This window comes from Cornus florida, unplaced genomic scaffold (genome assembly GCF_030987335.1).
Source record: "Cornus florida cultivar Cherokee Brave unplaced genomic scaffold, ASM3098733v1 CherokeeBrave_3.0.0_Hap2_Chr04, whole genome shotgun sequence".
In the NCBI taxonomy this organism is placed as follows: domain Eukaryota; kingdom Viridiplantae; phylum Streptophyta; class Magnoliopsida; order Cornales; family Cornaceae; genus Cornus; species Cornus florida.
Genome location: NW_026775574.1, coordinates 21,074,267 through 21,146,355, shown reverse-complemented (window position 1 = coordinate 21,146,355; position 72,089 = coordinate 21,074,267). Strand labels below are relative to the sequence as shown.

The 72,089-nt window shown below is 36.9% G+C and overlaps 1 protein-coding gene and 2 long non-coding RNA genes across 4 annotated transcripts in view; all 3 read right to left on the bottom strand.

The window, feature by feature from the left end:
• The window catches only part of LOC132302202 (uncharacterized), a 15,631-nt gene extending 1,910 nt beyond the window's left edge, over positions 1 to 13,721 (bottom strand). The window contains exons 1-2 of the long non-coding RNA XR_009480768.1: positions 13,671 to 13,721; positions 13,360 to 13,392 (exon numbers count right to left, since the gene is read on the bottom strand). This is a non-coding gene — a long non-coding RNA (uncharacterized LOC132302202). The remainder of the gene's footprint in view (positions 1 to 13,359; positions 13,393 to 13,670) is intronic.
• Positions 13,722 to 20,650: 6,929 nt separating this feature from the next.
• Positions 20,651 to 30,841, bottom strand: LOC132302201 (uncharacterized). 2 transcript variants are annotated; one of them, XR_009480767.1, is made up of 5 exons: positions 30,794 to 30,829; positions 30,439 to 30,496; positions 30,289 to 30,346; positions 28,055 to 28,087; positions 20,651 to 20,775 (listed from the first exon to the last, which is right to left on the bottom strand). It is a non-coding gene; the product is annotated as an uncharacterized LOC132302201 (long non-coding RNA). The 2 variants fall into 2 exon arrangements; XR_009480766.1 differs by lacking the exon at positions 20,651 to 20,775 and having other exon boundaries at positions 27,898 to 28,087; positions 30,794 to 30,841.
• Positions 30,842 to 42,672: 11,831 nt separating this feature from the next.
• On the bottom strand, positions 42,673 to 45,168 carry LOC132304821 (uncharacterized). The gene is made up of 5 exons (XM_059802533.1): positions 44,837 to 45,168; positions 44,415 to 44,668; positions 44,096 to 44,286; positions 43,570 to 43,952; positions 42,673 to 43,456 (listed from the first exon to the last, which is right to left on the bottom strand). The coding sequence occupies exons 1-5, from the start codon at positions 45,166 to 45,168 to the stop codon at positions 42,673 to 42,675; spliced, it is 1,944 nt and encodes a 647-aa protein (XP_059658516.1).
• Between the last annotated feature and the right edge of the window lie 26,921 nt (positions 45,169 to 72,089).

Genomic DNA, 72,089 nt, shown 5'->3' with positions numbered 1-72,089 from the left:
ACAGCACTGTCGACGGGGAATCCTACTTTTACAACACAAGGTACTCGCATGGAGGACCCTAAACAGACGCCAGTGACAAAACAGGCGACTGGTCAAACCAATAATGCTTCTTCAGTCTCTTCATTATCTGTCGAACAATTGCAAAATATGATAACGAATACAATCCGAGCCCAATATAGAGGCATCTCACTGAGCACTCTCATATACTCAAAGCCCTATACAAAGAGAATCGATAGTATGAGGATGCATGTAGGATACCAACCTCTGAAAATTCAACAATTTGACAGAAAAGGCAACCCCAAGCAACACATTGCCCATTTTGTCGAGACTTGCAACAATACCGGAACTGATGGGGACTTACTAGTTAAACAGTTTGTCGACTCTCTTAAAGGAAACGCGTTCGAATGGTACACCGACCTGAAGTCAGAATCAATTGATAGTTGGGACCAAATGGAACAAGAATTCTTGAACAGGTTCTATAGCATTCGTCGTACTGTTAGTATGATAGAATTGACTGACATGAAGTAATGGAAGGATGAGCTTGTAATCGACTACATTAATCGGTGGCGAGCACTCAGTCTTGATTGTAAAGACCGATTGTCAGAAATCTCTGCTGTGGAAATGTGTATGCAAGGAATGCATTGGGGCTTCTTTATATCCTACAAGGGATTAAACCTCGCACATTTGAAGAGCTTGTTACTCGAGCCCACAACTTGGAGCTTAGCAGGGAAAATCATGGTGCTAGGGAAGATGTTCCTGATATATCCGACAACCTTCAAGAAGATGAGAAAAGTGAGTCCGAAGAAGAAGATAATATACTTCCTAACTCGGATGACGAAATAGCTTCATCTTTTATTGTAAGGATCATCTCGAAAGACTTACATCAAGAAACGCACCGTGTTACAACAATAACTTCAACCAAAAATGCAAAATCACAAGGGGCATTAAGTCAAGGAAACCAAGAAGAAAATCCTCAAAGTGATGACGAGATAGTCCATACCCGCATAGGCTTGGATTATCGTTTGATTTTTGGAAAGTTAAAGAATAATTAAAGTTGAAGTGCTCCCATATACGAGCCTAAACTGTCGATGACACTCCTTGACACGAGTTTAAACTGTCTACTTGAAAAAAAAATATTAAGAGCTCCTTGATTCGAGTTTAAACTGTCTACCTAAAAAAAATCAAGAACTCCTTGATACGAGTTTAAACTATCTCCAAAAAAAAAAAATGACACTCTTTGACACGAGTTTAAACTGTCTACATAAAAAAAAAAAAAAAAAAAAAAAAAAGAACTTCTTGATACAATGTTAAATTGTCTCCAAAAAAAAAAAAATGACACTCCTTGATACGAGTTTAAACTGTCTACCTGAAAAAAAATGACACTTCTTGACACGAGTAGAAACTGTTTTCGAAAAAAAAAAAAAAAATTGAACTACGTAATGACTTGATCCCTATTCAAAGTACGTAGGTATCTTGGAGGTCTGTTCCAAGTTCAGTCCACAAAAAAAAAAAAAAAAAAAAAATCTCCTTGGAGTTGCAAAATGGCAAAGTGTGCTCGTCATAAGATATCAAAAGGGCTAATCGCAATTTGTCAACTTCACTTGCTGTCAAGATATTATTGTCACTCATCATGCAATATCAAAAGTGTTCATCGCACCTTGTCAACTTGGCACGCCACCAAATTGTAGCTGTAAAAGAAATTTCAGTCTATTGCCAAATTGTAGTTGCAAAAAAAGAAATTAGGTCCGCCGCCAAAGTGTAGCTGCAAACAATAATTTTGGTTCGTCGCCGAATTGTAGCTGCAAAAGAAAATTTGATCCGTCGACAAAGTATAATTGCAAAGAATAATTTTGCTTCGTCACCAGAATGTCGTTGCAAAGGAAAAGATTTTTGGTTCGACGTCAAGGTGTCGCTAATAAAATGATTTGCCGCCAAGGCGTCGCTGAAGAATTTGGTTTGTTGTTGAGGTGTGGCTGGAAGAAATAAATAAATTCGACTTATTGCCTAGGCGTTGCTGAAGAATCTGGTTCGTCATCGATCAAGCTGTCATGAAAAAAAAAAAAATCTCCTCGCCGCCGAGGTATTGCTGCAACAAAATTTTGACTTACTGCTAAGGTGTCGTTGAAAGGAAAAAAAAAAATCTGCTCATCATCGAGGTGTTGATAAAAAAAAAAAAAATTGGCCTTCTGTCAAGATATTGCTGAAAGAAAAAAAAAAAAAAATTTATGCACGCCAATCTTCACGTTGACAGGAGTTGTTCGCCAATCTTCACGTTGACGGAGTTATTCACCATACTTCACGTTGAAAGGAGTTCTTCGCCGGCCTGAACTGAAGCTCGCCTGATTTCATAGTCTATGAGTTCTCATAATAACACTACCATCACGTGAAGCCATCAACTATCATTATTGATACAGAGGGAGGTGATGAATGTCATAAATCAACTGTCACAATGGGAAGTTTGAAGGCACTGATGCTTTGGTATGTGATGACGAAGCAAGCCAATCTACAGCCACGAGAGTGGTATCTTCTGATAGTCATAAGCAAGTGAGAGACCCAAGGAGGAAGTTTGACGAAGAGGAAAATATATCCTATTTGTATGTGTGGCATCTCCAATCTTCAGCCAGGACACCCTTCAAAGCAAAAGTTAATGGGTATTTCACCTGTGATATATCACACTGAAGCATGTTGTTTACCTCCTCAAACCTTCTGAAACTGCTTCTTGCCATGTTACTTGTGGCCCCAGTGCATGGATCAATCTTTCTTCTTTCCGTTCAATGAAGCAATGGAGTACTCAAGAGATTGATATGAGTGGAACAACTTCAAATACATGGCCAAACAAGTCAGTTCTTGCAAGATGACGCAACAACAGGCCCGAAGGTTGCGGTGATGTCTTTATGTGAAAAGAACGCCCACTGTCAGTAGAAACGAAAGTGCCAAAGTACACCTTTTAAATGTTGTCGAGGAAAGAATTCCATGCCCATACGTGAAACGCTGCCAAATCATAGTCTTGATTCTTGGTGAACTGCAGAAGAACTAAAGACCCAATGAAAGAATGAAGTTGGATGCATGGTGCGAACATGAAGGTGGTACATCCACATTGTGATCTTTCACTCCTACTTTGTCTAACTTCTTCCTTCACAATGCGATAAAGGATGATATATATTTGTGGTTCCGATCGAGGGGACTCTCTGTAGAAGAAAGGCAAATTGATGTGACTGAGTCAGTTGTGGTGCCCATTAATGGCAAGTTCCTGAAGCGTTACTACCAATGAAGGCTATGCTCCTGATCGTATGAGCTTAAATTGCACTATGCTCCTGGCCCACATGAGTTAAAACTGTGATCGCAAAAAAAAAAAAAAAAATTAAAAAAATTAAAAAAAAAAAATAAAATAATTAAAAAAAAATCAATTCTCTCTCTTGAACTACGTGATGACTTGATCCCACTTTTGAGGGTACGTAGGCAGCTTAGGATTTTATTCTAAATTCAGTACGACAAAAAAAAAAAAAAAAAAAAAATCATCACTCCTGACTCGCAATAGTATAAACTGTGAATAGCAAAATAAATGAATCAAATTCATTATTTTGTCATAGCCCAAAAGGGAGGATAAACAAGGCATCGCTAATAGAACCATGGAGAATATTAGTGGCTGGGCACCAACATTCGAGGAACGCTTTGAATACATCTTTATGGCGATCATATGAAAATAAGGAGGCGAATAGAGCACCATATAGTTGTTGTTTTGATAGAAATTTTTTCTTGATAAGGGAGACCGCCTAGCATATATAAATGTCGAAGGGAAAATGGATAGCTCGCCAATAAAACAATGAAAAGTATTAGTGGCTGGGCACCAACATTCAAGGAATGCTTTGAATACATCTTCATGACAATCATATGAAAATAGGGAGGCGAATAGAGCACCATATAATTGTTGTTTTGATAGAAAGTCGTGGAAACGCGCCAAGACTTCTTCTAACTACTCCCAATATAGTTCGGTGTGTGGCAATTCAGTAGAAAGTATACAGGGAATACTCCATGATACTTCCTTCTCCTGAACATTGAGACCCAAGAGTGAAAACTGGTTTTCTTCAACAACTCTCTCATGAAGTGAAGAATTTAGTATCAAGGCTTCAGAGACAATAGATTCTTCATTAATCTGATCAAGACCAAAGTTGGCGACTTCGCATACGGTCGTGCATGTCCAATGAGATGAACAATGTTCATTGTCAGGATCAAACATTTGAATACATCTTCAATTGACAAAATTCTCATTAATGTTAATAGGAAAGGTCCTTTCGAATCCTCAAAGAAAAAAAAAAAAAAAGTGCGAAAAAAAAAAGTGCAAGAAAAAAAATAAATAAATAAAAAAAGTGTGTGAAAAAAGAGAGAGAAAAAAAAAAAAAAACCATACCGATTATTTGTTCGAGCTAATACCTCAATCCAACACAGTCTTCAGAGGTTGTAGTTTAACAAGTCTTTAGAGGCTATTGAAATTGATGTCAAACCCTATAATATTGGTAGAATATATAGGAAACCAAATATTTCCTATTTGTACTAGGATTTGTATAATTCAGTTCAAATAAGAAAATAAAATTCCAATCCAAAATTGGGTAGAAAAGTGAAAGAGGAAACCTTGCAATCATATTTTACAATCCAAAGTGGGATAGAAAAGCGAAAGAGGAAATCTTACAATCCAAAGTTAGATAGGAAAGTAAACAAATAAAAATAAAAATAAAACTTTATAGATTCAAAGATCAAGTTGGATACTTCAAGTCCCACTTGAAAAAGGAGACAAGTCATGTCAAACGTAGGACTCGAAGTGCGGGCAATTTGTAGACACTGAAATTTTAGTGGGCTTTGGTTTTGACAAATTAACCAATTTAATATGAGTCAATGTTTAATTAAGTTATTTAATTGGCCTAAACTTGGTCCACTTAAATTATTTAATTAGCCCAGCTCAGATAGTTAAATAAAAAGATAATTATTCCTAATAAAACATTTTTGGAATAATTATTTTTAAGGAAAATTATCATAATATACCCAGCCCGGCCCAGTTATGATTTTATCCTTATCAGACAATGACACGTGCCATCATCCTATGGATCCATGAAACCTATAAATAGAGGCCTGGAGGAAAAAGGAAGAGGTATACAAATTCAGAGTCCAGAAATTCAGAAGGTCCAGAAATTGAGAGAATCAGAAATCCAGAAGGCCAGAAATCCCGAGGACAAGCCTGAAGGCGAAGAACACCAAGCACATCCAAAGTCGTGCCGTTCTTCCCCGAATTCAATAAATTCTCTCCTCTCTGAAAACGAAGAATAACAAGCACATCCATAGACATGTCGTTCTTCCTCAAATTCAACAAAGGACACAAATTCAGAATTCATAAGTCTAGAAATTCGAACACAAATTCAAAATTCATAAGTCAAGAAATTCGGACACAAATTCAGAATTTAGAAGTTCAAAAATTCAGACACAAATTCAGAATTCAGAAATCCAGAATTCTAGAGAGAAATACAGAATCTCATCCCCAACATCCAAACTCAAATACGAAGAATACCAAGCACATCAAATCATGCCGTTCTTCATCAAATTCCACGGTGATTGACAACAAGCACATCAAATCGTACCGTTCTTCATCCAAATTCCACGGTGATTCAAGATCAAGCTCGTGCAGCTCTTGGATCCAACCAACCAAAAAGGAGATCGAATCAGAGGACAGTATTCTTTGCAAAGAATAGTATTACAGAGGATTGTACTTCGATTTTTATAAATTAATAAAATATTATATTTTGCCCATATTTTGTTTTTATTTACAGAGAACAAAATTTGTGTGTACAGCAACATAAAACATATTTTAATTTTTAGAAAACTAGGATATAACATAACACGTGCGCACAATACCTTTTTGTATTTTTTCTATTAAAAAAGGCAAACATAATGCAATAAAAAAAATAATAATATCAAAGAAACAAAAATAATTGCAAAGAAGAACATACAGATCATATTTTCTGTCAATGCTCATAGGCTAAGCAAGTTTGGAGTGGTTTGGAGGATCTTCTGAAGTGGCAGCCAGGAGTCTTTCAGAATGTTAAACAGTGTACAACAACTTTGGTGCATTAATTAGCCAATGATAATGTCAGAAACAAACTACTAAGGACCAAGTTCTCATATGTTTGATAGTTTCCTAGGGGTTTTGACTATGTGATTTCCTTCATTGTCTAAAGGTTGGAAGTGTTTTATTTGAGGTTCTTCCTCGACTGTAAGTATATCTATAAAATTTTCCATCATTTGGGGAAAAAAAAAAAATTAGCAATTGCAAAGAAAGTAATTTTTGTTAGATATACATAATTAAAAAATAATAATGCGACAACAAAATAATCTCAAGAAACCACTAAAGACTAATGTGAGTTTCTTCGCAAGGCTAAAAAATAAATAAGTAAATAAAACTATACCACCTAAGAACAATTTTTAAATTAAACTTTTTTATACTAAAAACCGTGAAATTCAAATGGTGATATCTGGATTTGGAGAAATATGTTTGGAAATGAAGCACGAGAAGTTTTCGAAGAGATGGAACTCTCGACTTACTATTAAACGAAACTAGTGCAATATCCAAATACGATGCTCATCATTTGGGTATTTTGGTGGTGCACGATTCCTCTCCTTCCTGTCAATTCTACCCTGTTGCGTATCTTGATCTCTCTTTCTGGAGGGTTTTTTGGAGGTGGAGGTGTGATTCAGTTGTGGAATTTGGGGGTGCTTGCTCGTGATCTCTGGTGTGAATTTTGCTGGAGTTGTATTGGGTTGTGGTTGGTCTTCTCATTTCAGTGGATATTTTCGGTCTCTATTTATCTACGATCTATGCTCTGGGTGCAGAGGAGGATGGGTTGGTCCTATCGGTGCCTTCACAGTTTCAGTTGGATTACTCGTCGTAGGAGTTTTTAGGATGCCGGTTTGTGGCTTGGAGCTAGTATGGGACTTTTGGATTGTCGGCTTCTGAGGTCGACAATGGTGTTGTCGGATCGATTGGTGTTGACTTCATGCGTGAGGTCAAGGTTGATTCTTGTGAAAGGCTCGGGATGATTGGTGGTGGACCCCACACACAAGATTATTTCAAATAATCATCTGTCGTCTTTGTTGTCGGCTCTAATACGTAAGTTCATTTTTCTTCTTTTTGGCAGTATTCCGCTTATGTGCGTGGTTGGGGTTCAATACCGTATGATGTACGCTTCTCTATCTGCTCTTCAATATTTAATCCTCCCTCGAAATGTGTATGGTTGTTTTTTCAACCTGTGTCAGTTGTACTGCACTGGAACTGGGTCTATGGTGATGATTATCGGTTTTTTTTTTCTTTTTTTTTTTTTTTGGAGACTATGCTTTTCTATGGTTTTATCTAGTGTGCTTTTTCTATGTGCTTATCATACATCTACTTTATTTTCTTTGTTGTATCCACGGTGGTGTGTTATTGTGTTTGTTGTTTCTCTTTCTTTGGGTACTTCGCCTGAGAGAGTTTTGGAGCAAGGCTTCAGGGGTTTGACGTTAACGATGGTTGAGAAGGAGCCCATTCTGTTGTCCGAGGACGACACTGCTCCAGGGTTTAGTGCATTTTTTATTCCACTTTCTTTCATCCTATGGTGCTGTCTAAGGTGGTGATGGAGCAAGGAATTATTGAGTGGCTCCAGGGGATGACGTTAATTTCGGTGGAGATGGAACCAATCAGTTTATCTACAGAGGACACAACTCAGAGGGATCAACTAATTTCGGTGGAGATAGAACCAATCAGTTTATCTACAGAGGACACAACTCAGAGGGATCAACTCAGAGGGATCATCGTTGTCAAGCTCCTCTATTTGCTCAAATTCGGATTCCTCTCAATCTTAATCATGCTCCGGACACCTTTTAAGCTTTAGGATATTATCATCATCGGGGTCATAACCTAGCTTAGTGATAGGTTGTCTGGGGCTATTTGGTTGTTTTCTTGTTTGTGATGGTTCTTCATGGGTGTATGTGTTATAGTGTTTCTTGCCTCTGTAGATGCCGCATGACTGTTTTCTTGTCATATAATAATAGTTAAAAAAAAAAAAAAAAAAAAAAAATTGGACATGAAAACATGACAAAGTTGAGATCAAAATGCTATTACATTAAAAGAAATCCATAGAATAATTTCCAGCAATCTTTCAACACAAAAATCCATAGAATATTTTCCAGCAATCTCTTAACACAAACTCATAGAAGGCGTGCACAGTTTAGTAGTGCACAGTTTAGTAGTGCTCATCATAATTATTCTGCCCCTAGAAAAGGACTATTCCATTGTCATCATCTTCTCTTGCTCATAAACCACGATTCCTGAAAAGAAATATTGTATTAATCAGATCAACAAGGAACAATAACTAGCATGTATTATATAACATAACACGTGCGCACAATACCTTTTTGTATTTATACTATTAAAAAAGGCAAACATAATGCAATAAAAAAATAGTAATATCAAAGAAACAAAACAATTGCAAAGAAGAACATACAGATCATGTTTTCTGTCAATGCTCATATGCTAAGCAGGTTTGGAATGGTTTGGAGGATCTTCTGAAGTGGCATCCAAGAGTCTTTCAGAATGTTGAACAGCGTACAACCACTTTGGTGCATTAATTAGCCAATGAAAATGTCCGAAACAAACAGCTAAGGATTGTGTTTTCATATGTTTGATAGTTTCTTTAGGGGTTTTGACTCTCTGATTTCCTTCCTTGTCTTAAGGTTAAGGTTGGAAGTGTTTTATTTGAGGTTCTTCCTCAATTGTAACTGTATTTTTTTTTTTATATATATCTATAAAATTTTCCATCATTTGGGGAAAAAAAATTAACAATTGCAAAGAAAGTAATTTTTGTTAGATATACATAATTAAAAAATAATAACGCAACAACAAAATAATCTCAAGAAACCACTAAAGGCTAGTGTGAATTTCTTCGCAAGGATAAAAAATAAAAAAAATAAAAAAATAAAAAAATAAAAACCTATACCACCTAAGAACAATTCCTAAATTAAATATTTTATACTAAAAACCGTGAAATTCAAATAGTGATATCTGGATTAGGAGAAATATGTTTGGAAATGAAACACAAGAGGTTTACGAAGAGATGGAACTCTCGACTTACTATTAAATGAAACTGGTGTAATATCCAAATCCTTAAGATGCACAAGCTTTAAAAAAAAGGGGGAAGGGACTCGAGCATGGTTTCATCAAAATTAATATTAAATGTTGCTGAAGTAATTCACGACCCAGGTGTCCAAGTGATATCAGTATTCGCCTACTTGAAGGGTGATCCATTCGGGTAAAATAAGTATAACACACCAAACCACACATATGGATCAATTCCGAAAGTTAGTGCTCCATGACCAAGTTAAACCATAGCATTCAATTTCTCATCTTAATTCGGTTGGGTAGGATGATAACGCTTTTCAAGGAAAAAAATGAGTTGATCATAGTTTATGGCGTCAAATTTTAATGTCAATTTCACAACGGAAATATTAATAGAATATATCTAGCGGACTTCTACCCTATGCTCTCCTGCTTTCCAACAAAACTCTCAAACTAATTTTAATGGACAGTCATCCCAGAATGGAATTTTTTTATTTTATGTTTCAGTAAGTTAAGTTCATTCAAAGAGCACTTATGCGAGGAGTGAGACCGATATACGAAAGCCATAAAACACAAAAAGAAAACTCTATAATCCCCAGTAGATCTATAATAAAACCATTTTTTTTTTCCTTTTTTGATAAGTATAATAAAACCATTAACCGAAAAGAATAAGGAACTAAAAATGAAGAATTTAAATGCCCAAAAGAAGAGGAAATTTGAGATAATGTAAAAACAGCAGGAGAGGAGCGATGCAATGTTTAAATTTGTTACACTGTTTAATGCACTAGTTATGACCCTTACTCACAAGTGCCCGTGAGCCCTTCTTTTCGTGCTTTAAGAGATTAGGTTGGTTTACACTGGTTGTAGTCAAGTGAAATCATTTTTTTTCCTGGAGTTATTGCCTTTAAGGGTCGTGGCTTTTCTGCCAACTTACACAGCGCAGAGTTTCAGATTCCTTAGAGAAGATTCGCAAGCTTAAAAAGTTTTGGTCCAGCGATCAACTTTGTGAGAACAAGGCCGTTCATGGGCATGGAGGCTTAAGCATGGTGGATTTTATGGACTCATCCAGTGGATCTAAGACATCTAGAAGGATATTGTTTTAAAGGGTAACGAAAGTGGAGGATCCTTCTAATTTTGCCGTCACAACTTCATATAATAGGAGTGAAATTCATGAAGTTGCAAGTTTGAATAAAAATTCAACTAAAAAAAGGAGAAAAGAATTGGTAACTAGTGTTTTCAATATAAGACATGTTGATTTAATCCTCCAACTCTCTATTAGAGAATGGTGGCTCAGATTCTAAGCACTAGAGACTTACATAAAAAGGAATGCTCAGTGTTAAAAGTGTTTAGAGGCTATCTATGCAATTGATGGAAAGGCATGACCCAACTTTGGGGGGTGCTTGTAGTAGTCATCAACAGCAATTTTCATCATTGTGGATAAGAATCAGGAAAATTAAAAGCATGTAGTTGGAAAGCCCAACATTATATTTGATCACAAAGTATACAATATATTGGGCTTTAAATAAGTATTAAACCTATATAAGCCTTATACAAGCTTTTTCACAAGCTTAACGAGCTGAGCTCGGCATTGTTCACTCTCAGCTCCTTTATTACAATGATGAACAAATAAGGAGAGAGAGGGTTAACTTGCCTCAAACCCCACTAACTGCTGAAGAACCCGTTGGAGAATGGATTATGAGGACCGAGAATCTCACTGAGAAAATACAAAACTCGATCCACTTCGTCCATCTTCCCCAAACCCTATCCTTTCCAGCAGAAAAAGAAGGATAATCCAACCAATCCATTTGGGATTTGCTTTTCGATATGCTGAATTATGAAGTTCCAAAATTTCATTTAAAGCCCATTATATTGTATATTCGTATGATTTAGTACATATTTAAAGCCCATTTTACTGCAATTACTATGGCATTTGGGAAAGAAATCCCAGCCCACACTAATACACCTACGCCTACTGATTCCCTATCTCGCATATGAAGCTCTAAAAATGTATTCAATCTAGGATTATTTACTTACCAAACGAACACGAGCCAACATGGTCTGGAAACAAACCACAACACATCGAAGATGCCGCATGTGAGCGTTGTTCGCCTCACAAAATAAAATTATATCATCGACAAAGAGGAGATTTGAGAAATCTCCATCTAACTAGAAAGACCTCTATCCACCCTGAAGCCACTGCTATATCCCACAGCCACGGCCTGCCTCATCAGTATGTTGAATGCCTACACCACAAAAAATGAACAAAGGGGACACAAGATCTCCCTGCCTTGGACTCCTTGAGATACAGAAGAATCCAGAAGGTGCCCAATTCACCAACATTGAGAATCATACCGTAGAGATGCAAAATCTGATCCACATCCTCCATTTCCCGCAAAAACCATCCTCTCTAGAATGTATAGCAAGAAGCCCCAAGTTAACATAGTAGTAAGACTTCTCTATGCCAAGCTTATTAGTCACACCTGATACCCCACTACTCAGTCGAGAATCAAATCAACACATTCGCTGGTTATCAAAATCGAATCTAGAATTTGTTGTTGCCTACCAACAAAGGTATTCTGTACTTTCGAGATCACTCCATCCATTGCTTCCTTAATCTCAAAGCAAGGTTTTCAACTATTATTTCAGCTATGAGTTTGAATAGACTGCCCACCAAACTAATATGTCTAAGATCCTAGACTTCTACTGCCCCTTTTCTTCTGGATGAGAGCTAAAAAAGTGGCATTCAAAGATATCTAGAGACTACCACGCCTATAGGAGAAATTGATTCTGACCACCTCCCAATCATACCCTTACCCTGAAAGGCACTACTGACGACTGAAGCTCACGAACTCCTATTGTATTCCAAACATTCAAATCATATGGGATACACTTGTGAATTTGCTCCAAGTCAAATAAAAACATGACAAAGTATTTAGGACATGTACGTTCAGATCATTTGCAATTTTTTTGTGAAATCTCAAAATTTATAGCCATTATGCATGGTTCTCCACTTAGCTTGACTTGACCACAAGTTCAACAACAAAATCTCCAAAATCAACAATGACATTGACAAAGTAACATTATAATTGCATGTCTCAACCCCAAAAGACATTAAGTGAGGTGAAAGTTGTCACGTCGAATCACTAAAATAATCTTCCTTTACCTTTGGGGCACATAAGTGCTACTTTGTAAAAAATTAGGTGGATTAAATACAAAATTATGAAGGCAGTGTAATTAAAAAAATTCAATAGAATATTAGAAATTTTAGTTGGTATTGTCATAATCTTGATTGTAAAGCATTCATTGTAATGAAATGGCAACAATTAATGCATGAAAAGCAAGAGACGATTGAAAGGGGCATACCTTGGACCTAAAAGGAATTGTTAGCAGCGTAACATACACCACCAACATGTCAGTGTGACGTCAAACACAAAAGTCATGGTACTCTTGCCTACCATTATATAGGGAATACTCACTCATGGAGTCACAAATAAAGTGTAAGCACTTAGAGATGGAGATACGACATCTAAGATAGTGGAGATTCAAGTAGATTAGGCTAGATTGGACACCAAGACGGCCTTATAAGAGAGAGAGTGGCAACAACCATGACAAACAACAAACCCTCGGAAACCCAAGGCCACTTGTTACAATTCTCACACACTTATCATCTGTGTCTCGATTTAAGAGTAAGTAAAAGCCAACACAAATTTTCAAAGGGAAAGAGATATGTAAAGGAGGAATTTGAGGATGGCAGGTGTATTTGTTGGTGATAAATTCCATAAGCCCACAAGATAATGGTGTATGGTGAATTTGTAATAGAGATACTGTAAAGAAATTTACATCTTGTCTCTCTTTATAGTGCCCTGGGGTTGACCAAAAAGAGAGACCTCAAGGTATCCCAAGTCTCACTAAACAACAAAACCCTAGAAGTCCAAGTGCACCACAACCCAACCCAAAGATCAATGCGTGTGGAGAGTCCAACCGCAGAACTCCGCAAGCATAAAGATTCGTGAGTGAGAATGCATGAGACAATCTTTTAAGTAGTGCAGTGTGAAGTGACGATGCTCCAGAGAAACAACACATCACAAAGACATAGTATTGGAATTTATAGACCATTATGAAGAGCACACGTCAAGGTGAGATATTTAACTATCCACCTGATACAAGGTGAGACCAATAGATAAAGAGAAAAGAATCTATTGAAGTTTCAAGGGAAGAAGACAAACCGTTTTTGGAGATATTTCACGAGTTGATTTCTCCTGTAATTGAAACAAACAAACAAATTAAGACATTATACCAAATAATACAATTCTTCCAACACAACTCTTAGATATAGCCATATACAAAATTTTGAACATCATATGAGTACAAATATTAATACAAGCTGCAACAATGATGCATTAGTGAAAACTCTACAGAACTGACACTTAAATCATCCAAAGGCTTTTTTGAGAAATAAATAAAGATGCAAAAGCTTCATTTAGCATAAAGAGTAATGACTAGTCAATTGAGATCTGAACATCAGAGTGAAACATACTCATGAGCAATCAGAGCGCCGATACCCAACAGAGTAACTACAGACACCGGAAAGATAGCTGATATAGGAAAACAAAATTATTTGCATATATTGGTGAAAATTGAGACACAATTAATTAAAAGAGGGAATGTAAGGTGGAGAGAGAATTACAAATTTTAGCAAGCAACGGCAGTTTACAGAACTGTCTATGCATCTTGAGGATGTCCATCTGAAAGAAACATTTTATTTATACAAATGAAATAACAAGAGAGAGACTTTTATCATCAAAATTCAAAAATAAAAAGGCCAATTATTTGCTAAAACAAAAGCAGGGGGTATTTTATTAAATCGATAAATGAAAGAAGTAAACAAATTTAAAAAAAAAAAAAAAAACACTTTGAAAACCAATGCTTCTGAAAACCCTAGCACAGAATAGAATAATAGCTTGAAATTTTCCACAGTAATGTAAAAAGTTTAGTAAAAATCAACACATAGAAGGAGAAGAAGAGGCGTCGTACCAGTAACGAAACCCTCCGATTTCGCTTCGCCTTGCTTGCCTTCGCTTCTCTTCCCTTCTCTTCGTCCTTTTTCTGATAATAAAATTCTCGGTATTTCTCTTTGTCGGTGGAGAATTGCTGGATTGGAAATTATTGTCTAGGGCTCCTCACCCACCCAACTCTTTTTCATATTATTGTACTGGCCTGGCCCAATCTTTTCTTCCTCTGTCATTTCATCCTTTATTGTGGGTCTTAGCCCAGTAGTCCACATTTATATCACCTAACCCAATCCTCAAAAGTCCAAAATGTAAAGCCTAGAAATAAAATCTAAATAAGGGAAAAAAAACCTATTGTTTTTTTTTTTTTTTTTTGGCATACCTATATCTATCTTTAATAATCTACTAAACACATTGCCCTATCTAGATTAGTCAGTCAATTTTAAAACAAACTATAAAACACTAAAATACGCATTGATTATGTTATTAAATTACTAATTTACCCTTGACATGTTATATTATTTACCAAACTAGCTTAAAATGCACGCTTAAAAACTCTAGCCCCTCTTGATTTTACTTTTTCACTACTCGGTCACCCCTCATTTGCGTCTTGTGACTGCGCTGACGACTTTTACTCTAGCCCATCTTCGAGACCACCTACAGAGATTTTCTCATCTATATTACTCTTTGTCCAGAGATATTGTTGTTTCGCCTTTTCGTGTAGAGATAATCAAATTGGTGGCTTAGACTTAGGAGATCGGTACCTTTCCTAAACTCTAATTATATTTCTTATCTGATACGTCATTTGTTCAACCTACTTTCTTCAAAAATTAAGAAAACAAAAAGGATAATATGAGGTAGCAGCAGTTCCTGGAGTAATACCCGTCAACTAATCTAACTTTTCATATATTCACCTGGTCTCTACGATATATCAGGCATGGATACGAGAAATCCGTTCTCTTGGTGTTCTGATATTCACTCTGTAAAAAGAACTCAACGGGTTTTAAAATGGAGATTTTTAGAAGTTGAAGATGTTAGGGTTTGCACTTGCTGGCTTCCAAGACCTTTTTTACTAGCCAAAGAATGGCTTTTCGCGTTATTTATATATAACACATGGCTTCATCAAATTTTTCAATGGCCATGATGCTGTCATTTCACATTATTATGACATACCTCCCACTTACCTTTTGACACACCCCAACTCAATTTACACTATTTAATAAATTGAACAAATTGGAATGCATCCAACCATCTGCATTAGTCTCATTCATACATGACATCATCCTACATCAGAGTACTTGCTTAATAGTTTACAATTAAAGATAAATTATAAATCCACCTCGCTAGTTCTAAAAAACTAAACAAGTCACTTCAAGTCATAATATTAAGTTCTATTACAATATTTACATTTTATACAAAAGTTCTTTTCCCCAACCTGGTAAGGAATGAGCTTAAAGCCCAGTGAATGCAACACTACTACATCAGAGTAATATAAGCAAATATTATCTGCTAACGTCAATTAAACTTTATTAACATATTACAGGTATTAAAATATAGTACTCTCCTTCTAGGCCAGAGTATAGACCTTATATAATATAGTACTCTCCTTCTACGCCAGAGTACTGACCTTATTTAAATATAGTACTCTCCTTCTTGGCCAGAGTATGAACCCTTTTTAATGTAGTACTCTCCTTCCAGGCCAGAGTATGGACCTTATTTAATATAATCAAGTTATATATATATTCATCTTCAATTCACATAAACCACTGCAATACTTCAATTAAGCATATCCAAGAATAAACTTTCAGTGACTACACTCACCTTGGCTACTTCCTAACTTATCTACTTATCCTTTGGTAATGTCGAAGTTGTGAACTCCTTTTCCTTACCTATACAACATTTATAATCATGTCATATATATTTCTAAAGAAAATTTAAACAATTTAATCCTCAATTCAAATATAAATCCCAGCCTTGGTATGTAATTGTAATTGGAATTCTAATGATAATCATATAGATTAATTTCAGGGCAGTAATTAAAATCATGTCAGAATTGTATCACTTCATATAAATTAACCATTTAACTAAGAAAGAAAATAATGATAGAAATTTGGTTCAAGAGCACCTCAATAAGCAAAGTATTGACAATTTAAATACTATAAATTTTCAATATAAAATTTAAACTACAAAATTTTCTACCTTCAAGACTGCATACACGATTTTTCCCTAACTTTCCTTATTTGTTTCCTCTTCCTTCCACTATTTCTACTTTCATTCCTTCTCTTTATTTCTCTCTCTTTCATTCTCCTCTCTGACTTCAATAATCTATTTCTATCCATTTATTGCATGTTTTTTTTTTTTTTTTTTTTTTTTTTTTTTTTTTTTTTTTTTCAGATTGCTCACCATATATATATATATATATATATATATATATATATCACATCAACAAGTCAAACTACTTAACAATTCTTTCTCTTTCAGATAATTTAGAACTTGAATTTATCAAATTAAATAAATGGCAATTACATGAGTTATATAAAAATTCATAAATCAGACTATCCATGGAAAGTTGAAATATTAAACATCAAATATAATTTCCTTACCTTAGGTTGAATCCAACAAAGATTGTAGAGAATTTTCCTTCCTTTTCTACAAAACACCCACTTTCTGATTCTATCTCTCTTCTTTTCTCACTCTCTTTCACTTTCCTTATTTCCTTTTCTGGTCCGGCTTCTCTAGTCCCGCTGTTTCTTTTCTTTTTCTACACACCTTTAATTTTTAACATACCGGTCCGGAGAAACCCCAAAACGAAAGAGGTAAAATAATGTATATATGGAACTTTTATTATGTGTGTGACATGTGTCCAAGCCTACTCATGCCCTCTTTCTTAATTTATTCCTTAAATAATTCATCCAAAGCTTACTAGAAAGCTCCTATATAAATACATATCTATATAAGTCCTATGATATGTATATATATACATGGTGCTGTCAACTATTAGTTTCAATAGTTATCCACCAAACTTGAAATGTATAAAGCCAGCTCACCAACTTGAAAGCTTCCAAAGAAAAGCTTAGAAAACATAAAATATTAAGTACATATAAAAGGCATCAGCAAATATTGTTAACATCATCACACTCACGCATCATATATGTATGTCAATATACATACCCTTTTTATTTACTATAAATATATATATATATATATATATATATATATATATATATATATATATATTGATATATTTATCTGCCACTACCTCAATAATCTTTAATTGATACCATACATATGAATAGATAACAAACATGTCCAAATACTTCCAAGTACCATGTACCGTGCATGTGTAAACAATTCTCATACTTGAAATTAATTGTTTATAAACAATAAACTTTCTTATTTTTGTTTTCCCAACTCAATTAAATATAAATATGTAAACTGAAATAAATATTAATAAACTCATAATAATGAATAAAGAATTAAATTAGATCAGATAAAAATTTGGGATGTGATACCTTTGGCCTACTTTACCTTGCTAACTACCACCATTAATTATTCATCTTGGATCCATTACCCCGAGCCTTGTATGAGGAGCATCCAATTATTTTACCAATCTACTTTAGTACTTTCTTACTTTATTCGGTTATGGGGCGGGGCAAGTGGGGATGGGGTGGGGATGGTTATAGGGGTGGGAGGTGAAATTTTAATCGATACGGTGGCAGTTTTGGGGGTAATAAAATTAAACGGGAGCGGAGATGGGGAATGAGATCCTCTCCAAACTGCCCATTACCATCCCTATTTGAGGACAGACGTTTTTGGTTTATTTTGTGATCATCACTCAATTCTAATGGTGGTTCAGTGTTTGGAAATCAATTTTAAATTTATATACTATCACCGCACAATATAGTGAAGTAAGGGATCATTCACAAGGACTATTAGATTGATTCAATTCAACATCAATGAACAATTGATGCAATAGAGAAGAGGTCATGTGTTGCTAATTATCAACTAAGGTAAAGCTAATTAATAATGCAAGTAAATGAAATAGTGATGAATATGAGAAAATAATAAGAGAGAAATTATATGCATCAAGCACCATTGTATAACCATCATCAACATAATTATAAAAAGTGAAGATGTTGAAATCAATCTTCAATAACCAATTTATAAGACAATATAAAGTTCATAAAAAGATCAATTCAAGCATTAGAACACAATCAAACTTGGTACAATCAAATCCAATCCTCAAGGTTACACAATCAATACACGAAGATGAAATCCTTAAAATTGAAACAAAAGACATTCACTTCACCCTCCCTAGGGGGAAGGGCGACGGTCATCCTAAAAATTTAGACTCCTTTTTCCTGCACAAAAGCAAGCCCCTCGTTAGGGCAGATCTAAAGCAACATTTTCCAAAAGAAAAGAAGAGCCATCTTTCTAAGGCATAACAACAAACAAATGCTTTCAGATCATTCACAATGTGGCAACAACGAAAAAATAGTATCCTTGAATAACCATACATATTTCTAAACATATTGTTCACAAAATATTATTGTTGCTTACGAATACAATTATCCATACAGGTACCTACAAATATATCAAAAGAAGCTGTAAGGAAGGCCATCGTCCTTATCCTCGGCAGGCATCCGGGTCTCCACAAATATATATGATATAAATTTAATTTATTTAAAATTTAAATATATTATTACTCATTAATTTAATAAAAATTAGTATTACCATACCTTTTTAATCGCAATGACGTAAAATTTATAAATATACCACTTGTAGTGTTTAATGATCTTACAAAAGTTTAAGAAGAATTACTAAAATAGTCGAAGGATCACTCATTATTTTGGCTAATGTGCAATATCGAGAAAAAAAAAAATTACAAATTCCGATAAACAATTTCGTTACGTAATACAAATACGAAAACGGTTCCATTAAACTGCAACAACACTCATTATTTTGGCTGATGTGCAATATCGAATATTTTTTTTCACAATTCGACAATCAATTTCGTTCTGTAATACATATATGGAATAGGTTCCGTTAAACCGCTACAGCGACGGCTACCCTTGGTTAAGCCCTACAAAACAGTCAATACACAAAATCAAAATTCACTCCCCAGCATAACCTTCTTCATCTTCATTTCAATTTCCCAACAAATTACATATGATGATGATTTTACAGTGTCCGATTTCACTACTCCACATCTGACTACTATCATCTCTACTAAAATCAAAGTTCACTCCCCAGCACAACCTTTTTCATCTTCATTTCAATTTCCCAACGAAGTACATTCGATGATTTTACAATGTACGATTTCGCTGCTCCACATATGACCATTATCCTCTCTGTTAAAACTCCTCACCATTCAAACTGTCTTTCCTATCTTCTTCTTGTATCAAAATTAGCCAATATTGGCCTATCCAACCCAATCGCTGTCGAATTATATCATTTGGAGTTGCACCACCCCCGTCGCCGCAGAAGACACGTCTCCTGGACATCGCTTCGCGTATCATTTCATCTTTCTAAAGCCCTTTACTTGAATGCATGTCAGTACATGAATACTTTCTACTTCAATGCATTGCATTTATGTTATATTCCAAATACGGCTTTGAATCATTTCGTCTCTCTAAAGCCCTCTACTTGAATGCATGTCAGTACATGAATACTTTCTACTTCAATGCATTGCATTTATGTTATATTCCAAATACAGCTTTGAAAATATGATTCGACTCTTGAAAGAATGCATAATCGTGTTTTTTTAATTTTAAAAAATAAAATATTGCATACGTGCAAGAAAAAATTCAAATTACTTTACGTCACTTTGGTTAAAACACAATAAATTGGCAAAAGAATAAAATCTTTTCTTTTTATTTATTTATTTATTTATTTATTTATTTTAATTTGGCTGCTCTTATATGTGAAACAAAGCAACCATGTAGAAGAGTTCATGCTAGGTACGAACAGCTCCTGCATAACATGACACATGCAAGAGAATGGTTGGTTTTTTAAAGATAATGATAATAGCTGCGAAAGAAATGTCTGCAGAAGTCACATGCATCACGATAATGGTCGGTTGGCAAAAAATAGTGACTATAATAATAATAATTTTGGTTTAAATAAACTAATAGTAATAGGTTACTTATATGAAAGCCTATTTTCATGTAAAAACTTGTATGGCTTTGAAATGAGTGGTCTCTTATTGGGGCTTTCCAATGCTCACTTCCTCATTTCGATAGTCGGGATGTATAAGACTTTCTCCTGACTAATTTATGGGACTCGTGCTCAGATAAGGCACGAACTATGTCCGCGATTGTGGTCCCAAAATAATTGAATTTAAGACTTAAGCTTCACGAGGCAACATGCCCCAAGTCTTTAGCAACTAGGCCAATCCCCAATGCTCATTCCTCATTTCTTCATAGGTTATAGAGTCAAGTGGACATGAAACATGACAAAGTTGACATAAAAATGCTAGTAAGTTAAAAGATATCCATAGAATAATTTCCAACAATCTTTCAACACAATTTATAGAAGGCGTGCACAGTTTAGTAGTGCTCATCATTATTATTCTGCCCCTAGAAAAGGACTATTCCATTGTCATCATCTTCTCTTGCTCATAAACCACGATTCCTGAAAAGAAATATTTTATCTTTTAGGTAAAAAAAGAAGCCTTTTGGTTCCAGAACAAAAAGTACTACTGCAAAAATCACATCAACAAGGAACAATAACTACCATGTATTGTACACCAATTAGACAAAATGACCATAATAGCAACATAAAACATACAGTAATTTTTAGAAAGCTAGGACATAACATAACACGTGCGCACAATACCTTTTTGTATTTGTTCTATTAAAAAGGCAAACATAATGCAATAAAAAAATAGTAATATCAAAGAAACAAAAACAATTGCAAAGAAAAGCATACAGATCATGTTTTATGTCAATGTTCATATGCTAAGCAGGTTTGGAATGGTTTGGAGGATCTTCTGAAGTGGCATCCAGGAGTCTTTTAGAATGTTGAACAGTGTACAACTACTTTGGTGCATTAATTAGCCAATGATAATGTCATAAACAATCTGCTATGGACTGTGTTCTCATATGTTTGATAGTTTCTTAGGGGTTTTGATTATGTGATTTCCTTCCTTGTCTCAAGGTGGAAGTGTTTTATTTGAGATTCTTCCTCGATGGTAATTGTATTTTTTAGGGTTAATTACACTCACACCCCCAGAGGTTTGTCCTATTCACAGCTAGATAAAAGTTGGCCCATTTTTGAATAATAACACCCCTTCAGGTTTGATAAAATTAACAATAACACCCCTATCACCTCTGACGAAAGGTAAATTCACCCTATTACCCTTTGACTTGTGAATTGACCAATTTGAATAATGAAATTACCATTTTAACCTTCCTAATTATTTTAATGGACAAAACTAACCCTCTATACTCTCTCTCTCTCTCTATATATATATATTTATATACTCTGTGCCCAAAAATGAACTTGATTTCGGTTCAATGAATCCACAAAACAAAGAACCAGAAGCAATAAATATGTGTGTGTGTGTGTGTGATAAAACATATCAAGTTACAACTCCAAGAAGTGATACCATTGCCTGTAACTAAATCTCAAGACCAAACCTAATACATCCCCTGCTTCTTTAGCGATATAAATACTCTTATCACCAACCTTTAACATCATCATCTCTGCAAAATCCATAGCCCATTGATTCAAAAATAAAAAATAAATAAAAAAATGCCCTACGTGAAGGTGGTGAAGGAGGCGATGGTAAGTGGCATTTGGGGTTATACAGATCCACTCTTAGATATACATATAATACATACTATTGCATTATATAGTGTGTGTGTGTGTGTGTGTGTGTGTGTATAACCACACAAAGAAAAGGATACTTAAATATATAATAGATATAGAAAGAAGATCCAAAAAAAATCACCCACCCACTACCAGGAACGTACTGCATCTTAACGCCGAAGACGGCAACAACGAAGTCGCCGGGGAAATCAATTATCTTAGCACCCAATTGCAAAACCCAATCCAATAATAATGGTCGAAAGTTGGAGACAAATGCTCATTCGTGATCTTCAATTCCATTGGATACACTTGTTACTCCACCGCCGCAGCCGCCACAACTTGGGCCACCAATACTTACCCAAAATTTTCAATTAGCTATATTTCTCTGCGACTCCCAAAATAGTAGCGATCTCTAAGAAAACACGAAATCAACCCAAGTAAGAAAACAATAAGATCTGCTGGAATTGACAACAAAATCCGCAATCAACCGGTGACATCAAGGAGGAGGACAAAGGCAGTGGTGTTGCGCAAAGCCAGCGACAGCAATTTAGGGTGGATTGTACTGGAGAGGGAGAGAGAAGGGATGGGTGGTGGCGATGATGGGTAGTGTAAGGATGGATAAAAGGTGGGCACAGTGGGAGGAGGTGGAAGTGGCCATGGTGATGGTGGTCACTGTGAACATGTATGTGTGTGTGTGTGTGTCTATGCATACATATAATAGAAGCCGTTTTTGCTTTATTTGCAGGAGCAAAGGTGAATCGTATATAAGGTGAACGGTGGTGGCGAGGAGTGGAGAGAGAATGGGCAGATGGTGATGGAGGTGGTGGTAGTGAAGGGGTGGGTAGTGGTGGTGGTGGTGGCGGCAACAGCGATTGAGAGGTTAGAGAAAGAAAGTAGGATATATGGGTTAATTTTGTGTTTTTTTTTTCTTTCTAAGGGGGTATTTGAGTCACCTAATGGTTCTGATAATTTAAATAAAAATAAAATATTACAGGGTAAAGTAGACATTTCACCTCTTTTAAGGCTCTATTTGGCTTCAAAATATGATAGGGGGTGTCATTGTTTGAAAATAAGCCAACTATCATCTAGTTGTCAATACAGCAAACCTCGGGGGTATGAGTGTAATTAACCCTTTTTTTATATCTATAAAATTTTCCATCATTTTTGTTTTTTTTTTTTTTTTTGGGGGGGTGGGGGTGACAATTGCAAAGATATACATAATTAAAAAATAATAATGCAACAAAATAATCCCAAGAAACCACTAAAGGGCAGTGTGAGTTTCTTCACAAGGTTAAAAAAAAAAAAAAAAATCACCTAAGAACAATTCCTAAATTATTTTTTTTTATATATTAAAAACCGTGAAATTCAAATAGTGATTCTGGATTAGGAGAAATATGTCTGGAAATGAAACACAAAAGGTCTATGAAGAGATGGAACTCTTGACTTACTATTAAATGAAACTGGTGTAATATCCAAATCCTTAAGATGCACAACCTTTGAAAAAAGGGGGAAGGGACTAGAGCTTGGTTTCATCAAAATTAATATTAAATGTTGCCGAAGTAATTCACGACCCAGGTGTCCAAGTGATATTAGTATTGGCCTATTTGAAGGGTGATCTCTTCAGGCAAAATAAGTATAACACACCAAACCACATATATGGATCAATTCCGAAAGTTAGTGCTCCATGACCAAGTTAAACCATAGCATTCAATTTCTCATTTTAATTCGGTTGGGTAGGACGATAACGCTTTTCAAGGAAAAAAATGAGTTGATCATAGTTTATGGCATCAAATTATAATGCCAATTTCACAATGGAAATATTAATAGAATATATCTAGCGGACTTCTTACCCTATACTCTCTTGCGTTCCATCAAAACTCTCCAACTAATTTTAATGGACACTCATCCCAATATGGAATTATTTTATTTTATTTTTAAATGTTTCAATAAGTTAAGTTCATTCAAAGAGCACTCATGTGGGGAGTGCAACCCATATACGAAAGCCACAAAACACAAAAAGAAAACTCTATAATCCCCAGTAGATCTATAATAAAACCATTTTTTTTTTTTTTTGATAAGTATAATAAAACCATTAACCCAAAACAATAAGGTACTAAAAATGAAGAATTTAAACGCCAAAAAGAGGAAATATGAGATAAAATAAAAACAGCAGGAGAGGAGCGATGCAATGTTTATATTTGTTACATTGTTTAATGCACTAGTTATGACCCTTGCTCACAAGTGCCCGTGAGCCCTTCTTTTTGTGCTTTAAGAGATTAGGTTGGTTTACACTGGTTGTAGCCAAGTGAGATCATTTTTTCCTAGAGTTATTGCCGTTAAGGGTCGTGACTTCTCTGCATTACACAGCTCAGAGTTTCAGAATCCTTAGAGAAGATTCACAAGCTTATAAAGTTTTGGTCCAGCGATCAACTTTGTGAGAACAAGGCCGTTGGTGCGCATGGAGGCTTAAGCATGGTGGATTTTATGGACTCATCCAGTGGATCCAAGACATCTAGAAGGATATTGTTTCTAAAGGTAAAGAAGTGGATGATCCTTCTAATTTTGCTGTCACAACTTCATATAATGGGAGTGAAATTCATGAAGTTGCAGGTTTGAATAAAAATTCAACTAAAAACTGGAGAAAAGAGTTGGTCACTAGTGTTTTCAATAGAATACATGTTGATTTAATCCTCCAACTCTCTATTAGAGAATGGTGGCTCAGATTCTAAGCACTGGAGACTTACATAAAAAGGAATGGTCAGTGTTAAAAGTGTTTATAGGCTATCTATGCAATTGACGGAAAGGTATGACCCAACTTCAAGGCGTGCTTATAGTAGTCATCAACAGGAGTTTTCACCATTGTGGATAAGAATCAGGAAAATTAAAAGCATATAGTTGGAAAGACCAACATTATATTTGATCACAGAGTATACAATATATTAGGCTTTAAATACGTACTAAACCTATATAAGCCTTATACAAGCTTTTTCACAAGCTTAACGAGCTGAGCTCAGCATTATTCACTCTCAGCTCCTTTATTACAATGATGAACAAAAAAGGAGAGAGAGGGTCACCCTGCCTCAAACCCCGCTTAACTGCTGAAAAACCCATTGAAGAATCGATCATGAGGACCGAGAATCTCACTGAAAAAATTCAAAACTCGATCCACTTCGTCCATCTTCCACAAACCCCATCCTTTCCAGCAGAAAAAGAAGGATACTCCAACCAATCGATTTGGGATTTGCTTTTTGATATGTTGATTTATGAAGTTCCAAAATTTCACTTAAAGCCCATTATATTGTATATTAGTATGATTTAGTACATATTTAAAGCCCATTTACTCCAATTACTATGGAATTTGGGAAAGAAATCCCAGCCCACACTAATACACCTACGCCTACTGATTCCCTATCTTGCATATGAAGCTCCAAAAATGTATTCAATCTAGGATTATTTACTTACTGAACGAACACGAGCCAACATGGTCTGAAAACAAACCACAACACATCAAAGATGCCCCATGTGAGCTTTGTTCGCCTCATGAAACACAATCGTATCATCGACAAAGAGGAGATTTGAGAAATCTCCATATAACTAGAAGGACCTCTATCCACCCTGAAGCCACTACTATATCCCACAGCCACGGCCTGCCTCATCAGTATGTTGAATGCCTCCATCACAAAAAATGAACAACAAAGGGGATATAGGATGTCCTACCTTGGACTCCTTGAGATACCGAAGAAACTAGAAGGTGCCCAATTCACCAACATTGAGAATCATACCGTAGAGATGCAAAATCTGATCCACGTCATCCATTTCCCGCAAAACCCATCCTCTCTAGAATGTATAGCAAAAAGCCCCAAGTTAACATAGTAGTAAGACTTCTCTATGTCAAGCTTATTAGACACACCCGATACCCCACTACTCAGTCTAGACTCAAATCAACACATTCGCTGGTTATCAAAATCGAATCTAGAATTTGTTGTTGCCTACCAACAAAGGTATTTTGTACTTTCGAGATCACTCCATCCATGGCTTCCTTCAATCTCAAAGCAAGGATTTCACCTATTATTTCAGCTATTAGTTTGAATAGACTGCCCACCAAACTAATACATCTAAGATCCTAGACTTCTACAGCTCCTTTTCTTCTGGATGAGACCTAAACAAGTGGCATTCAAAGATATCTAGAAACTACCACATCTATAGAAGAAATTGATTCTGACCACCTCCCAATCACACCCTTACCCTGAAAGGCACTACTGAGGACTGAAGCTCACGAACTCCTATTGTATTCCAAACATTCAGATCATATGGGATACACTCGTGAATTTGCTCCACGTCAAATAAAAACATGACAAAGTATTTAGGACATGTACGTTTAGATCATTTGCAATTTTTTCGTGAAATCTCAAAGTTTATAGATGAACATGAGAAGCACTTGACCATTGCTTTAAAGACCTTAAAAGAACACAAGCAATGCACGAACTAGCCATCATGCATGGTTCTCCACTTAGCTTGACTTGACCACGAGTTCAACAACAAAATCTCCAAAATCAACAATGACATTGCCAGAGTAACATTATAATTCCATGTCTTAACCTCGAAAGACATTAAGTGAAGTGAAAGTTGCCACGTCGAATCACCAAAATAATCTTCCTTTACTTTTCGGGCACATAAGTGCTACTTTGTAGAAAATTAGGTGGATTAAATCCAAATTATGAAGGCATTGTAATTAAAAAAATTCAATAGAATAGTAGAAATTTTAGTTGGTATTGTCATAATGTTGATTGTAAAGCATTCATTGTGATGAAATGGCACCAATTAATGCATGAAAAGCAGGAGATGATTGAAAGGGACATACCTTGGACCTAAAATGAATTGTTAGCAGCGTAACACACACCAATAGGCACGGACCTGCCTGGGGACTACGGGGGGCGAATGCCCCCTCTGGAATTTTTTTTTCTTATTATATAGTAGACTTTTTTTAAAAATATATGCCATGCCCCCCCTAAAATTTCACAAATACCCCCACTATATAAGTCCCCAAAATATATACCATGCCCCTGTATTTGCTCAATGATTCCCAAAATAAATACCCCCTTGAACGTGCTCAATGATTCAATGAACAAAAAAAATATTTTTGCTTATTATGATGATTTGAATTGTAAATGTGTTCAATGGGATCCTTTTGTTGTTTTTGGGACGCGTTCCCCTTTTGAACACCTTTAATGAATTTGCTTAATTATCCAAAAAAAAAATTTGTTATTAAAAGGACGCCCCCCGACATAATTTCCTGGGTCCGTCACTGTACACCACCAACATTTCAGTGTGATGTCAAACACAAAAGTCATGGTACTCTTGCCTACCACTATATGGGGAATACTCACTCATGGAGTCACAAATAAAGTGTAAGCACTTAGAGATGGAGATACGACATCTAAGATAGTGGAGATTCAAGTAGATTAGGCCAGATTGGACACCAAGACAGCCTTATAAGAGAGAGAGTGGCAACAACCATGACAAACAACAAACCCTCGGAAACCCAAGGCCACTTGTTACAATTCTCACACGCTTATCTTCTGTGTCTCGAGTTAAGAGTAGGTAGAAGCCAACGCAAATTTTCCAAGGGAAAGAGATATGTAGAGGAGGAATTTGAGGATGGCAGGTACATTTGTTGGTGATAAAAATCATAAGCCCACAAGATAATGGTGTGTGGTGAATTTGTAATAGAGATACTGTAAAGAAATTTACATCTTGTCTCTCATTATAGTGCTCTAGGGTTGACAAAAAGAGAGACCTCAAGGTATCCCAAGTCTCACTAAACAACAAAACCCTAGAAGTCCAAGTGAACTACAACCCAACCCAACCCAAACATAAAGATCCATGAGTGAGAATGCATGAGACAATCTTTTAAGCAGTGCAATGAAAAGTGAAGATGCTCCAGAGAAACAACACATCACAAAGACATAGTATTGGAATTTATAGACCATTATGAAGAGCACACGTCAAGGTGAGATATTTAACTATCCACCTGATACAAGGTGAGACCAATAGATAAAGAGAAAAGAATCTATTGAAGTTTCAAGGGAAGAAGACAAACCGTTTTTGGAGATATTTCACGAGTTGATTTCTCCTGTAATTGAAACAAACAAACAAATTAAGACATTATACCAAATAATACAATTCTTCCAACACAACTCTTAGATATAGCCATATACAAAATTTTGAACATCATTTTTTTTTTGATAAGTAAAAATAATATTAAAAAAGGCGTTCAAAAGGAGAACGCGTACCAATTACGAAAGTGGAACCGGAGTTAAGGCCCCAAAGAATCCAGAAAAGTAATTAAATCATATGAAGAAGAACAAAAGCTCCTCTTCACATAATTGAAGAGAGAACGAAGAATGTAAAGTTTGACCGTTTCCGTAGGCGACTCTTTTCCTTCAAACATTCTGCTGTGTCTCTCCTTCAAAATGCACCACCATACGCAATGTGGTACAATTCTCCAGAACTCGCGAACGTCTCTTCTCACTCGACAACCTCTCCAAATACGAATCAATTCCTTAGTAGATCGTGGCATAACCCAACACATGCCAAACAACCCAACAATAAGATTCCAACAGTCAATCGCCATAGGGCAATACAAAAGGAGGTGGTTAACAGACTCCTCGCCATCCTTGCATAGACAACAACGATTAACTATACAATTGCCCCTTTTTCTCAAATTATCAATTGTCAGAATCTTTCCCCACACAGCAGTCCAAATAAAGAAAGCCACCCTAGTTGGAGCCATAGACCGCCAAATAGTTTTCCACGGGAAGTCTCGATTAACAAAATTTGACAAACATAAGAACAAAGATCTAACTTCGAAACGACCATGAGAAGAGGGAACCCAACTTAAAACATCATTACCTCTGCCAATGCCCTCCTGTCGATATAGAAGATCCAAAAAAACACATACCTCATCCATCTCCCAATCCTGAAAAGAGTGCCGAAAATACACATCCCATATAATCCCGCTGCTATCGAGCCGATAGCAGTCGACTATGTAGGCGTGTTTATTAACGGCAATACTATATAATCTTGGAAAAGTACGAGAAAGTGACTGATCCCCACACTAGAGATCTTCCCAAAACCGAATGCAACATCCGTCATGGAGTTTGAATCTGATATGAGCCGAAAAAACATCCCATCCTTTCCGAATAGCCTTCCACATCCCTACTCCTCCCGCTAGGGTAACCAGACGCGTAGACCAACCTCTAGCCTCTTCGCCAAACTGATAAGAGACTAGCCTGCGCCATGGTCGATGTCTTTCCCTCCCAAATCTCCATAACCACTTACCCAAGAGAGCTTGATTGAAAGGAACTAAACGTCTTATACCAAGTTCACCCAATTTCACAGGCTTACAAACATCCTCCCATTTGACAAGGTAGTACTTGAACTCATCGCCTTTACCACCCCTTTGAATTTTTTCAATCCTGTCTGCAATGGAACAAGGGATTTGGAACATAGAGAGAAAATAAGTGGGAAGGCTCGACAAGGTGCTCTTTATAAGAGTAACTTTACCCCCTTTTGACAAGTATTGTTTCTTCCAACCTGCTAATCTCTTCGCGTACCTGTCAATCACAGAATCCCAACTCCCCACTAAACTAGAAGAGACCCCTAGGGACAAACCCAAATAAGGAATAGGGAATGAACTCACTCTGCATCCAAGGACTGCAGCTAAAGAGAAACATCCGGAACATTCCCTACTGGGACAAGCACACTCTTTGTCACATTGACCTTTAGCCCAGAAACTGCCTGAAAACAAGTTAGAACACACCTCAAGTGGCGAAGTTGAGACACATCAGCATCACAGAAAACCAGGGTGTCATCTACAAAGAGTAAATGGGAAATCTCCATCTGATGGTCTAAATCTCTACCCACTCTGAAACCCTTAACAAAACCAAGGTCCTCTGCCCTATGCATCAGTCTACTTAACCCCTCCATAACAACAAGAAAAAGGAAAGATGACAAAGAATCACCTTGTCTTATACCTCTAGAGCAACCAAAGAAACCGGCGGAAGAGCCATTCACAAGAACTGCAAACTTGACAGACGAAAGACAAGTCTCAATCCATTTCCTCCATTTACTTCCAAACCCCATTCTTTGTAACAAATAGAGTACAAATATTAATACAAGCTGCAACAATGATGCATTAGTGAAAACTCTACAGAACTGACACTTAAATCATCCAAAGGCTTTTTTGAGAAATAAATAAAGATGCAAAAGCTTCATTTAGCATAAAGAGTAATGACTAGTCAATTGAGATCTGAACATCAGAGTGAAACATACTCATGAGCAATCAGAGCGCCGATACCCATCAGAGTAACTACAGACACCGGAAAGATAGCTGATATAGGAAAACAAAATTATTTGCATATATTGGTGAAAATTGAGACACAATTAATTAAAAGAGGGAATGTAAGGTGGAGAGAGAATTACAAATTTTAGCAAGCAACGGCAGTTTAGAGAACTGTTTATGCATCTTGACGATGTCCATCTGAAAGAAACATTTTATTTATACAAATGAAATAACAAGAGAGAGACTTTTATCATCAAAATTCAAAAATAAAAGGCCAATTATTTGTTAAGACAAAAGCAGGGGGTATTTTATTAAATCGATAAATGAAAGAAGTAAACAAATTTTAAAAAAAAAAAAAAAAAAAAAAAATCACTTTGAAAACCAATGCTTCTGAAAACCCTAGCACGGAACAGAATAATAGCTTGAAATTTTCCACAATAATGTAAAAAGTTTAGTAAAAATCAACACATAGAAGGAGAAGAAGAGGCGTCGTACCAGTAACGAAACCCTCCGACTTCGCTTCGCCTTGCTTGCCTTCGCTTCTCTTCCCTTCTCTTCGTCCTTTTTCTGATAATAAAATTCTCGGTATTTCTCTTTGTGGGTGGAGAATTGCTGGATTGGAAATTATTGTCTTGGGCTCCTCACCCACCCAACTCTTTTTCATATTATTGTACTGGCCTGGCCCAATCTTTTCTTCCTCTGTCATTTCATCCTTTATTGTGGGTCTTATCCCAGTAGTCCACATTTGTATCATCTAACCCAATCCTCAAAAGTCCAAAATGTAAAGCCTAGAATTAAAATCTATATAAGGGAAAAAAACAACTGTTTTTTTTTCTTTTTTTTTTTTGGCATACCTATATATATCTTTAATAATCTACTAAACCCATTGCCCTACCTGGATTAGTCAATCAATTTTAAAACAAACTCCAAATACACTAAAGAACGTATTGATTATATTATTAAATTACTAATTTACCCTTGACATGTTATATTATTTGCCAAACTAGCTTAAAAACTCTAGCCCCTCTTGATTTCACTTTTTTAGTACTCGGTCACTCGTCGTTTGCGTATTGCGACTACGCAGACGACTTTTACTCTAGCCCATCTCCGAGACCACCTCTAGAGATTTTCTCATCTATATCACTCTTTGTCTGGAGATTTTGTTGTTTCGCCTTTTCATGTAGAGATCATGAAATCGGTGGCTTAGACTTAGGAGATCGGTACCTTTCCTAAACTCTAATTATATTTCTTATCTGATACATCATTTGTTCAACCTACCTGTGACTAATTTCTAAACACAGGTTGATCAAATCCACGCACAAAACTAAGGATTATCAAAATAACTAAAGTATTTCAAATAAGCATAGATTGCAAAAATAAAATAAAAAAAATAACTCGCTGAAAAAACTAATAAATAATAACTTTATTGATACTTCTCCAAAATGACAACTCGGGAATCCCGTAATGCAAGGACCCGTAAAAACATTATCCAATAATCCAGTCAAATATAAATAAAATAAGTCTATCATCCTACTTTGGAATAAATTGAAAGAGTAAATAAGTCTTCCAGCTGCAGATCCTCAACCTTGATGCTTTGTTCAATAGGAAGGAAGAAAGAGGAGTGGAAAGAAAATAGGAGAGAAGGAACAAAATTCTTTCGTTCGGTAGGAAAGAGACATGGAGGGAAATGATAATAGGAGGGATGTCTTATCCCTCCTTTTTTACAAATTTTCATCCGCCCAAATTTGAGCTGAAGACAGGAGAGAAAATAAGTGGAGCTATTATAAAACTATTAAATTACAATATCATCCTTTCCAAATATAAAAAAGTAAACCCTACACATTTCATCTCACGCAAAAAATAAAAATTAAAAAAAAAAAAAAAAACCTATCAAGTTATGATTCATGTGTTATATATATATATATATATATATATATATATATATATATATATACCTTTTCCTTTATCTTACCTTGAACTTGTATATATATACATATGGATTGTTTGTTATATAATTTCCTTATTAGTAAAAAAGAGAATTCAGAAGAAAAAATGCACAGTCTACATAAAGAACCATACAATGGCATAAAGCAGTTTTTTAGAACATATCTAGAACAAAAAAAAAAACTCCATGTTCACACCTAGTTCGAAAAACAGTAGTTACTTCACTAGAAATTAATGGTACAGTTTAAATGAGTAATAAAGATGATGGCTATTTACCCCGGAAAAAAAATAATGAAAGGTATAATGATAAAAATAATTTTAAATTCTCCCTTCCCTTCTCTCGCAACGAACAAAAGAATTTGGTAGGTTCTTCTCTTCTCTTCCATCCAACCGAATAAAACAAAGGAAGTCCATAATCTCTTCCCTAGGGATGTCTCATCTTTCCGTTCTTCTCTCCCTTCCATCCAATTTACTTCCTTCCTAACGGAGCCTAAGACTTGAACCTCTAATAACCTGAAAGATAAAAATAAGTGGGTCAAATCCACGAACCTAGGCCTCTGAAAATCAATAAGCAGATCATCTCTGATCAAAATCAAACCTAATAAAGTTTTTTATCTTTAATATATAATGATACAGATATATATAAATAATTATATATAATACACTAATCCCATCCATTAAATTTCTAAACCCATTAATCAATGATTAAATCTTAATCATACCTAAACCAATTCACAAATTTATTTTCTTTTAAAAAGAAACTCTATAACATTTATTCCATCTTGGACAGTTATGTAATCTTTTAAATAATAAATTACAAATAAAGGAATATTATAATTAATCCAAAACCCAAATATGATTTTAATTATTTAAATCACATATCCAATATTTACGCTTTGACAAATCATCCATGTCTCCACCAATATTATTTTATTAATATATATAAAATAATACACTAACATGTAAGTACTATATTATTCTAATTTAAGAATATCTAATCATAATCCAACTTATACATACAATAACTATAAATGAAATTTTAATCATCTAACACACAACAATTTAATTATGCCTTGGCAAATCAACCATGCCATTATAAATATATTTATTTATATATTGGCAACTCAACCATGCCTCCTAAAGTATATTTATTTATACATTGGCAATTCAATCATGCATCCACAAGTATATTTATTTATACATTGGCAATTCAACCATGCCTCCACAAATATATTTATTTATACATTTAAACTAACAACTCGCTTCCTATGTATGAATTTTATTCATACAAATATTTAGGTTATATATTTAAGCCTTTGGCAACTCATCCATGCCTACAGTTCAACCATGTACCAAATTTAAACTTAACAATAAATCAAATCATACATAGACATCCCATACATATTAAAAACAAAACATTAATTTAATAACCAGCCTATTATGGTTTAATCAACCATACTACCTATAAATCACAATATATCAAATAAGAATAATAATATTAATTATCTTAAATGATATATACATATAGACATATATTATTTAATATATAGAGATATGTACAACACATTCCTTAATAATCCTTGATTATTTAAAATCATATATACATATATATCAACAATTATATGTAGATATACCTCCATCCATACAACTCATAAATAAAATAAACCATATATACACACACACATATATATATAAATAAATAAATAATTATATATATATATATATATATATATATATATATACACACACACACACACACACACACCTCCTTTCATCACCAATATAGTAATTTAATTATATTTACGCAAATTAAATGCTACTAAATATCGTCAAAAATGGTTTTCCATAAATATTACATCTCGGTTTAAATAGTTTTCCGACACCGTCTTACTAAAATGTAAATATCTCTTAATAGGATGGGAATCTAAGAATGAAATTTGTACTATTGGAAAGAGGATGAAAAATTCTTAAATTTGAGCTTAAGAATGACCCAATTTCGATTTAAAATGACTAAGTTATAACTGTTTAAATTTTGAGTAACAAAACAGGCAGAATAATAGGCTGAGCTCAATCCCTACTGTAAGCGCAACCGTACCGAATCATTTCTATGTTGACCAGACCAGATTAGCAGTTTAGATGCACATGCACACCAGCTCTTCATGTGTCGTGATGCGTTGGATCGACTACCCCTTCATCAACCCTTGTCAGCCAATGGATCAGCTTGCGCACTATATTAAGATGGTACGCAAAGCACTGGATCCATCTAACCACCCATCAAGCCCAGAACAGCGCGCACACCATTATGTTATATGCCGCGTCGTACTAGATCAAACTCCCCTTTGACCACCACGTTCCATAAGTTAAAAAAATTCCAAAAATAATTATACAAATATTCTAAATAAATATCTAAAAATTATATAAAAATTCCAGAAAATTATATAAAAATATCAGAAATTTCAGAAACTCTAATTAACCTTCTTGGGTCATAGATCAACCTATAAATTGATTTTAAAATACATATACAACATTTATATACACAATTAAAATCCAATAATCCAAAACTAAAAATATATAATAATTCATATTTTTAAATAACCCGATCTAAACATGATTTAATCAAGTAAATTTAACCTAATGTTTTTGATACTCAAGGTGAAATCCTTATGAGTTCTAAGAGGAAAGTTAGAGAAAAACTCGTTTGAAGGTTTTGATACGAAACCGACGCTTCAAGTCTTGATTGTCTCTTCGAAATCCCAACGTCCTCTTTATCAGATTCGGTCTCCTCCTTGTCAGTAATACCCCTAATTTTAAAAGAACAGTCATGGCATTTAATTTAATTATTTTAGTGCATTTTTACTAAATTATTTGTTTAATTGTTTAATTATTTATTTTTCATTGAATTGTGAATTTGTGACTAGTTTTAAGTATGTGCTTATGTGGCTATTTAAATAAATTGTTTTTTAAATTAACTGTTGTCCGTGTTTTGGTTGCTATTGTATATTAGATGTAGGGTTTTATTTTAGTTAATCAAATGAGGGTTTTAGCCGACTTAGGGTTGGGTTTGTATTAGAATTAGGGTTGTGCTGAAGCCTATAAATACAGTATTATACGTTGGTTTAGGGTTACAAACAAAACCCTATTCACTACAGTGAGACGGAGAGAACTTTGAGAGATTTCCAGAGAGGTTCAAGAATAACTGGACGGAGTGCTTCTGGGTTGAACCAAGAGCACCAGAGGTGTAGGACAGGAGTCTCGGACATGAACGGAAGCTTCAGAGAGGGTGGTTTAGAGTTTCAAAACTGAAACTCAAGGTAAGTCTCTATTTTATTCCTTCCCTCTAATTCGTGTTCTGTGCACGCCTAGTTAGATTCCAGGGATTAATCAAGCATTAAAACAGATTAAATTGAAGTTAATATTAATCTTGTAAGCATGTTTGAATCAACTTTTAAATGGTTGCATAAATCTATTTTTGTGTTGAAAGTTGTTCTCGCTTAAGAATCTGTTTGCATTGGTTTTTAATCTTGCTTAACCTTGGTGTATTTGGGATTGGATGCATACTTATAATTAATTCTAGGATATCAATTGAACCTTGAAATAAATTATAAAAACTATACAGTGACTCTGAACTTCGCCGAAGGCGAAGAAGACGAACAGGTTAGGGGATACGGCTCTCAAAGGAGGAGAGCCGGCTCACCAAAAGAGGGAGCCGGCTCTAGGGCTTGTAGAGCCGGCTCTACAAGGGGTAAAGCCGGCTCCACATGAGGTGGAGGCGGCTCCACCAAGGGGGGAGCCGGCTTCTTTGTTTTAGGAGGCGGCTCTACCCTATTTTCTTGATATTTCGTGTTCTGGTCTTGGTTTGGACAGTTTGGGTTGGTTTAAAAGGTTCCAGTGGCTGTGAATGGGATATATATTTGTTACAGACTTGTAAAGACTCTTGGGAAGCATGTTGAATTTATTATGTCGAAGCATGCAATAATATAAGGTTCAACAATAAACCTGTTTGTGGAACATTGGATAAAGGAATTGAAACTGGATTACTATGCTTACTGTTTTCTAAAGCAATTTGGTTTCTTCACATGATTTAAGATTGTTAATCATGTCTTAGTTGTGTTATAAGCATATAGTTATTTATCTGGAAAAATAAGTTTGCTTAGATGGAATTAACTGATGTTTATTTCTACTATTTATTTGCATCAATTATGGTACTGTTTGGAGGAGTTAAATGTGTAGTCCTACTTCATTTATTTAAAAGACTGGAATATGATTTTTAAATCTTATACTGAATGCATTAATTGGCCATATACGTGTTGGACTATATTTATGCTAATTTTGGAGTATGGTTGATAAGTATCTATTACTGTTTTGTCAACTTTGTTAACTGGAGGATTGTATGTACCGGTATGGGACGGTGACATACTATGTATGAACTAGTTCAAACATTAAGTTCTACCTAATTTATATTAAGGTACGGATTAACAATATAGGTTAAGTCAATCACCTACTTGTGTCATGTCAACAAATTAGTTAAATGACTTAATGTGGTTTCAGGACGGATGATTATACATATATCAGACCACTACATAGGTGGATGGTATTTTGTATTAGGAGGAGTACAGACTTTATATATTTATTTTATGGTGCCATGGTATGAGCTTGAGTCTCAGGACTATGGTTAGGGCGCGTATATCGCCTAGGATGGATAACTGGACATAGGTGTTGTTCCTTGGTAGGTCTAGGTACACATGACCACATTATGTGCAATTTGCATGGTATCTCTATTCAGGCTGAGACAGACCTACTGGACTAGCAAGCATCCTATAGTGTGTACTATATATACATATGGACTACTTCAGATATTGTTGGGCTCTCTAGGATGTATCTGCTTATCGGATTACTGTATGGATTGTAGTAGAATAGGACTTGCATGTGGGCTTGACCCACTCTCTTATTTTTCAGGTGTTCATCAGTTCCAGGGTTAGAGCTTGGACGTGCAGTGCAAATACAGACATTCATTCATCCGACTACGTAGGAATCCATTCTATGTTTAGCTTTAGATTCTATTTCTGATGTTATAGTTTCTATTGAGGTTTTTAATAAGGGGTCCACTAGATGGATTCCCGAGTTGTTAAACTTATGGAGATTTGGAGTATCGAATTTTAATAATTTTATTTTTGAGGATTTTAAATTAGCTTTCTTTCAGTTTATTATTTTTATTTCTTATTTCACTTTGTATACTGTGTTCGGTTACATATTGATTGTTTTATATTCCCTCGGGTTTGGGCCTGATCAACCCGTGTCTCGGATCCGAGGGGTATCACAGCATTCTCCTCTTCTCTCTCTCTGCCTCTCTTATTTTCTAACGTGTAAACTTTTAATAATAAAACTTTATGTGTATATTTATACATTTTAAAATCCAAATCCTATTTCTAGTAGGACTACCAAATAAAATAGTAAAAATAATTATTATCTTAAATAATATGTATGCACATATATTATATAATATATATATATATATATATATATATATATATATATCTAAAATAAAATCATAAACACACACACACACATATATCTAAAATTATGTAAAGATAATTATTTAAATATCTTTATAACCATGGGCCCTTATTAATTAACCCAACAAGGCTTCCTTCATGCCCAAGATCACATCCTTTGGTCCAACTTCCCTTAAGCCCAAATCTAATTAATTTAAATAAAATAAATAATTAAATAAACACTTAAATTAAAATAACTAATTACTTGAAGCACATAAACAAAATAAGAAATTACAACCAAGTCACACCATACTAATAAAATCAACACGCAAATAATTTAATTAATAATCAAACACACACACAACAATCATCATATCAATTGTTGAGGTTGAAATTCGCCGCAGCCTACTACGACACCATTTCCTTCAAAACAAGGATGGCAAAGTCAAACACTAGTGTGGTGCCGGCCGTTGACCCTCCGACGATCAAGTTAGTGGTCAAAGAAAGAACTTCTATCATAAAGAGTCTTAGTATGAGATTTTTTGTGTGTACCTTATTCCCGAGTCATTTTCGTATTTATAGTCACTTCCCTTATTCTTGATAAGGGAATTTCATCATCCTTAGCCCTTGGAGCTTATCTCGTGGAAATCTTATCCTTGATAAGATTTGAACTTACCCCATGACAAATCTTATCCTCGATATGATTTGTCATCATTCTTATCTAATAAAAATGGTTATCCTTGATAATGAGATATTATCGCTTGAAAGTTGAAGAGGTTTGGCGGCTAGTCAATACTTCATTACCTCTATCATTAGGTCAAGATAGGTTAGGGTTATTTTTCCCTATCAGTTACCCCCTATTTCCGGGTACGTTTTGGACCAAGAAATACTTTCTATATTTTATTTATTTCCTTTTTACTACAAGCCCCTTCCATATTGTAGTAAGACTCCTTTATAAGAACTTCACTGTTACTTGAAAAAGAATTTTCCTATAAATAAATAAATAATTTATTTATTTACATCCCTTTTCTTTTTTGTCTGAAATCCTTTAACCTGGATCCTAACTGTGAGTTTCTTGTGGATTGTTGTAGATACGTAATTGGGTCAAGTTGTCTTTACTGGGTTATCGGTGTAATTCCAAAGTGGTTTCGCTATTTTCGCGATATCCAATATCTCATCATGTCCGTGCAGGAAAATAACTTGAATATTGAATCTTAATCTGAGGACTCAACCTCTGAAAGTGTTGAAGAACTTGATCCTGATTATGCTGACGAATCTGGTGTTGATTACTCCCAAAGACCAAGGACTGCTTTTTCCAAGCAACCTCTATGTGAAGGAGAATCCTTAATTAAGGATGAGAATTTATAGAATTGTAGATTTAAATATTTCATTCCTTCATCTATTCACCTTCACAAACCCAAACCAGAAGATAGATGTTCTTCTATTCGTTTGGGCGAGGTATGCTTTTTCGAGTCGACTTTTGCTGCGGGCCTGTGTTTTCCGATTCATCCATTTGTAAAAGAAATTCTTTCTTATTTAAAGATAGCTCTTTCTCAAATTGCCCCTAATTCCTGGAGAATTATTATAGGCTGTTTGATTGTTTCGGGAAGGTGTGGCAATGGTCGTCTAACCGTAAATCAATTCTTGAATTTTTATTATCCCAGGAAGAAAAATGATAACTTTTGGTACTTTCAGTGTCGATCAAGGAAGATATTCCTCATTGTTGCAGCTCCTGAAAATAATAAAGGCTGGAAGAGTCGTTTCTTTTTTATTTCCGGTACATACGGGAAATTTCCCAGTGTTTGGAGTAATTCAAACCCTGCAGGTATGATATATAACAATGTATATATATATGGTTTTTTTTTTTTTTTTTTTTTTTTTTTGTGAACAATACCCGTGGTACTATTCATGTGAATAGTACTCACAAAATATATATATATATATATATATATATATATATATATATTAATAACCTTGTGAACAGTACCCGCGAGTACTATTCATGTGAACAGTACTCACAAAATAAATTTTTTTTTTATAATCCTGTGAATAGTACCCCCGTAGGTACTATTCATGTGAATAGTACTCACAATTTTTTTTTTTTTACCTTGTGAACAGTTCCGCGGGTACTATTCATGTGAATAGTGTTCACAAAATAATTTTTTTTAACCTGTGAACAGTACCCGTGGGTACTATTCAAGTGAATAGTATTCACAAAATAATTTATTTATTTATTTTAGAGAATTGCGACTTATAATTCCGTTTTCCAGACTTTAAGGTGAAACCAGCTCTCTCAGCCCAAGAAAAAGAATATGTTGGTAACGCCCTTGCGCACCCATTGAAGACCTTTAACGATCTTATGATGGAGGAAGCTCTAGAATTGTATGTAGGAGCTACTAGCTCAACTGAAACCCTCACCCCTTCAGAGAAAGGTAAGAAAAACAAAGTTACCTATACGTAAACTTACTAATTTTAGTTAATATTTTATTAAATATTTTCCTTACTACTCTTTATGTAGGCTAGAAACTCAATAAAAGGATCATAGCCTAAGTCCGGTCAAGTAATCTTCCCTCTACTCCTACTTCCAAGAAATTACGAAGGGTAGGAGAGCAAAATCATAGTAAATCTTCAAACCCTGGAGTGTTACCAGGTCCCACTCTAGGTTTTAGGGATTTGGTGGGGTTCCTACGAGTTTCGAGAGTTTTAATTCGGTATCAACAAACCAAGCACTTTCCCAAGGGGAGTCGGTTCTTGATAACGCTAATGTCGCGTATGATAGGCTACATAAAATGGTAGTAAAAGATGACGCTACCAGATTGCAAAACCTGCCAGCATCTGAGCTTTCAAGAAAATTTCTTCATCTAATTAGTCAGGTGAGATTTTACCCTTATCATGTGCATCTCTTTTTTTTTCAACTATTTGCCACTATTTATTTATTTATGTATTGATTTATAGGGCACTACATACTCTGTTGTTATTGCAAAAGAATATGAAAAGCTTTCCCTAGAGATGGCTTCCTTCAAGGCTAAATACGAAGATGTTACTTCTATACTTAAAAATAAAGAAGATGACTTGGCTAATGTAAAATTAAACTTTCAAAATAAGAAAGTGAGACTTACCGAAGAATACTTCAATAAGCTGGAACTTGAGAAGTTAGCTGCCGTGGAGAGCTTTAAAAATTCTAATGAGTTTAAGGTGCTCATAGGCAAGGCTTGCTGTGATGGTTTTGACCAGTTCAAAGCTCTTGTCAGCAAAGATCATCCAGATATAGATTTTTCTATGTATGATATTCTGGCTGAGAGTAAAGAGGAAGATTGAATTCCATAGTAATTTTTTTTTCTTTCTTAGCATGTCAATCCCTCAGAACTGTTCAGAATATCTCTCAACTCAGAGAATAGTTGCTCTTCTTTTGACATCTCTCAACTCAGAGAATAGTTGCTCTTCTTTTGACATTTTGTCTTTCATGATATTGCTTCATACTCATTATTTCGGTATGCAGAATTTCTTTTACTTTTTCAGGCTTCATTAAGCATGTCCTTCTTTTGAAGGAATGTCTTTTTACGAGCTTCACCCAGCTCGTCCCTTTAGTAAGGGAATATTTCTTTTAATAAAAAAATGGACTTAATGCTTTACTAGTCCTTTTATGACTTATTAAATTCAGTAATAACGTAATCAGCAGTGGAAACACGTGAAATAAATATGAATAATTATTTTATTAAAGACTTATCGAAAATAATATTCGATAGTCAAGCATCAGCATCCATTAAACACTGGTCTGCTTTATTGAAGCTAAAAACATACTAGCACTTTTAAAAGTGAGATAATAAAACATAGCCTATACCTACTGGTAATATTTCCTCAAATGTTCTGCATTCCATGGGTGGGGAAGTTGGCTCCCACCAAGTGTCTCTAACCAATATGCCCCCGGTTTGTTACACTGGGTTACTCGATAGGGGCCCTCCCAGTTGGGAGCTAACTATCCTTCCCCTTTCACCATAGTAGCTACGGTAACCTTGCGAAGCACTAGGTCCCCTAGCTTAAGCCTCCTTAGCTTGACCCGAGCGTTGTAGTACTTGGATACCATCCGTTGGTAAGCTGCAGCCTTGATTTGGGTCTACTCTCTTTTTTCTTCTATCAGGTCCAAGTTTAACCGTAGTTCCATCTCGTTCTGTTGAGGTTCAAAATACTTGGTTCTGAGGGTAGCAACCTTTGTTTCTACCGGGATCTCAGCTTCACTTCCAAAAGCTAAGTGGGGGTTCTTACGGTAGTGCGATAGGCCCATAAAACTCCGGGTAGTTGTTCAGGCTATAAGCCCTTGGCCTTTTCTAGGCGTGTCTTGATCATCTTCAGTATTGTCTTATTTGTGACCTCAACTTGCCCATTGGCTTGGGGATGGGCAGGAGAAGAGAAATGAACTTTGACCCCAAGTTCATTACAAAAATCAAAGAACTGCTCACTTTCAAACTACTTCCCATTATTGGTCACAATTACCCTTGGTGCTCCGAACCTGCAGATTATTGTCTTCCAGAAAAACTTTTTTACTTCATTCGCTCCAATATGAGCTAATGGTTCAGCCTCCACCTATTTGGTGAAATAATCGATAGCCACAATTGTGTATTTAGTTTGTCCCTTCCCTTGGGGTAAAGGGTCGATGAGGTACGTCCCCCATTGGGCAAAAAGCCACGGCCCTGTAAGAGGGGTTAACTCTTCTGCTTGTCGTTTTGGGACATTGGCAAATCTCTGGCACTTGTCACATTTCTTCACAAACTCAAGCGCATCTTTCCTCATAGTAGGTCAAAAGTATCCTTGTCGGATAGCTTTATTCGCTAGTGATCTGCCCCCAGCATGGTTTCCACAAAAGCCTTCATGTATATCCTTTATAATATAATTCGCCTCATCTATGGAGACACAACGCAAGTAGGGTAGAGAAAATCCCTTCTAGTAGAGAACCCCTTCAATGAGGCAATATTTTGCTGCACGCATCCTGATCTTTCGTGCTTCCATGCGATCCTGGGGTAGCTCTTCGTTCTCTATGTACCTGATAATGGGTTCTGCCCACTCCATACCTGGGATCACCTGGTGTATTTTCTGTGGCCAATCCCAAACTGTGCTAGGCTCATCCAAATATCCCACAGGTATGGCTTTATCTTCCTCTGCGGTTGCCAGTGGAGCTAGGGCATCTGCCAGCTTATTATCTTCTCGGGGGATCCAGTGAATAGAGAACTTCTTAAAAAAGCCCTTGATATCTTCTATCTTATGTAGATAGGTCTTCATCTTCTCATCCTTGGCTTCATATTCCCCCTGGACTTGTCCAGTTATTACTTGAGAATCGGTATACGCTAGTAGTCGCTCAACTTCCAGAGCTTTAGCTATCCTGAGGCCTGCTAGGAGGGCTTCATATTCTGCCTCATTGTTGGTTGCCTTAAATCCAAACCTGAGTACATATTTGATGCATTCCCCATTCGGGGAAACAATTACTAGCCCTGCCCCACTTGCACAGGCGTTGACCGTCCCATCCATGTATAATGTCCAAGTAGACTCAGTTTCTTCCTGCTCATTTACGCCATGCTCATGCCCCTCTTTTGGTGTGAATTCCACTATAACATCTGGCAGGTGCTTGGCTTTTAAGGCCGTTCGGGGTTTGTATTGGATATCAAACTCTCCAAGTTCTATCGACCACTTTATAAGTTGCCCCGAAGTATCAGGTTTGCGGAGGACCTGCCTAAGTGGCTGGTCTGTTAATACTATTATGCATGGTATGTGCCTGGAAGTAAGGCCTAAGTTTCCTTGCAGAGACAACTAGGGCAAGAGCCAACTTTTTTTATCCTTGGGTACCTCTCTTCTGCTCCTCTGAATACACGGCTAGTATAATATACTGGCCTCCGAATTCCATCTTCTTCGTGGACTAAGGCTGAACTTACTGCCGATGGAGAAACCGCTAAGTACAAATACAACTGGTCTCCTTGCATTGCCCATGATAGTAACGGTGGTGAAGTGAGATACTCTTTCAGCTCTGTAAAAGCTTGCTCACACTCAGGTGTCCATGAAAAAGCTTTCCTGAGCACACGAAAGAAAGGCAGGCATCTATCCGTTGCCCTGGAAATCAACCTGTTCAGAGCGGCGATTCTTCTTGTTAATCTTTGAAGTTCCTTAGTCGATGCTGGAGACCGCATGTTGAGAATTGCCTGGATTTTCTCGGGGTTGGCTCTATCCCTCTCCTGCTTACCATGTAACCAAGGAATTTCCCTGAGGAGACACCAAAGGCACATTTGTCTGGGTTGAGTTTCATTTGGTGTTTCCTAAGGACTTGGAATGTCTTATGTAGATCAACTAGGTAGTCTTGAGCTTTTAAGATTTTTACCAGCATGTCATCCACATATACCTCTGTATTCCTTTCGATTTGATTCTTGAACATCAAGTTGACTAACCGCTGGTATGTTGCACCAGCATTTTTGAGCCTAAAAGGCATCACCTTGTAGCAATACAAACCTCTGTCCATGACAAAAGAGGTCTTTTCTCTATCTGGTGGATGCATTAAGATTTGGTTATATCCTGCATATGCATCCATAAAACTAAGCAACTCATGGCCAGCCGTTCCTTCTACTAACATGTTGATTCTTGGCAGAGGGAAGCTATCTTTGGGGCACGCCTTATTTAAATCAGTAAAGTCTACACACAACCTCCATTTTCCATTGGCCTTTTTACCAAAACAACATTAGCCAACCAGTCGGGATAATTAACCTCTTGGATGAAATCAGCTTTCAGAAGCTTATTCACCTTTTTTGATATAGCCATGTTCCTCTCTGTAGCAAATGTTCTTCGTTTTTGCCTGATAGGTTTGACTGTGGGATCCGTGTCTAATCGATGCTCGATCGTAGCTGGATCAATACCAGACATGTCTTCATGTGACCATGCGAACACATCTTGATTATGTCTGAGGAACTATACAAGAGTATTCATGAAGTCTAAGGGGAGTAGAGACCCTATCTTCACCTTTTTTGTTACGTCATTGTCATTTAAGCATATATCCACCAGGTCCTCAATTGGCTTGGCTCGATCCTGCTCCTGTTCTTCAATTTCTTCGACAACCAAAGCCTCTTACTGCTTCTTTTCTCTCAGAGACGCAACATAGCATTCTTTGGCAGTGGTCAGATCTCCTCTTAGTTTGCTTACGCCTTGCTCTGTAGGGAAACGCATCAAGAGGTGATAAGTCGAAGTGATTGCCCTCATTGAGTTTAAGGTAGTTCTTCCTAGGATAACATTGTAAGCAGATGGGCAATCCACCGCCAGGAAGTCTACCATGACCATAACTTGTTTCGGGCTAGTTCCTGCAGTGATGGGAAGAATGACAGCTCCTAGAGGGTAGAACTTATCTCCCGTGAATCCTACCAATGGTGATCTAGTAGGTCTGAGTTTCTCCTTACCAATATTCATTTTGCTGAATACATCAAGGAAAATGATATTTACCGAACTTCCATTATCCACCAAGATTCATCGAATAGTATAATTAGTGATCATCATGGTAACAATGAGGGGGTCATCATGAGGTTGTTGCACATCTTTAATGTCTTCGTCCGAGAATGTAATAACAGGATCACCTAGACGAGGCATCTTCCGATGTTGAACCTGTACTCCAACTTCGCACACCTTAGATGAGCTTTGTATTCTCCTGGCATAAGCCTTTCGAGCTGAGCTTGATTCTCCACCTCCTGCACATCCCCCGGCTATAACCCTAATTTCTCCCATTGGTTGTTAATCAGGAGGACGATTATCTCGGCCTGCTCTAGGTGGATTAATGTTGGTTCTGTCATTCCCAACAATAAACTTTCGCATATGCCCCATTCGGATCAGAGTCTCAATCTGATCCTTGAGGTCGAAGCAATCCTCTGTGGCGTGCCCATGGTCTTTATGGAACCTATAGTACTTATCATGAGGTCTCCTCGCCGGATCTGACTTTAACTTTGGTGGCCACTTCAAATATGGTTCATCTTGGATCTGCAGGAAAACTTGATCTATTGGCATATTTAAAGGAGTGTAATTTGTATACCTCTTCGCGTTCTTATAGCGAGACACCCTTTCATTCTGGTTGACCATGGGTTTCTTGTACTTGGTTTCCTTTTCATCTCTGGTTGTCAGGGCCGGCCTTTTCTTGTCTGACTTTTTATCCTCCCCTTCTTTTCCCTTTCTCGCAATCATTGCATTTTTAGCATTCATATGTCTTTTAGCTCAAACCAATAACTCGGCCATGCTGGTAGAAGGTTCCTCTGATAAAGAGAAGAGGAATCTCGAGGTTTGGAGTCCTCCCATGAAGGCGGCTAGGGCCACCTTGTCATCCGCTTCCTCCACCTGTAACATCTCCGTGTTGAAACGACTAATGTAATCTCGCAGTGACTCTCCCTTCTGTTGCTTCACAGTAAGGAGGTGGGTAGCCGGCCTTTTATGTCTCTGGCCAGCAATAAAATGGCCCACAAAGCCCTTACTCAATTCTTCAAAGGTTTCGATAGTTACTGGCTTTAGTTTGTTAAACCATACCCGTGCTGATCCTCTGAGGGTTGTTGAGAAAGCCCTGCACATGATCTCATCTGGCATTATGTGCAGGTGCATAAGTGCTTAAAAAGTCTCCAAGTAGTCAAGGGGATCTTTAGTTTCGTCGAAACTCTCAATTGTGGGCATTCTAAATTTGCTTGGCAAGGGGTATTTCATAACCGAGGGGCTAAACGGCAAGTTGGTCTTCTGCACCAAACCATCTATGGCTGCAATGCCTTTCCCCATCATGGCCTGCATCACACCCTCCATCTTTGCCTTGAGATCCTGCATCTCTAGGTCAACGTGGGAAATCTCATTTGTCTTTTCAATGACAGTTGTGTCTTCATGGGGTCGGGAACTCCGTGGAAGAGAGGGGTGGATCACCTCTCTATGTCGGTTTCCCACCTGGCTTTGTTCCACTTAGGTCTCATGTTGGGGAGGATGAGTATCCTGCTCCTCCAGATTCCCATTACCCCTATTTGGATTCGAGAGGTCTTATCGTGGCAAGCTTTGTTAAACTAGTGGAACAAGGTGTTGCAGGAGTGCTGCATTTTGTTGGATCAACTGGTCCATACCCTAATTCAGAGTTTAGACCTGCAGTTCCAACGCTGCAAGCCGTGTCTGTTCGTTTAGGACGTTTAGGTTTAAACCAAACTCTTCCCTTTAACCAGATCCCTGCGACGGTGTTCTTTCGGTAACCATACCGGACCGTAAACGTATACAGCCAACCGAGTGATTAATTGATTCAAGGGAATTGTCATTCCCACAAACGGTGCCAACTGTTGATGTTAAAATTCGCCACGGCCTAGTACGACACCATTTCCTGCAAAACAAGGACGGCAAAATCAAACACCGGTGTGGTGCCGGCCATTGACCCTCTGATGATCAAGTTAGTGGGGGTTTTCAGAGAAAGAACTTCTATTGTAAAGAGTCTTAGTATGAGATTTTTTATGTGTACCTTATTCCTGAGTCGTCTTCATATTTATAGTCACTTCCCTTATTCTTGATAAGGGAATTTCATCGTCCTTATCCCATGGAGCTTATCCTGTGGCAATCTTATCCTTGATAAGATTTGAACTTACCCTATAACAAATCTTATCCTTGATACGATTTGTTATCATTCTTATCTAATAGAAATGCTTATCCTTGATAACGAGATATTATCACTTGAAAGTTGAAGAGGTCTGGCGGCTAGTCAATACTTAATTACCGCTGTCGTTAGGTTAAGATAGGTTAGGGTTATTTTTCCCTATCATCAATAATTCACGAAATATAAATAAAATAAAATAATTAATTTAAGCACTCGCTAAAACAAATCAATTAAAAATTAAAATAAACGCAATTAATTCAAATTAAATCATTTAAAAATAAAATAAAAATAATTAATCCCAATTAATAAATCCTTTAAAATATTAGGGTATTACACTACCTTTTTCAAAAATTAAGAAAATAAAAAAAATAATATGAGATAGCAGTTCCTTAAGTAAAACACATCAAATGATCTAACTTTTCATATCTTCACCTTGTCTCTACGATATGTCAGGCATGGGTTCGAGCAATCCGTTCTCTTGGTGTTCTAATATTCACTCTGTAAAAAAAAACTCAATGGGTTTTAAAATGGAGATTTTTAGAGGTTGAAGATGTTAGGTTTTTCACTTGTTGGCTTCCAAGACCTTTTTTACTAACCAAAGAGTGGCTTTTCAATTTATTCAGTTATGGGGCGGGGCAAGTGGGGATGGGGTGGGAATGGTTATAGGGGTGGGAGGTGAAATTTTAATCGGTGTGGTGGCAGTTTTTGGGGTAACAAAATTAAACGGGAGTAGGGATGGGGATGGGGAATGAGATCCTCTCCCAGACTGCCCATTACCATCCCTATTTGAGCATGAATGATGTGTGATATTTGTTTACTAATTAAAATCACCACTTGCAATAGCACAAATTAATGTAGAATAGGGCTATTATAAGGGTTTGTCGAACCATAAGAATTGTTAATTTATAGCAACCAAAGTTGTAAAATCACTTTAAGTTTAATAAAAGATATGATGGTTTGATTTGTTGGTCACTTAGAGTTATGAATTGAAATTGCATTAAAACAATGAATAAAATGAATTTAAATGGATTAAACTTAGAGAAAAAAAGGATAGGGAGATGACTTCACCACAAGCCTCATAAATATGTTTAATTTCAATTAACCAGGGGACTAACTATGTATACAACCATGATTTGTATAAATGCATGATAGCCACAATATCTTCAAGAAGTTCATATATTAAAGAGTTAAGCATAATCCATCAAAGGTTGGCATGATTCATCTACCTAAACTAGAGTGTAGTATGAAACATTTTCCCTAAGTCATGGACTATTAAATCCCTTACATGTATGGTAAATGCACATGAAGTCAAAGACTAAGTCATAATCCATTACAGGTTTCCCTAAGTCATGGACTATCAAAATCTTCATACAACATGCCAAGAAAACCATTGTATAATCTCATCTTCATTCTCATTATAAAGATGTAAGAAATGTAATTATGAAGATATGAATTCTAAGACAAGATAGACAATTCAACATAATCATTTATTTGAATGAAATCCAATTACAACATAGGTAAATCTCTAAATTATGAAATTTGCTATATACATCTTAAATCCCTAAATTGAAACACAATTACAACATTTCTACTTGGAATGGGCTACATCAACTCCCTAGGAAGGGAGTTATTTCTTCATGGACATGGCAGTTGCTTCAAGGATTAAACAAGAAGAAGTCCTCCACTCTAGCCCCATGGTTACAGCTCCCTTCAATAGGAAAACTCCGTAGGAACCCTAGAAATCTCTCTCCCCCCTTCTTCTAAATTAAATCAATAATAATTTTATAATATCTTTTTCATATAGATATGGTACATAATACACAAAAAATGGGTTACAGCCCTCAAAGTCGTAACCTTCATTCCCTAATTAAAGGGAACAACCTTTGACCAAGAGAGAGTGGGACAGCTCATTGTTGTCCATAGGTTGGTCGGCGCCCGTAGTATCTGGCGTCCGCCCGCGGCGTACCATGGCACCTCTTTGCTCGTGCGCGAATGAATGCCAGCGTGCAGCTGCAGCATCTGGCAGGCACCTACGGTTCTTGGCATTCACCTGTGAAATCGGTTTACTACTAGAATTTATTTAGCTCATTTCTTGCAATTGTTGGCCTCTTTCATTCTTGGTGTCCACTTGCCACTTTTGTGCATGGAGTTGGCGGGCACCCACAGTGTTGCAGTTTGGGCTCAAAATGCAACTTCTTTGCATGGCTTTGGCTTGGGCCATTGAGTCCCTCTTCTCTTTTATGCACTGCACAAAGTGTCCATGAACTATTTGGGTCATCTTTTCTTAAAAATCATTTGAAGTTAAAACCCGAGATTATTTTATTCTTCGAAAGCCAATAAATCCTTATTTTTGTTTATTTTTAGAGAATAAACTTAAAAATACACAAAAACATACAAATGAAGATAATCTATCCAATAAAACCAAATAATGGACCTAACTAATGCAATTAAGGGTGTTTAAATATGCAATATTCGGTGCTTATCACACCCCCAAACTTACATTTTGCTAATCCCATAGCAAAACAGAATGAAAATACAAAAACAACATTTCTCCTCTTTCGTGGGAGTTACGGTTGCATTTAGCATATGTAATAAGGCTTTTAAACCCCTAAGCATCCCTAGAGGATGAGTGAAGTCTCGTGAGGGTTTAACGAACATGTTACCCACAAACATCAAATTTTGAAGCTCATTTATTACCTTGGAACATAAAGAATATTGAAGAAAGAATCATTATGGAGACAACCTTAAGTATATGAAGCATTGATAGAACAAAATGATTATTCAACTTTTAATTTTTATGCATTATCATCATAATCTATATATATACTTCAAATTTCATATCTATAATAGAAACCATCTCTAACTTCATTCAAAGTGAACCAGAATCTCATTATACGATTTTACCCTCTTTTCAGTTTCAAGAAAATCAAATTTTCAAATCACTGATTATGTGACGGCCCAAGTTTTGCAACCCGGTGCATCAGTGATGACCCGAAAATTAAATATCTTAAGGTAAAAATGGAATCTGAAGCTCTAACTAGTACCATTGGAATTTTTTTTTTGATGCGGTCAATTTAGACTCAGGAATGGACCAATTCGGAGTTAAAATGAAGAAGATAAATAATTTGAAGTTGGAAGTGCATTGCTAAACCAGACACACACACACACTCACATGAATAGTACAGACGAGCACTCGTCCAAAGCCGATGAGTGCTCGTAGATGAGCACGCCCAGGGCAAAAACTCACTGCCCTATTTACGAGCTCTTGCCCCCTATGGACGAGCACTTGTCATGCAGACAAGCTTAGCAGTTTTTTGAGTTTGAAATATGATTTTGAGGACTTTCTGGGTCTTTTTTTAAAAAAACACAAAGAAGAACCCCCCCCCCCCCCAAATCATGTTTTCTACCCGACTACATGGATGGAAACAACAACACTCACTTTGAAATGTCTAGAATGCCCCTAGATTAGATTAGGCTCAAAACGGCGAAAATACAACTTTGCACCAAGTATGCATTTGACCCCAAATGCATTTCTAGGCTAAAACGAATATGCACGCAAATGTAATAAATGATTTTGAGTGCGCGGGAATGGTCCGCGGCTTCTGAAAATGGCCAAGTCAAAATCCGACCCCCCGAATGCCAAAAAGGCAAAAAATGAACTTGAAATGGAAAATATGAAAACCAAAATTATGAAATGTTGTCAAATGACCATTTGGCCCTTGGCCACACTTCATACATGATTAATGAGACCCTATGAAAGAATAAAATTGGAATTCCCACACCTGATACAAACATGAAGCAATGACTTGACATTTTTTAATATTTTCATAATATTTTATGAAGTCAAAAATTACATAGGATACAAAATAATGACCATTTACCTCTGGCCTCATCTCATACATGTCAAATACATTGTAAAAAGTGTTTTTATGTACATATTACATATATGGAATCAAAGATACAAGTTTTGACATACGAGTTACAAATAGCATTTTATGCTAACATCTGCATGAATCATGAACAAGAATACACTTAAAGAACTTCAATTCATCGAAACGATCCAGGGATATTGTGTATCCCAAACTAAAGCATTCGTACCTGACAAATCACCTGATAACTTTGGGGTGAGTAAACAAGTTACTCGTAGGGAATGAGCATGCATAGACTCAACTTTTTACAGATTTTTAGACTAACATGAAACAGTTCAAAAGGATCATACTACTTAACGTCTATGTCAAAGGTGAGACTAAGGGATCATCCAAAGTTACATAAGCAGTTGAAATGAGATACATGACATGCAACAATACCGGTTACAAGTGTACTAAACGAAGATGAAAACATGCGAGGTAAGTATATAAAACACAGGTACACTAAACGAGATCGGAAACACACGAAGTAAGTGTACAAGACACGAGTATACTAAATGGAATCTAAATACAAGAAGCAAGTGCACAGTTTCAAGTATACTGAATGAGATCTAAATATACGAAGTAAACATAATGTCTATGCAATTAAACAAGGTAGGAAATACTCCATATAACACGACAAGGTTCTTAGATTTTCAAAAGAACACTTGAAATTTAAGGGTATAGAGATTTTGCATGTTAATATAAATCATTACATATGGTCCATGCCACCTAGAATCTAAGTCAAGTTACATGAATAGGATCATTCCTAAGCCATGATAGCATAAAGTAACATGAAACGAGATGACTAAGAAAATTAACAAGATTGAAACAATTCAATTAACATGACAAGGACAAAGTGTGAAATCAAGGATAATGCATAATATTTATGTAATTAAACAAGGTTGGAACATTTCATATAACACGAAAAGTTTCTTAAATCTTCAAGGAATGTAACACTTGAAATTTAAAGAGTGAGATTTGAGGTGAAGCATAAAGTCTATGCAAATAAACAAGGTTGTAATATTTCATATAACAAGAAAAAGGTCTTAAATCTTCAAAGAATGCAACACTTGAAATTTAAGGAGTGAAATCAAAGATGAAGCATAAAATCTATGTAATGAAACAAGGTTGGAATATTCCATAAAACATTAAAAGGGTCTTAAATCTTGAAGGAATAACATCTGAAATTTAAGGAGTGAAATCCAAGATAAAACATAATATCTATGCAATTAAATAAGATTGGAACATTCCACATAACACGACAAGTTTTAAATCATCAAGGAATAGCAACTTGAAATTTAAAAAGTGAAATCAACCAATGTGGATACTCGGATATCGTCCGGATTAAAATTGTACTCTTGGGATCACTTTAGGGCTGCTAACCCATGGGTACCTTCCCCTAGTGCGCACTATAGTGTAAGGAGTTCTCTATCTCTTATAGTAGAACCAAGTCCTAGCCATGTCAATTCTTGATTGATATCCCAAGTTCCAAAATCAACAAGTTGTGCAACCAAGAGTGTATCAAGATACAAGTAATGCATTAAACCACATTCCATGCACAACCAAGATTTTGGAAACGCACAAGTCATGCCCAAAATTCTTAACTATGATGGCATGTGAAATGTCAAGAGATCATGGTATGCATTTACATAGACTACAAACTAGGATTTAAAACACAAGAAACCCATTGATGTAAATATACCACTAGTGTAAGATTAATGACCTAATTATTTGTTTAACAATACTTGAACAATTAAACCATTCCAAGGTAAGTGTAATGACCCGGTCATTTTCCTTCCTTTCCTTTTTCTTGAAATTTTACGAATAAATTTTTTCCGTTTAATTTTCTTTTCTGAGTTATGTTTCTTGTCATATAGTGTCATCTCGAGTGCTTGGAAATGGTTTCTGAGACTCTTTCGTGTGGATTGACAACTTCCTTTGAGGACCGAGTCATTTTCGCATTTTCACTTTTCAGACACTATGCACTATTTCGTCCTTTTCCCTATTCTGTCTTATCTCCGTTTGTCAGTTTTTGGCACAACCTCACTTTTCGTTCTCGAAATACATATCTTTACTTTTGCAAGAAAGTACTCTGGTTGCTCCCGGTGTCCATAAGGGCATGGATGTACAGTTCTTTAGAAACTTTTTCTTTTCTTGGCGTATTTTTCATAAATATCTTTTGAAGATATTTTATTTCAGGGGTATATAAGAAAATATCTTTTGGAAGATATTTTCATTCCGGGGCAGTTTCGCAATTAAACCTTTTTATAAGGGCCATTTGCAATTAACGAAAGTTATTGCAAAATACCCCATCTGGAGCCTGGATCCTTGTACGGGATTCATTTTCACTTTTCGTCGAGTCTTGGACTTTTAGAATTTCCTTCTGGTCATTTTTCTCCAGTTTCAAGGTTTCTGGACCCAGTTGCCACCAAACTTGTTTGGGGCATATCTCTCTGCTCGGGACTCAGTTTTTGACGCCGTTTCTTCTGTTGTTCATATTTTCTCATTTTGAATCTTTTTTATTCATGGAGTTTTTCCATTTGAGCATGTCTGCTCAAATTCCACTTTTCCAGACCCGGCAATTGCATCCATTTTTTTTTTGAGTTTTTCTATAAATAGGGGACTTAAAGAGAAAATATCAGATTTCACTCTCTCTCTCCTCTCTCTTGGCCGGCAACCATGGTTGCCAAGGGGCTGCCATGCTTCTTCTTCTTTTTTCGGCCACTTCCCTCGTGTAAAACGCCGTAGTACCTTAGCGTTTATTGCTCGCCTTGACGACGCGCACTTTTTATCCTTATTAGAACCCATTTCTAACCATTATTCGAGTTCAGGTTTGAAGTCAAGTTGTGATTTTCATGGGGCTTCCTTTGGATTCATGTTCACCGTGTTGTCCCTGACAAAACCCTTCGGTATCATTGGATTTGGAGCACTTTTCTTTCGGTGGGGATTTGAGATTTCCATCTCAAATTGAGGTAGGGGGTGTTATAATTTACTTTCTTTTTATATAGCATGCTATGGATGCTTATACAACTTGTTTACATGCTAGGATATTAAATCTAGAACTTTTGAGTATTTATTTTCTAGTATGAGATTTGATTTTCCCGGTTGCTCATAACTTTGTTTAAACATGTGGTATGATAGAATATTACCCCTTGATATGCTGATTGACATATATTAAATCTAGATCATTTGGACAAGTAACATAGATTTTATTTAATATTTATCTTGAATAAAATATTAAATCATGTGGCCTTAACTAGCTTGAAATTAATATGTGTTAGCATATTATATTAGTCCCTAGCATGCTCTTCAACATAGGTGAATTTGAGAGTAATCGGAGATGTTTTAAAATCTAGAGAATATTTAATTAATTGATTAATTAATTTACTCTGAGTGTATTATTCACTACATTGGAATTCTGACTTGATATTCTTGATGTGCATGCCATATAGTTTCACATATATTTAATCTAGAATATTTTATTAGGTTTTGAAACATTTCATTTATTATTTTTCTAGTATTAAGGTTTAATACTCATGGCCATACCTTGCATGAAATGTGCTTGTATCGTGTTTTTAAATCAAGTTATGACATGTTTAACAACATATATTAAATTGAGATCATTTAGATGGATTTCAAAATCTAGAGATTTTAATTAAAAGGATTAATTAAAATCCATTCAATGGCTCCTTGGTCTTGATTAAGTTTCTAACTTAATATTTATGATTTTCTTGACAAGTTCCTTCACGTGTATCAAATTGAGAATAATCGGATAAGTTTTGAAACTTGTATTTAATTATTTTCTTTGTATGGAATCCAATTCTCATGGTTGTATCTTGTATGAGTTGAACTTGTATTTCAAAGACTCATATCTTTTTATCAAGCATCATGACCTCTTGTATTTTGGTTTCATTAATGTACTTAATGAACATGCACAATTGTCTTGGAATGGTTTAATTATACATGTGTTGTTGAGTATGTAATTGAATCATGTATCTTATACTTGTGGTATATTTACTTCAATGGATTTCTTGTGCTATGTATCTTGGTTGTAGTCTATATAGTTGCACACTATGATTTCTTGACATTTTGAATGCCATCATAGTTGAGAACTTAGGGCATGACTTGTGTGTTCCAAAATCTTGGTTGTGCATGAAACGTGGTAAATACATTTCTTGTATTGTGATACAATCTTGACTTGCATAACTTGTTAATTTTGGGACTTGAGATATCAATCAAGAATTGACATGGTTAGGACTTGGTTCTAGTATGGGGGATTGTCCTTCTACAATTATAGTGCGCACTAAGGGAAGGTACCCATGGGTTAGTAGCCCTAAAGTGATCCCAAGAGTACAGTTTTAATCTGGGCGATATCCGAGTTTCCACATTGGTTGATTTCACTCTTTAAATTTCAAGTTGCTAATCCTTGAAGATTTAAACTTGTCGTGCATGTGAAATGCTCCAATCTTGTTTCATTGCATAGATTTTATGCTTCATTCATGATTTTTCTCCTTAAATTTCAAGTGTTGCATTCATTGAAGATTTAAGACTCTTTTCGTGTTATATGGAGTATTCTATCCTTGTTTAAATGTATAGATATTATGCCTTATTCTTGATTTCATGTATATCTCTTTTCGTGTTTCATGGAATGTTCCTTCCTTGTTTAGTTGCATAGATATTATGCTTTATCATTGATTTCTTGTATTACTTCTATCATGTTAATTGGAATGCTCTAATCTTGTTAATTGCATAGATATTATGCCTTATTCTTGATATCATGTATTACTCTCAATCATATAAATTGCTTTTGATAATGTGATCCTAGTATTCTAGTATTCGTCTTATCGTGTTCTTGGATTATCCCAACTTGACTTGTTTCATATATGTATATATATTATGATTCTTGTTACTTATACTCTAAGGTAGCTTAGGATGCTCCCTAAGTCTCATTTTGACATAGACATTAGGTGGCATGACCCTTTTGAACTGTATCATGTTAGTCTAAAAATCTGAAAGTAATCGAGTCATGCATGCTCATTGTCTACAAGTAAACTTGTTTACTCACCCCGAAGTTACTGGGGGTTTTGATCAGGTATGAAGACTTGGTTCATGATGTTTGTCATTGCTTGGATGATTGTAGACTTGAAGATCTTTAATTCTTATAAAGGTTGGCTTGAAATGCCACTTATAGTCTTATATGTCAAAATGTGTATATTTGATTCCATTTATGTAATGTGTATATAAGTACACTCTTTACAATGTATTTGACATGTATGAGTTGAGGCTATAGGCCAATGGCATCCTATTTGTATTCCATTCTTTTTCTTTTACAAGGTCTCTATGATCATGTATTAGGTGTGGCCAAGGGCCAAACACCATTTCGTTCTAGGTTTTGCACTTTGGTTTCATTTGTTGCATTTTTAGGCATTTTTAGCCGTTGAGAGGTCATATTTTGCATTGGGGTTATTTTAAGGCCGTGGACTATTGGGATGCGTCTAAAATGCAATATTACACTTGTGTGTATGTTCACATCATCACACAATAGCATAAAATGTGAATTGACCATGCCACGGGGGATTCCAAATAGACTTAAGGCTTTTTTTTCAGTTCTGGTGCATTATAGACCGGACTTGCACATTTTTGAATTGTTTCGGTCGACCGGTGGCTCATTTCGGTCGACTAGTTCTTGGTCCAATTCATTTGAACATCAAAACCTTACTTTCCAGTAGCCAAAATCGCCATTCAGGGCCATTTCGGTAGATCGATGGTTCATTTTGGTCTACCAAACCAACCAAACTTTAAAAACTTGTTTTCAACGAAGATTTTGTCCATTTCGGTCATCTGATGGTTCATTTTGGTCGACCAAAATAGACCCCATTCACACGGCTTCCAGTTGTGTTCTAGCACTGCTGTTCTGACTTCAAACGGCCATATCTCCTTCATTTCTAACCCAAATGGGGTGATTCTTGAGCCTAAATTCATGGATTTTGAGTCAGATTTCCAATGGTAACAATTACATTCTCAAATTCAAAACACAGTGGGAGTTATTTATGTTTTAGTGAAGTAGTGTCGGGATTTAGTTTGAATCGGGAAAGGGCTTCTTGTGGGATTCTTGTCCAATGTTCTTGGAACCTCTTGAAATGTTGTAAAATGATTAGTTTAGGTTGTATGGTCCTTATTTGACTTGATTAGAGTCAAATTGACCTTCTTATTTGTAAATTGACCATTTTACCCTTGATTAACGGGTTTTGCTTGTCTTTCTTTATCTTGTCGTTTCTTCTTCGATCGGACTCCAAATCATTCGACTCTTGAGTCTACCTTGATTAGTTTTTCGTTGTCCTTCTAGTGGTGTTCTAGGTGGCACCTGAATCCATACGTTCAGAAATGACTACCTTACCCTTACGGGCTTAACTGTTATTTTTTCTGATCTTTGCCTTCTCACTTATTTCTTTGAGTTCCGTGACCTCATGGAAGGTCATCTTAGGGTCTTGGAAGTGTATTGTGCCTTGGGAGACCATTGTCTTGTTCTTGCTTCCGCATCTGGATCCGTTATCGGGTCAATCTTCGGTTCATCACTAACGTACCGGGTTGAATCAAAATCCGGGTCACGACAGTAAGGGTGCAAGTTCATTAACTACATTAATGAAGCTAAGTTGTAAAAAGTCATGATACATGATAAAAAAAAAGTAAAAGCCCCATGAAATAGATGTCCAAATCATTAGAACACTAAGTAGAAATTAATTAACCTAATTAATTAATTTCTCTAGAAATCAAAGTTATCCAAAAATTCTCAAAATAATATAAGTGAATGTCCATTCCATAGTGATTGCAAATATCACATCAATTTCACAAAGTGAGCAAGATATCATTATGTAGAATTTAATTAATTTAAATCAATTAAATCTCTAGATTTCAAAAGTTATTTAAATGATCCCAAATTATTATATAACAAGGATTAAGTCATGGCCATGCCATATATCAAGTCTAAAATAAAATACAAGTAAGGTACAATTAATTAGAATTTAAATCAAATTAAATTCATTAAATCTCTAGATTTGAAAACTCATTCAAATGGTTCCAAATAATTATATAACAAAGATTAAGTCAAGGCCATGTGTAATACCCCTAATTTTAAAAATGATATAATTGGAATTTAATTTTTATTTCTTGTGCATTTTTAATTATTTATGTGGCTTTGAGTTTAATTGCTTAATTGTTTATTTACAATACGTGTTTTACTTGTGTGTTTTATTTTAATTGATAGTGTGAAGTTGCTTGATTAATTGTGTGACATTTTTTGTAAATTATTTATTGGTTTTAAATGATTCACTGTCTTATTTTATTTTTAGTTTTATTTTAAAAAGGAGTATGGAGATGTATAGTAGTACTGGACTAAACAATTGGAGCACATGGGCTAGTTGGATATGAGGTGTAGTGGGTACGGATATTGCCCATGGGTGGTTGTACATATATGTATAAGTATATATGTATAGGAGGATAGCTTATTAGTATTATCATTATTGTTAAATAATTAATATTAATGATAATATTTTAATAGTCAGTAAATATATTTATATATATATAATCATGCAAACAAGTATTATGTTCACGGCGTTGTCCCCGACAAAACCTAGTAGTTTCGTCGGATTCGGAACCGTTCCATTTTGATGGCTTTTGAGATTTTCATCTCCAATTGAGGTAGGGGATGTTCTAAGTTTAAATTCTTGTTATATAGCATGCTTGTGATGCTTATAATACTTGTTTGCATGATTAAATATAAAATCTAGAGATTTTATTATTTATTTTTCTTGTACGGGATCTAATTTTTCCGATTGCTCATGACTTGGTTTAAACGTGTAGCATGATTTTATATTGCCCCTTGATATGCTCATTGTCGTGCATTAAAATTGGAACATTTGAATAAGTATTAAAGATTTTATTTAATATTTATCTTAGATGAAAGATTAATTCACATGGCCTTAACAAGTTTGAAATTAATATGTGTTAGTATATTATAGTAGGCCTTAGCATGCTCTTCAACATAGTTGAATTTGAAAGTAATTGAAGGTGTTTTAAAAATTAGTAATTATTAATTAATTTGATTAATTAATTTGCCCCGAGTGCACTATTCACTCTATTTAAATTCCGATTTGATATTCTTGATTTACATGCCATATAGCTTCACATATATTTGATTTAGAATATTCGGTTAGGTTTTGAAACCTTTTATTTAATTAAATTCCATGTTTAAGATTTAATCCTCATGGTGATATACAACTTAGAATTGAATTGTGGCATGCTAGAAAATTAAGCTTAGGTATAGTTGTTCACATATATAAAATTGGGATTAATTGCATGAGAATTGTAACTTTTATTTTATATTTAACTTTAGTGAAAGTTTAATTCACATGGTCGTAAATTGAATGAAATAAACTTGTAATGTGATATTTCATTAGTCCTTGGCATGGTCTCTAAGATATGTTAAATTGAGAGCATTTAGTTAAGTTTGAAAATCTAGGAATTTTAATTAAAAGAATTAATTAAATCTATTTAATGGTCCCCTTAGCTTAATTAAGTTTTTAACTTGATAATTGTATTGATCATGACTTGTTACTAGCATATACTAATTTGGGACTATTATAAGTTGTCTTAAAACCTTGGGATTTAAATTAGCATGATTTAATTAAAGTTCTACTTTGTTGTTCCAACAACTTAATTAAGTTTTAGAATGGATATAGGTGATGACCATGCCATGTCCTTTAACATGTATTAAATTGAGGTTATTTGGAATTGAATCGGAATCTAGAGAATTTAATTGTGTTTATCTATTTAAATTCTATCAATTTGCTCCATGATTTAGTTGTGTTTTAGAAGTGGTTTCTATATTCAAATCATGGACTTGGACTTGTTGTATATTCATTTGGTTATGTTTTGAACATTGGATAACATAGTTGCTATGTTTGTATTCATGAGAATATGTTTTCCTTATTGAATATATTGTTGCCTTGTGTAATGATTTGCACACTTCGTGTTTAACATCTTTCATGCATATCATGTAACGAATCGCACACTGAAGATTCGACATTCATCATATCATATTAGTTGTGGATTTAGAGCATGTATTGTATAGGTTTCCAAATTTGGTTGTGCTTAGTAGATAGTTGATTATCTTGCATATTCCTGTTGATATATGCGTTGTTGCACAACTTGTTGATTTTGGAAACTTGGGGATGTCGTTGTTTGACTATGGCTAGCATGTGGTTCTAGTACGGGGGATAATCCCTCTATATGGTCTAGTGCGCACATAGGGAGGTTACCTATGGGCTAGTAACCCTAAAGTAACTATGTTGTCGATCTGATCCGGCGTGACGTCCGAGTATCCACTTTGTTTGATTTCGCATTTCATTTTCAAGTTGATAACTAGATGATATTGTAACTTGTTGTTTCTTATTTGTCGTTCCATTTTAAGTTACAGGATGTTAACTTTGCGAAATTGTGCTTTATGCGTTGTATTGGAAGTTCCAATATTGGTTAAATTGCATCGATATTGAAAATCGTGTTTTGACGTTCTAATAAAGCTTAGGATTGATCCTATTGATTCATTTATAACATAGATGTTAGGTGGCATAAACCCCTACTGTTATTTTGTGCTTTAGATTCTAAGTTGATGGCTTTGAGAACTTAAACCTTGTTGCATTGTATAACATGCTCTTTTGTTGTTGAATTGCATGGATAATGTGATTCTTGTTAACTTGTATTCAAATATGCTTTTGTCATGTTGTATGGATTACTCTAGACCTAGTTCAATTGTATTGAAAATACAATTCATGTTAATCTATGCTCAAGCATTCTTCTTGTCGTGTTCTTTGGATTATCCCAACCATGATTCGTTTCATACACGTATGTATATCATGATTCTTGTTGCTTAGACTCTAAGGTAGCTTAGGATGCTCCCCGAGTCTCACTTGGACATAGACGTTAGGTGGCATGAGCCCCTTTAACATGTTTCACCTTAAGGTGATAAATTTGTAAAATGCTAGGTCGATGCATGCTCATCTCCTACGAGTAGCTTTATGTTACTCACCCCTACGATACTGGGGCATATTTCAGGTACGAAGATTTGGCTCGTGACGCCTAGCATTCCTTGGATGTCGTGTAGCTTTCGAGTTTCCATTTCATGAAAATGTTAGCATGAAATGTCATTTTGTAGACTTATATGTCAAAATATGTATATTTGATTTCATGTATGTAATGTGTACTTAAGTACACTTCTTTCAATGTATTTGATATGTATAAGATGAGGCCGGAGGCCAATGACCATTATATTGTATTCTATGTACTTTTTAACTTCATTAAATATTGTGAAAATCTTGAAAAATCGCAAGTCATTGCTTCACCATGGTTGCATCGGGTGTGGGAATTCCATTCTCATTCTTTCATAGGATCTCATAAATCATGTTTGAAGTGTGGCCAAGGGCCAAACGGTCATTTGATCCAGTTTTGTATTTTTAGATTCCGAGTTTTCATTCCAAGTTTCATTTTTGCCTTTTTGCCCTTTGGGGGGTCGGATTTTGTATCGGTGGTATTTTTAAGTCGTAGACCATTGTAGCACGTCCAAATAGGTAAGTTACGTTTGCGTGCATGGTCGTTTCCGGGCAAAACCTTATCATTTGTGTTTTGAGCCTCTTGTGAATTCATTTCGCATTTTTTTTTGCATATTCTGATCTAGGGGCATTATGGACCTTTCACATCAGTTTTATTTTCTTCTTTTGACATGGTTGAATTGAAAACATGATTTTAAGGGGAGTTTATTCTTTGTGTTTTTCCAGAAAATGTCATCTTGATATCGGAAATCGCTTACAAAGTTCAGCTCTCACTTTTTCAACATAGCAGCTTTTTGGACCTCCATGATCAGATTTCATGGAGGGGCATTTCGGGCATTCTACATTGAGTTTTTTTTTTTAATTCTTTCGAGAGTCACATAGAAAACTCAATTTTTAGTGGGGTTTCTTCTTTGTGTTTTTGCAAAAAAGTTCATCTAGGCCTCCAAATTCAGCCTCTGTTCTGGACTTTTCTGAAAAATAACCCCATAGCAGCTTTATAGGCTGCTGCTGCCAACTGTTAGCCCCTTGACGGTTGTCCAAGGGAAGACATGGGCATTTCAAGGCCATGCCATGTCTTAGGAATACTTTGGCTTTGATTAGACAGCCATGAGGGTGCTCAGTGGGTTGTCAGCGTGCACAAGATGCTCAGCGTGCACACAAGATGCTTAAAAGGATGCTCGGCGTGCACTGGGGGTGCCCAGTGGCACTTTCATAAATATGGCGAAAAGTGAAACTTGGAGTTTTGACTCGGGATCTTTATGGGAGATACCTTGAGTCCATAGAAGTTGGTTGGCGCAGACGGCACTCAATTTGGATGTCGGGAAAGGTCTGAAAGGCCATTATGACTCCTCAAGCATGGGTGATGTTTACTCCTGTCAGAGTGCTGGATTTCCTTAAGACTATATTAGGGGGGGTCTGTTGAGCGCATCGGTTGGGCTATGGCATGGCTTGCTTAGAGGGCTTAGCCAACGTGCATGGGCACGTGTTGCACCACTCCAAGATGGTTGCACAAGTGGGGAGCATCCAAGATATTGAAGGGCAAATAAGTGTGCACCGACACTCGCGCTGGAGTGCAGCGGCGTGCGTGCGGGCGTGCAGGTGGGCGCGCGGGTAGGCGTCCAACCTAGTGTGCGCGAGCGTCTAGCTCGGCGTGCACATGGGCGTCCAGGTGGGTGTACAGCCACGGGCGCATGAGGGTACAAACATGGCGCGCGAAGAAGGGCACTAGTGTGTGCGCCGGCGTGCACTTTGGTGTGCACCCGAGCGTGCGCACGGGCGTGCATGGCTTGGCATGCCGTGCACTCAGAGACATATATATGTGGGTGCAGATTGGTGGACTTGGCTTGGGCTAGGTTCACAGGGTTGACTCAGATGTGGCTAGAGCATGGATAACACAAAGTCATGGCTTGCGGTTACAAGAGGTGGTGGCTTAGTGGGCTCGGTTGGTTGGGGGAAGTTACTAGCACTTCCCACTCATCATGGGAAGTAGGGGAGTGCTGAGTAACCTCCCAAACATGTGGCACAATTCTGAGAGGACCAACACACAGGCGGTTAAGGGTGGTTTCCTCCACCATGCAGAATCTAACTTCTTGTGGTTATGTGGCATGAGCAGAACATGCCAACAAGTCTAGCAGTTGGGCTTGTCAACTGCATTATAGTGCTGGCTCATTTAGAGGGTGCCAGCACGACCCTAGGTGGATGGGGGTGTCATCCATCATCTTAGTGGGCAGTTATGGGCGGTTTTGAGAGTGGCCTATATAATGCTAAGGTGGGCTTTGTAGAGGGGATAGAGAAGAGGGTGTGAGCCTTGGTTGTTCCTTGTACGAACTCATGTTCCTTTGTAATATGTTTAATATGAGCAAAGGTTGGGGCTTGTCCCTGTAAACTGTGTGTGCCTTCTTTATATTTCTATACTGTGTGTATTGTGTTGTTGTGTTGGCTGAGACTTGGTGGCCCCAAGTGCCATCGCAGAGGTAAAAATTCGTGGTGTAATTTAGCCCTGTGACAATTGGTATCAGAGCCCCGTTCTACGATGGCTGGAGGTAATACTCGTGAAAGAGTTTCCCATTTGGAAGAGTTCATGGGTTTTCCTACAGAAACAGAGGTACAAGATGGTGCAGAGAGCCTTGTTGTTCGAATTGAAAACTTGGCTTCTGAATTGGAGATCTTGAAGACTGATCCTGATGGGTTTGGTGACTTCATGCAGGCCACCAAAGAGCAATTGTCCCGTATCTCTGAAGATGTTGAGTCACTGACTGACGTCTTCAAGAAGAACCTGAAAGACCTTGAAGATGAAGTGTCCTTGGTGAAGAGGGCCATTCATGGGAGTTCTAGAGGCGGTGGTGATCCTCTTTCGCAGAAGATCAAGGTGCCGGATCCCAAGTCTTTCAGTGGTACCCAAAATGCCAAAGAGTTGGAGAATTTCCTATGGGACATGGAGCAGTACTTCAAGGCTGCTCGGATCCCTGATGGCAAGAAGGTGACCATTACAAGCATGTATCTGTCTGGTGATGCAAAGCTATGGTGGCGCACACGGACAGAGGACGATGCTTCTGCGGGTAGGCCTCGGATTGAAGTTTGGGAGACCCTCAAGAAGGAATTGAAGGACCAGTTCTTGCCTCAGAACACTGCATGGATTGCAAGGGAATCTCTGAAGAAATTGAAGCACACAGGTACCGTTCGTGACTATGTGAAGGACTTTAGTTCCTTGATGCTGGACATTCGAAATATGTCAGAGGAGGACAAGCTGTTCAATTTCATGTCCGGATTGCAACCATGGGCTCAGGCAGAACTCCGTCGGCAAGGTGTGAGGGACCTTCCTACTGCCATGACAGCGGCAGATTGTCTTGTAGATTTCAAGATGACTGGGTCTACTACACAAGACAAGAAGAAGTCCAAGGAGGGGAAGAAAGACAAAGGCCAGTCCTTCAGGTTCAAGGACAAAAAGAAGGACAAGAATCAAAAGAAGGATAAAGGGGGTGGCTTTGTCAAGGCCAAGGCAGATTACAACAACAAAGGGAGTAGTAGTGGGACTAAGCCCAACTACGGTTGTTTCATCTGCAATGGTCCCCATCGTGTTAGGGACTGTCCCAAGAGGGAGAAGCTGAGTGCTATTGTCGCTGATTCAAAAGGAGACTCAGACTCGGAATCTGGTCCAACCCGAGTTAATCCTCTGCAAATGCTGAATGCTCTTACTGAAGAACAGTCCATGGAGTTGAAAGGGCTCATGTTCATTCAGGTGACACTGAACGGCAAGGAAGTTTTGGCAATGGTGGACACGGGGGCCACTCATAATTTCATTGCGCAGAGGGAAGTAAGTAACTTTAATTTAAAGTTAATTCCACATGCTAATAAGATGAAAGCTGTAAATTCTGAAGCCAAGCCTGTTTTAGGCATGGCCACCACTTCTATGAAAGTTGGTTGTTGGGAGGGCGTAGTTAGTCTTATGGCTGTTCCCTTAGATGATTTTGATCTAATTCTTGGAATTGAGTTCCTTACGAAAGCTAGAGTGGTAGTTGTGCCATATTTAGGAGGAGTTTTTATTTGGGACAGGAGTTATCCATGTTTTATTCCATCAGTGGCTCTTTATGGGCACCAAAAGAAGGAAGATCGTAAATATGGTTGCATCGAAATAATCTCTGCATTGCAAGTGAAAACAGGTTTGAAGAGGGGAGACTCTACCTTTCTTGCAGCTATGATAGAGATCAAACCGGACCAGTTTGTTGAAGTTCCGGATTCTGTTGCTGAAATTCTAGAGGAATTTGCAGATGTGATGCCACCGGAACTACCCAAGCAATTACCCCCTCGACGTGCTGTTGATCATAAGATAGAGTTGGAGCCGGGTGCAAGGGCTCCTGCTTAGGCCCCATACCGGATGGCGCCTTCAGAACTGGCTGAACTGCGTAGACAGTTAGATGAGTTGCTGGAGTCTGGCTATATTCAACCATCCAAGGCACCGTATGGCGCGCCAGTGTTGTTCCAGAAGAAGCAGGATGGCTCAATGCGGATGTGTGTGGATTATAGGGCTCTGAATAAGGTGACTGTGAAGAACAAGTACCCAGTGCCCAATGCCGCAGACTTCTTTGACAGGTTGTCAAGGGCATCCTATTTTACTAAGTTGGATTTGCGTGCAGGCTACTGGCAGGTGCGTATAGCAGAAGGAGATGAACCCAAAACTGCATGTGTAACTCGTTATGGGTCTTATGAATTTCTTGTAATGCCGTTTGGGCTAACTAATGCCCCGGCAACCTTCTGCAACTTAATGAATAATGTGTTTTATGACTACATCGATCGCTTTGTTGTTGTTTATTTGGATGACATTGTAGTCTATAGTGAGTCATTGAAAGATCACTTAAAACCCTTGAGATTGGTTTTCTCAAAACTGAAGGAGTTTCAGTTATTTGTCAAAAAGGAGAAGTGTGAGTTTTGTCGCCAAGAAGTGATGTTTTTGGGGCATTGGATCAGTAAGGGCCATGTCAGAATGGATGAGAGAAAGGTGAAAGCCATCCTTGATTGGTCTGCACCTACCAAAGTGACAGAGTTGAGATCTTTTCTAGGGTTGGCAAATTACTACAGAAAGTTTATAAAGGGGTATTCCAAGAAGGTTAGTCCTTTAACGGACTTAATGAAGAAGGACAAACAGTGGGTTTGGTCTGAGGAGTGCCAGAATGCTTTTGAGATGCTTAAGCAGGCAGTGTCTACAGAACCGGTCTTGAGACTGCCTGACTTTGGTTTGCTATTTGAAGTGCATACTGATGCCTCTGATAGAGCAATTGGTGGGGTTCTAGTCCAAGAAGGACACCCATGTGCCTTTGAAAGCAGGAAGCTTAAGGATACTGAACAGAGGTATACAACTCACGAGAAGGAGATGACTGCAGTGATACATTGTCTTGACGCATGGAAGCACTATCTGTTGGGTACTAAGTTTACAGTGGTGACTGATAATGTGGCCAATACCTACTTCAAGACACAGAAAAAGCTTACTCCAAAGCAAGCTCGTTGGCAAGAGTTTCTTGGGGAGTTCAATTTTGTGTGGGTTCACAGACCTGGAAAGCAGAATCAGGTTGCTGATGCCTTGAGTAGGAAAGAAGTGCAGGAGTATGTGGCGTCGTTGACAACGGTGTATACTGATTTCCTTGACAGAATCAAAGAGCAATCTCAGTCCGACAATGCCTATCAGAAACTAAAGCAACAGGTTACTGATGGTGAAGTCAGAAAGTACTGGATTGAAGATAATCTACTCTATGCCAGAGGAGGTAGATTATATGTTCCTGTTGGAGGTTTGAGACGGGAACTAATGCGGGAAATGCATGATCCTCAGTGGGCTGGACATCCAGGGGTGGATAGAATGCTGGCGTTGATATCCAGATCATATTACTGGCCCAAAATGGAGGATGACATAGAGTTATATGTCAAGACTTGCTTGGTCTGTCAGAAAGACAAGCATGAAAGGAAGAAGGATGCAGGGCTACTGCAACCTTTGCCTATACCAGAGCGTCCATGGCAGTCAGTTTCAATGGACTTCATTTCTGGTTTTCCCAAGGTGGAAGGTATGAGATCTATTTTTATGGTTGTAGATAGATTCTCTAAGTATGCAATTTTTATTGCTGCACCACATGCATGCCCAGCGGAAGTTGCTACTGGTTTATTTCATAAGTTTGTGGTGAAATATTTTGGCTTGCCCGAAGATATTGTTAGTGATCGTGACACCAGATTTACGGGAAGGTTCTGGACAGTGCTATTTGGCTTGATGGGTTCTGAACTGAAGTTCTCCACAGCAAACCATCCTCAGACTGACGGACAGACTGAGAGGATGAACCAGTTATTGGAAGAATATCTGAGGCACTATGTCACTGCAAGTCAGAAAAATTGGCTGGAGTTGCTAGACACTGCACAATTCTCTTATAATTTGCACAGGTCTTCAGCAACTGGAATGAGTCCGTTTGAGTTGGCAACAGGGCAACAACCTCGCACACCACAGGAGGTGGCAGTGCAGAGGACAGGTGGAAGATGCCCTGCAGCATACCGATATGCCCGTTCCATGCAAGAGATGGTGGAGGAGGCACAAGACAGCCTTGCCAAGGCTGCGAGAAGGATGAAAAAGTATGCAGATAAAGGGAGAAGGCCATTAGACTTCCAAGTGGGAGACAAGGTTCTGTTGAAGTTGACTCCACAGATTTGGAAGAAGATAAGCAGCAAGACTGTTCACAGAGGGCTGATTCAGAAGTATGATGGTCCATTTGAAGTTGTGAAGAAAGTTGGGAATGTTGCTTACAGATTACATTTACCTGAGAGACTGAAGGTCCATCCTACTTTTCATGTGAGTTTCCTCAAGCCTTTTCATGAGGACACTGCAGATACATCAAGACAGCAGGCTAAGAGAGCCCCACCTGTTATTCGGTTGCAGTTTAACAAGGAGGTGGAGAAGATTTTGTCTCACCGGACCCAGGGTCAGAGTAAGAAAAATCGCAGAACTGATTACTTGGTGCAATGGAAAGGATGCAGCGAAGCAGAGGCTAGTTGGGAAAGAGATGTGACATTATGGCAGTTTGAGAAACAGGTAAAGGAGTACTTGGACAAGTCGACGAGGGCGTCGACTTCTTCTGGTGGGGGTGGTTTGTTAGCCCCTTGACGGTTGTCCAAGGGAAGACATGGGCATTTCAAGGCCATGCCATGTCTTAGGAATACTTTGGCTTTGATTAGACAGCCATGAGGGTGCTCAGTGGGTTGTCAGCGTGCACAAGATGCTCAGCGTGCACACAAGATGCTTAAAAGGATGCTCGGCGTGCACTGGGGGTGCCCAGTGGCACTTTCGTAAATATGGCGAAAAGTGAAACTTGGAGTTTTGACTCGGGATCTTTATGGGAGATACCTTGAGTCCATAGAAGTTGGTTGGCGTAGACGGCACTCAATTTGGATGTCGGGAAAGGTCTGAAAGGCCATTATGACTCCTCAAGCATGGGTGATGTTTACTCCTGTCAGAGTGCTGGATTTCCTTAAGACTATATTAGGGGGGGTCTGTTGAGCGCATCGGTTGGGCTATGGCATGGCTTGCTTAGAGGGCTTAGCTAATGTGCATGGGCATGTGTTGCACCACTCCAAGATGGTTGCACAAGTGGGGAGCATCCAAGATATTGAAGGGCAAATAAGTGTGCACCGACACGCGCGCTGGAGTGCAGCGGCGTGCGTGCGGGCGTGCAGGTGGGCGCGCGGGTAGGCGTCCAACCTAGTGTGCGCGAGCGTCTAGCTCGGCGTGCACATGGGCGTCCAGGTGGGTGTACAGCCACGGGCGCATGAGGGTACAAACATGGCGCGCGAAGAAGGGCACTAGTGTGTGCGCCGGCGTGCACTTTGGTGTGCGCCCGAGCGTGCGCACGGGCGTGCATGGCTTGGCACGCCGTGCACTCAGAGACATATATATGTGGGTGCAGATTGGTGGACTTAGCTTGGGCTAGGTTCACAGGGTTGACTCAGATGTGGCTAGAGCATGGATAACACAAAGTCATGGCTTGCGGTTACAAGAGGTGGTGGCTTAGTGGGCTCGGTTGGTTGGGGGAAGTTACTAGCACTTCCCACTCATCATGGGAAGTAGGGGAGTGCTGAGTAACCTCCCAAACATGTGGCACAATTCTGAGAGGACCAACACACAGGCGGTTAAGGGTGGTTTCCTCCACCATGCAGAATCTAACTTCTTGTGGTTATGTGGCATGAGCAGAACATGCCAACAAGTCTAGCAGTTGGGCTTGTCAACTGCATTATAGTGCTGGCTCATTTAGAGGGTGCCAGCACGACCTTAGGTGGATGGGGGTGTCATCCATCATCTTAGTGGGCAGTTATGGGCGGTTTTGAGAGTGGCCTATATAATGCTAAGGTGGGCTTTGTAGAGGGGATAGAGAAGAGGGTGTGAGCCTTGGTTGTTCCTTGTACGAACTCATGTTCCTTTGTAATATGTTTAATAGAGCAAAGGTTGGGGCTTGTCCCTGTAAACTGTGTGTGCCTTCTTTATATTTCTATACTGTGTGTATTGTGTTGTTGTGTTGGCTGAGACTTGGTGGCCCCAAGTGCCATCGCAGAGGTAAAAATTCGTGGTGTAATTTAGCCTGCTGCCAGTCATGGTGCGCTCAGTGCAAGCGTGGCATGCATGGGCGCGTGCATGGGTGTGCGCATGGGGCTGTCATGGCCCCTCGTCGGGCCGCCGCGACGTCAATTCTTCTTTTGGGCTTTTCTCTTTCGTCCGAACTCCGATTCAAGTAAATTTTTTTTTTGAAATTGATTAATTTTTCGTCGTCTATCTAATGGTGTGCTCGGTTACACCCAGATATTTTTGGATATTTACCAGTTTGCCCTTAAAGTTTTAAGTGTTCATTTTTCGTCGTCATGCCGTTTTTCCTTCGTCCGGACTCCGAATCATGCGATTCTTGAGTCCATCTTGATTAGTTTTTCGTTGTCCTTCCAGCGATATGCTCAGTGGCACCCGAATCTATGGTTTTTAGAAATGACTATTTTGCCCTTGAGGGCTTATTTGTCATGTTTTCGATCTTTTGCTTCCGCATCAGTTCTTGTTGAGTTCCATGACCTCATGGAAGGTCAGTTTGACTTCTTAGAGTCTTGTTTTCTGTTTTCGCTTCCGCATTCGCATCCGTTATCGGGTCAATCTTCGGTTCATCACAGGACATGCTGGCCTAAAAAAGCAGGGTTGTCACAATGCCCTAGCCGTAACAATTTCCAATGTCCATTCAAGCTTTCCAAAAATCATTAAGTTGTGCAACAAGTATATTACATATACACAATGCACCTAAATCAATTACCATGCACAACCAAGTCATGGAATACACACAAGCCATGCTCTAGGCATTCAAGCTACAATGGTATATTAAATGTCATATAAGAAAATGTGAATACTTACAAGTTAAATTATAACTTCAATTCATGGAATACTATCATGTAATCAAATAACAAGTTCTAAACTACAAATTAAGTAAGTATACAACATCAATGCCTAATTATCTCAATGGAAGCAGAAAAAGGAATTTAATTAACTTAAATAATTAAATTCTCAATATTACAAAGTAACTCCAAAAATTCTACAAATCATACATGTCAAAGGTCATATCAAGGCCTATTTTAATTTCGTGATACAAGTTAATTTTACACTAGGCTTCACTAGGTGAATTAAATTCCATATAAGGAAATAATTAAACAAAGTATTCAAGGCTCACTCAAATATTCTCAATTCAAGGTATGTTAATGAACATATTAAGGCCCACTTTAAAATCATATTACAAGTTAATTATACACTAGTTACAGCTAGGTAAATTAAACTCCATGTTAAGAAAATAAATAAATAAAGTTCTCTTAACTTATCCAAATATTCTTAATTTAGTATATATGATAGAACATGCTAAGCTCATCAACAATATCAAGTTAAAAATCCATTCAAGTGACTAAAGCACTTAAAAAAAATTAATTAATCTAGTTAATTAATTTTCTCTAGATTTTAAAACAACTTCAAATGCTCTCAAATTAACATAGGTTGGATATACCAAGGCCTATTTTAATTTCACATTACAAGTTGATTTCATGTTAGTTACAACCATGTGAATTAAACTTTCGTACAAGTGAAAGATTAAATAAAAGTTTCAATAATCATTCAAATGCTCCCAATTTAATATATCTTAACAAACATATCAAGGCCTAATTTAATAGCATACTACAATTTAATTCTAAGCTAGATACAACCATGAGAATTAAATCTTATACAAAGAAAATAATTAAATTAAATTCTAGATAAAATACCTAGGCATGCATTCAATTTGTATAAGCATGAAATACATTCAATACAACATTAATATAAACCTAAAACATCCCCTACCACATTTTGTGATAAAATCACAAATCCCCACCGAAATGAAAACGCTCCAAATCCAACGATACTTCGGGGTTTTGTCGGGGACAACACCGTGAACATTAAACTCCAAAGAGGACCTACCAAAATCCTAACTTGACCTCAAACCCAAACTCAAAAATTGGCCAAAAACGGGTTCTAATAAGGGAGAAAGATACGCATCGTCAAGGCTTTCGATAAACGCTAAGGCACTACAACACTTTACCTAAGGGAAGAAGGCTAATTTGGGAAAATAGGGGTGGCAACCATGGAAGGGCTGTGGATCTGGTCCAGGATGTGTGGAGAAGAAGAGGAAAATTCTGTTTTAATTTTTTAGACCCCCT

Coding starts and splice junctions, on each gene's coding strand:
- LOC132304821 (XM_059802533.1), bottom strand. CDS start 45,168: ATGAATATTGGTAAGGAGAAACTCAGACCTACTAGATCACCATTGGTA. Junction 44,669..44,836: donor TCTCTGAGAGAAAAGAAGCA/GTAAGAGGCTTT, acceptor ATAGTTCCTCAG/ACATAATCAAGATGTGTTCG. Junction 44,287..44,414: donor AAGGCCAATGGAAAATGGAG/GTTGTGTGTAGA, acceptor ATGCATATGCAG/GATATAACCAAATCTTAATG.